General features: G+C 36.5%; 1 protein-coding gene, 1 non-coding gene and 1 pseudogene across 3 annotated transcripts; 2 read left to right on the top strand and 1 right to left on the bottom strand.

The window, feature by feature from the left end:
* Positions 1-27,319: 27,319 nt before the first annotated feature.
* On the bottom strand, positions 27,320-29,308 carry LOC130979484 (uncharacterized protein At4g22758). 2 transcript variants are annotated; one of them, XM_057902939.1, is made up of 3 exons: positions 28,784-29,308; positions 28,398-28,608; positions 27,320-27,987 (listed from the first exon to the last, which is right to left on the bottom strand). In XM_057902939.1, exons 1-3 carry the CDS (start codon positions 29,084-29,086, stop codon positions 27,749-27,751), a joined length of 753 nt encoding a protein of 250 aa, XP_057758922.1. In that variant the 5' UTR covers positions 29,087-29,308; the 3' UTR covers positions 27,320-27,748. The 2 variants fall into 2 exon arrangements, with proteins under 2 accessions (XP_057758922.1, XP_057758921.1); XM_057902938.1 differs by having other exon boundaries at positions 27,322-27,987; positions 28,398-28,617; positions 28,784-29,303.
* A 1,495-nt stretch (positions 29,309-30,803) lies between these two features.
* Positions 30,804-30,876, top strand: TRNAK-CUU (transfer RNA lysine (anticodon CUU)). Its single transcript has one exon. It is a non-coding gene; the product is annotated as a tRNA-Lys (tRNA).
* Positions 30,877-34,577: 3,701 nt separating this feature from the next.
* Positions 34,578-38,929, top strand: LOC130980477 (HVA22-like protein k; annotated as a pseudogene).
* The last annotated feature ends 33,160 nt before the right edge of the window (positions 38,930-72,089 follow it).

The raw sequence follows: 72,089 nt of genomic DNA on the forward strand, positions 1-72,089 counted from the left end.
TTTAGTATATTTTTATTAGTTTTTAATCAAAATTCACTTTTCTGGACTTTACTATGAGTTTGTGTATTTTTCTGTGATTTCAGGTATTTTCTGACTGAAATTGAGGGATCTGAGCAAAAATCTGATCCAGAGACTCAAAAGGACTGCAGATGCTGTTAGATTCTGACCTCCCTGCACTCAAAGTGGATTTTCTGGAGCTACAGAAGCCCAATTGGCGCGCTCTCAACGGCATTGGAAAGTAGACATCCTGGTCTTTCCAGAAATATATAATAGTCCATACTTTGCCCAAGATTTGATGGCCCAAACCGGCGCCCAAAGTCACCTACAGAAATTCCAGCGTTAAACGCCGGAACTGGCATAAAATTTGGAGTTAAACGCCCAAACTGGCATGGAAGCTGGCGTTTAACTCCAGAAAAGGTCTCTACACGAAATTCCTTCATTGCTCAGCCCAAGCACACACCAAGTGGGCCCGGAAGTGGATTTTTCTGTCATTTACTCATTTCTGTAAACCTTAGGATACTAGCTTTTACTACTTATAGGATCTTTTGACATTGTATCCGGACCTTATGACCTCATAGCACTTTTTACACGTTTCTTGTATACTTCCACAGCATGAGTCTCTAAACCCCATGGTTGGGGGTGAGGAGCTCTGCTGTGTCTTGATGGATTAATGCAATTACTACTGTTTCTTATTCAATCATGCTTGCTTCGATTCCAAGATAACACTTGTTCTTAATCCGGATGAATGTGATGATCCGTGACAATCATCATCATTCTCAACCATGAACATGTGCCTGACAACCACCTCTGTTCTATCTTAGATTGAGTAGTTATCTCTTGGGTTCTTTAATCGGAATCTTCGTGGTATAAGCTAGAACTGATGGCGGCATTCAAGAGAATCCGGAAGGTCTAAACCTTGTCTGTGGTATTCTGAGTAGGATTCAATGACTGGATGACTGTGACGTGCTTCAAACTCCTGAGGGCGGGGCGTTAGTGACAGACGCAAAAGAATCACTGGATTCTATTCCGGCCTGATTGAGAACCGACAGATGATTAGCCTATGCTGTGACAGAGCATCAGGGACGTATTTTCACTGAGAGGATGGGAGGTAGCCACTGACAATGGTGAAACCCTACATACAGCTTGCCATGGAAGGAGCCTTGCGTGTTTGATGAAGAAGACAGTAGGAAAGCAGAGATTCAGAAGATGGAGCATCTCCAAACCTCAACCCATTCTCCATTACTGCAATACAAGTAACCATTTCATGTTCTTTTGCTTTTTACAATCAATCCTGATAATTTCTGATATCCTGACTAAGACTTACAAGATAACCATAGCTTGCTTCAAGCCGACAATCTCCGTGGGATCGACCCTTGCTCACGCAAGGTATTACTTGGACGACCCAGTGCACTTGCTGGTTAGTTGTGCGGGATTGCAAAAGTGTTATTGCAATTTCGTGCACCAAGTTTTTGGCGCCGTTGCCGGGGATTGTTCGAGTTTGGACAACTGACGGCTTATCTTGTTGCTTAGATTAGGACTGTTTTATTTTTGTTGGTTTAGAGTCTTTTAGTTGAGTCTAGTTTCATATTCTAAGTTTGGTGTCAATTGCATGCTTTTATTTTTCTTTTAAAATTTTCGTTTTTGCATAGTCTTAGTCCCTTTTTGATTCATAAAAATTCTAAGTTTGGTGTCTTCTTTGTGTTTTTCCTTTAAAATTTTCGAAAAAATTAGTGTTTGATTTTCTAAAATTTTAAGTTTGGTGTCTTTTTGTGTTTTTCTCTTTCCTCTTTTTAAGAATCAAATCTTTTTCATAAAAAAAAAAATTTTCAATCATATCTTTTTAATTGCTGTTTTCAAAATCTTTTTTTTACTAATTGATTCAGTTCTCAATTTGCTTTGATCTTATTTTATTTTTAATTTTCGAATTTTGTTTTATTTTCCTTTTGTTTTATTTTATTGTATTTTATTTTTTTCGGTTATTTCAAAAAAAAAATAATAAAAAAAAATTTAAAAATAAACAAAATTTACCTCTTTGCAACTATTCTCATTTCCCTTTTGTCCATTATGGACTTAAGTGGAATTAATCAGTCCAAGAGGACTCTGGGGTCTTATGCTAACCCCATTACAGCTGCATATGGGAGTAGCATCTGTATACCTCCCATCAAAGCAAGCAGCTTTGAGCTAAATCCTCAACTCATTATCATAGTGCAGCAAAATTGCCAATATTCCGGTCTTCCACAGGAAGAACCTACTGAGTTTCTGGCACAGTTCTTACAAATTGCTGACACAGTACATGATAAAGAGGTAGATCAGGATGTCTACAGACTATTACTGTTTCCATTTGCTGTAAAAGATCAAGCTAAAAGGTGGCTAAATAACCAACCTACAGCAAGCATAAAGACATGAAAACAGTTAACAGACAAATTCCTGAATCATTTTTACCCTCCAAAGAGGATGACACAGCTAAGGCTGGACATCCAAGGCTTTAAACAAGAGGATAATGAATCCCTTTACAATGCCTGGGAGAGGTATAGAGGTATGCTAAGGAAATGTCCCTCTGAAATGTTTTCAGAGTGGGTCCAGTTAGACATTTTCTACTATGGGCTTACAGAAAAAGCTCAGATGTCTTTAGACCACTCAGCTGGTGGATCTATACACATGAGGAAGACAATTGAAGAAGCTCAAGAGCTTATAGACACTGTTGCTAGAAACCAATATTTGTACTCTAGCAATGAGTTCTCTCCAGAAGAGGAAGTCATGACAGTAGTCACTGATCCTAATCCTCAAGAACAGATGAATGAGCTTAATCAACAATTGCTCCTGATGACAGAACAGTTAGCAGAATTTAAAGAGATGCTCCATGAAACTAAAGTTGCTAATAAGAGCATAGAACTACAGTTGAATCAAGCAAAACAGCAAATATCTAAACAAATAATAGAGGAGTGTCAAGCAGTTCAATTGAGGAGTGGAAAGACCTTGAATAACACTGTTCAAAAGAGCAAAAAGCCAAATAAGGAACAAATGACAGAGGACAACCAAACCACTGTTCAAAATCCCTCTGAGGACAGTAAGAGCCCAGAGAGGAATATTGGCGTTCAAACGCCAGAAAGGGAAGGAAAGTTGGCGTTAAACGCCCATTCCTTGCCCAGTTTTGGCGTTCAAACGCCAGAAAAGGGGGAAAAGTTGGCGTTAAACGCCCATTTTCCACCCATTCCTGGCGTCCAAACGCCAAGGGAAAATCAGACACCTGAGAGTGCTGACAGTAATCCCTCTAACAAGGCTTCTTCAACCACTTCTGTAAGGAATAAACCTGCAGCATCTAAGGTTGAAGAATATCAAGCCAAGATGCCTTATCCTCAGAAACTCCGCAAAGCGGAACAGGATAAGCAATTTGCCCGCTTTGCAGACTATTTAAGGACTCTTGAAATAAAGATTCCATTTGCAGAGGCACTTGAGCAAATACCTTCTTATGCTAAGTTCATGAAGGAAATCTTAAGTCATAAGAAGGATTGGAGAGAAACTGAAAAAGTGTTTCTCACTGAAGAATGCAGTGCAGTCATTCTAAAAAGCTTACCAGAAAAGCTTCAAGATCCTGGAAGTTTTCTGATACCATGCACATTAGAAGGCACTTGCACCAAGACAGCTTTATGTGATCTTGGAGCAAGCATCAATCTAATACCTGCATCCACTATCAGAAAGCTTGGGTTGATTGGAGAAGTCAAACCAACCAGGATATGCCTCCAACTTGCTGATGGCTCCATTAAACACCCATCAGGCATAATAGAGGACATGATTGTCAAGGTTGGGCCATTTGCCTTTCCAACTGACTTTGTGGTGCTGGAAATGGAGGAGCACAAGAGTGCAACTCTCATTCTAGGAAGACCTTTCCTAGCAACTGGACGAACTCTCATTGATGTACAAAAGGGGGAAGTAACCTTGAGAGTCAATGAGGATGAGTTCAAGTTGAATGCTGTAAAAGCTATGCAGCATCCAGACACACCAGAGGACTGCATGGACGCTGACATTATTGACTCTCTGGTAGAAGAGATCAATATGGCTGAAAGCCTAGAATCAGAGCTTGAGGACATCTTCAAAGATGCTCAAACTGATCAGGAAGAGCCAGAGGAGGCAAAGGAATTTTCGAAAATTCCTCAGGAGGAGGATAAGCCTCCTAAGCCTGAACTCAAACCACTACCATCATCCCTGAAATATGCATTTCTGGGAGAGGGTGACACTTTTCCAGTGATTATAAGCTCTGCTTTAAATTCACAGGAAGATGAAGCACTGATTAAAGTGCTAAGGACACACAAGACAGCTCTTGGGTGGTCCATAAGTGATCTTAAGGGCATTAGCCCAGCTAGATGCATGCACAAGATCCTGTTGGAGGATAATGCCAAACCAGTGGTTCAACCACAGAGGAGGCTAAATCCTGCCATGAAGGAGGTGGTGCAGAAAGAGGTCACTAAATTACTAGAGGCTGGGATTATTTATCCTATTTCTGATAGCCCCTGGGTGAGCCCTGTCCAAGTTGTTCCCAAAAAGGGAGGCATGACAGTGGTTCATAATGAAAAAAATGAACTGGTTCCTACAAGAACAGTCACAGGGTGGCGCATGTGTATTGACTACAGAAGGCTCAATACAGCCACCAGAAAGGATCATTTTCCTTTACCATTCATAGACCAAATGCTAAAAAGACTAGCTGGTCATGATTATTACTGCTTTTTGGATGGCTACTCAGGCTACAACCAAATTGCAGTAGATCCTCAGGACCAAGAGAAAACAGCATTCACCTGCCCTTCTGGCGTGTTTGCCTATAGGAGAATGCCTTTTGGTCTGTGCAATGCACCTGCAACCTTTCAAAGGTGCATGCTCTCTATCTTCTCAGATATGGTAGAGAAATTTCTGGAAGTCTTCATGGATGACTTTTCAGTATATGGAGACTCATTTAGCTCCTGTCTTAACCACCTATCACTTGTCCTGAAAAAATGCCAAGAGACTAACCTGGTTTTAAACTGGGAGAAATGTCACTTTATGGTGACTGAAGGAATTGTCCTTGGGCACAAAATTTCAAGCAGGGGGATAGAGGTGGATAAGGCAAAGGTAGAGGTAATTGAAAAATTACCACCACCTGCCAATGTTAAGGCAATCAGAAGCTTTCTGGGGCATGCAGGATTCTACAGAAGGTTTATCAAGGATTTTTCGAAAATTGCTAAACCTCTGAGTAACCTGTTAGCTGCTGACACACCATTTGTGTTTGACACACAGTGTCTGCAGGCATTTGAGACCCTGAAAGCTAAGCTCATCACAGCACCAGTCATCTCTGCACCAGATTGGGCATTGCCATTTGAATTAATGTGTGATGCCAGTGATCATGCCATTGGTGCAGTGTTGGGACAGAGGCATAACAAGCTCTTGCACGTCATTTATTATGCTAGCCGTGTTCTAAATGACGCACAAAAGAACTACACAACCACAGAGAAAGAGTTACTTGCAGTGGTTTATGCCATTGACAAGTTTAGATCCTACTTAGTGGGATCAAAGGTGATTGTGTACACTGACCATGCTGCTCTTAAATACTTACTCACAAAGCAGGATTCAAAACCCAGGCTTATCAGATGGGTATTGCTTCTGCAAGAGTTTGATATAGAAATAAGAGACAGAAAAGGGACAGAGAATCAAGTAGCTGATCATCTGTCCCGAATAGAACCAGTAGCTGGGGCGTCCCTCCCTTCTACTGAGATCTCTGAGACTTTCCCAGATGAGCAACTCTTTGCCATCCAGGAAGCTCCATGGTTTGCAGATATGGCAAATTATAAAGCTGTGAGGTTCATACCCAAGGAGTACAGCAATGTGCAAAGAAAGAAATTAATTTCAGATGCCAAGTACTACCTTTGGGATGAACCATATCTCTTTAAGAGATGTGCTGACGGAGTGATCCGCAGATGTATACCCAGAGAAGAAGCACAAAGGATCCTATGGCACTGCCATGGATCACAGTATGGAGGGCATTTTGGAAGTGAGCGAACAGCCACTAAAGTTCTCCAGTGCGGCTTCTACTGGCCTACTCTCTATAAAGATTCCCGAGAGTTTGTGCGTAACTGTGACAGTTGCCAAAGAGCTGGTAACCTGCCTCACGGATATGCCATGCCTCAACAAGGAATATTAGAGATAGAATTGTTTGATGTATGGGGAATTGACTTCATGGGACCATTCCCACCATCATACTCAAACACTTACATTCTGGTGGCGGTGGACTATGTATCTAAGTGGGTAGAAGCAATTGCTACACCCACTAATGATACCAAGACCGTGCTGAAATTCCTCCAGAAAAACATTTTCAGCAGGTTTGGCGTCCCCAGAGTGCTAATCAGTGATGGGGGCACTCATTTCTGCAATAAACAGCTATACTCTGCTATGGTTAGATATGGAATCAGCCATAAAGTGGCAACTCCGTATCATCCACAGACAAATGGGCAAGCTGAAGTCTCTAACAGAGAACTAAAAAGAATCCTAGAACGGACTGTGATAGCCCGAAGAAAGGATTGGGCAAAGAGCTTGGATGATGCTCTGTGGGCATACAGAACAGCATTCAAGACTCCTATAGGCACCTCTCCATACCAACTGGTGTATGGGAAAGCCTGTCATTTGCCTGTGGAACTGGAACATAAAGCCTACTGGGCAACCAGATTCCTGAACATGGATGCACAGTTAGCTGGTGAGAAAAGACTGCTCCAGCTAAATGAGCTGGAGGAGTTCAGACTCAATGCCTTTGAAAATGCAAAAATTTATAAGGAAAAGGCAAAGAAGTGGCATGACAAGAGATTGTCAACCAGGGTCTTTGAGCCAGGACAAAAAGTTCTGCTCTTCAACTCCAGGCTCAAATTGTTTCCAGGAAAACTCAAGTCCCGGTGGAGGGGTCCGTATGTGATTACAGGAGTATCACCATATGGATATGTTGAGCTTCAGGATATTGATTCTGACAAGAAGTTCATTGTTAATGGACAGAGAATCAAGCACTATCTTGAAGGAAATTTTGAGCAGGAATGCTCAAAACTGAGGCTTGAGTGATTCTCAGTAGAAGTCCAGCTAAAGACAGTAAAGAAGCGCTTGCTGGGAGGCAACCCAGTCATTAGAAAGTTGTATGAATTGTTCTTACAGAGGCAAGTATCAAAAATGAAGGAATTCACAGAGTTACAGAAGGATTCAGCTCAAAAAGCAGAGAAAATGAGCTTACTGGCGAAAAAACGCCAGTAAGGGGCATTTTAGGCGTTAAACGCCAGAATGGGTACCATTCTGGGCGTTTAACGCCAGTAATGGTACCATTTTGGGCGTTAAACGCCAGAATGGGCACCATTCTGGGCGTTTAACGCCAGGTGTGCAGCATCCTGGGCGTTTTGGAAAAACGCCCAGTGATAAAGGATTTCTGGCGTTTAACGCCAGCCAGGGCACCTGGCTGGGCGTTAAACGCCCAAAAAGGGTAGCAAATGGGCGTTAAACGCCAGAATGGGTGCCATTCTGGGCGTTTAACGCCAGAAAGGTGGGGGGACCATATTTTTGTTTTCAACTCAATTTTTTTCAAACTTTCCTCTTTTTAACCATACTCTTCTACATAAATGCACTTCAACCCTTCATCATTCACTTTCAAATCTTCACAAATCAAAACCATTCTTCAAATCTATTTCAAATTAATCCCAAATCTTCTTCAAAAACTCACCCTTTTCTCAATTTCTTTCCATATCTTTTCAAATCCCTCTTTTTTTTCGAAAACTCCCCTCCCCACCTTATAAATACACGTTTGGCTCCCTCATTCCACCACACCATTCGAATTTCCTCTTCCTCCCCCTCTCTTCTCTCTTTTATTTTGCTTGAGGACAAGCAAACCTCTAAGTTTGGTGTGCTTTTCCGTGATCACTAAGCCAAGATTCATCAATATCATGGCCCCTAAGGGAAAACAAACCAATTTAAGAGGCAAGAAAGAGAATAATCCAAAGAATCTTTGGAATGAAGAGAAGTTCTTAACCAAAGAACATGAAGACCATTATCATAAAATAATGGGTCTGAGGTCAGTGATCCCGGAAGTTAAATTTGATCTGAAAGAAGATGAATATCCGGGGATCCAAGAGCAAATTCGAAACAGAGGATGGGAAGTTCTAACCAATCCTGAGACAAAGGTTGGAAGGAACATGGTTCAGGAATTCTACTCAAATCTGTGGCTAACAGATAAACAGAGAATGACTGGAACTGCTTACCATACCTACAGAACCATGGTCAGAGGGAAAGTTATATACTTCCATCTGGACAAAATAAGAGAAATATTCAAGTTGCCTCAACTGCAAGATGATCCTGATTCCTTTAATAGGAGGATGGTGAGAGTAGATAAGGGGTTGGATCAAGTTCTAGAGGACATATGCCTCCCTGGAACTAAGTGGATAACCAATTCTAAGGGTGTCCCAAACCAACTCAAGAGGGGAGACCTCAAACCAATTGCAAGAGGTTGGCTAGACTTCATTGGGCGATCCATTTTGCCCACTAGCAACCGTTCTGAGGTCACCATCAAGAGAGCAGTGATGATTCATTGCATTATGTTTGGAAAAGAAGTGGAGGTGCATCATGTGATCGCTTGTGAGATCTACACAATTGCAAATAGGAATTCCACTGTAACCAAATTGGCTTACCCAAGCTTGATCTCCTTGCTCTGTAAAGAGGCTGGGGTGAAGATAGAAGAAGATGAATTCATACCCATTGAACATCCAATCACCAAGAAGACAATGGAAGGAGCAAGAGAAGCAGGGGCGTGAACTCCAAGAGTTGAAGCGCCAAAAGTTCTCCTCTCAAGCTGAGGGAGCATCCACTTCTCAAAATCAAGGTTGTTGAGTCCTAACTCTGTGAAAACCTCTATCATTAGGAGCCTATGTTTTTCGTTTTCTTTTGTTTTCCATTCCTATTTTTATTTTTTTTATATCTATATTTGAGTCTTGTTTTTAATTCATAATTAATAAAATTTATGCCTTAAAGTTATGAATGTCCTATGAATCCATCACCTCTCTTAAAAGAAAAATGCTTTAATCACAAAAGAACAAGAAGTACAGGATTTCGAAATTTATCTCTGAAACTAGTTGAATTAGTTTGATGTGGTGACAATACTTTTTGTTTTCTGAATGAATGCTTGAACAGTGCATATGTCTTTTGAATTTGTTGCTTTGAGAATGTTAAAATTGTTGGCTCTTGAAAGGATGAGGAGAAAGAGAACTGTTATTGAGGATCTGAAAAATCATCAAATTGATTCTTGAAGCAAGAAAAGCAGTGAAAAATATATATATATATATATATATATATATATATATATATTCGAAAAAAAAAAAGAGAAAAGAAAAAAAAGAAAGGAATAAAGTTGTGATCCAAGGCAAAAGAGTGTGCTTAAGAACCCTGGACACCTATAATTGGGGACTTTAGCAAAGCTGAGTCACAATCTAAAGAGGTTCACCCAATTATGTGTCTGTGGCATGTATGTATCCGGTGGTAATACTGGAAGACAGAGTGCTTTGGGCCACAGCCAAGACTCATACACTGGCCATGTTCAAGAATCAATATACTTAACTAGGAGAATCAATAACACTATCTGAGTTCTGAGTTCTTATAGATGCTAATCATTCTGAACTTCAAAGGATAGAGTGAGATGCCAAAACTGTTCGGAGGCAAAAAGCTACTAGTCCCGCTCATCTAATTGGAGCTATGTTTCTTTGATATTTTGGAGTCTATAGTATATTCTCTTCTTTTTATCCTATTTTGATTTTCAGTTGCTTGGGGACAAGCAACAATTTAAGTTTGGTGTTGTGATGAGCGGATAATTTGTACGCTTTTTGGCATTGTTTTTAGTATATTTTTAGTATCTTTTAGTTAGTTTTTAGTATATTTTTATTAGTTTTTAATCAAAATTCACTTTTCTGGACTTTACTATGAGTTTGTGTGTTTTTCTGTGATTTCAGGTATTTTCTGACTGAAATTGAGGGATCTGAGCAAAAATCTGATCCAGAGACTCAAAAGGACTGCAGATGCTGTTAGATTCTGACCTCCCTGCACTCAAAGTGGATTTTCTGGAGCTACAGAAGCCCAATTGGCGCGCTCTCAACGGCATTGGAAAGTAGACATCCTGGGCTTTTCAGCAATATATAATAGTCCATACTTTGCCCAAGATTTGATGGCCCAAACCGGCGCCCAAAGTCACCTACAGAAATTCCAGCGTTAAACGCCGGAACTGGCATAAAATTTGGAGTTAAACGCCCAAACTGGCATGGAAGCTGGCGTTTAACTCCAGAAAAGGTCTCTACACGAAATTCCTTCATTGCTCAGCCCAAGCACACACCAAGTGGGCCCGGAAGTGGATTTTTCTGTCATTTACTCATTTCTGTAAACCTTAGGATACTAGCTTTTACTACTTATAGGATCTTTTGACATTGTATCCGGACCTTATGACCTCATAGCACTTTTTACACGTTTCTTGTATACTTCCACAGCATGAGTCTCTAAACCCCATGGTTGGGGGTGAGGAGCTCTGCTGTGTCTTGATGGATTAATGCAATTACTACTGTTTCTTATTCAATCATGCTTGCTTCGATTCCAAGATAACACTTGTTCTTAATCCGGATGAATGTGATGATCCGTGACAATCATCATCATTCTCAACCATGAACATGTGCCTGACAACCACCTCTGTTCTATCTTAGATTGAGTAGTTATCTCTTGGGTTCTTTAATCGGAATCTTCGTGGTATAAGCTAGAATGATGGCGGCATTCAAGAGAATCCGGAAGGTCTAAACCTTGTCTGTGGTATTCTGAGTAGGATTCAATGACTGGATGACTGTGACGTGCTTCAAACTCCTGAGGGCGGGGCGTTAGTGACAGACGCAAAAGAATCACTGGATTCTATTCCGGCCTGATTGAGAACCGACAGATGATTAGCCTATGCTGTGACAGAGCATCAGGGACGTATTTTCACTGAGAGGATGGGAGGTAGCCACTGACAATGGTGAAACCCTACATACAGCTTGCCATGGAAGGAGCCTTGCGTGTTTGATGAAGAAGACAGTAGGAAAGCAGAGATTCAGAAGATGGAGCATCTCCAAACCTCAACCCATTCTCCATTACTGCAATACAAGTAACCATTTCATGTTCTTTTGCTTTTTACAATCAATCCTGATAATTTCTGATATCCTGACTAAGACTTACAAGATAACCATAGCTTGCTTCAAGCCGACAATCTCCGTGGGATCGACCCTTGCTCACGCAAGGTATTACTTGGACGACCCAGTGCACTTGCTGGTTAGTTGTGCGGGATTGCAAAAGTGTTATTGCAATTTCGTGCACCAAGTAACTTGGCGTTGAACGCCAAGTACATGCTGCTGTCTGGAGTTAAACGCCAGAGAAACGTCATGATCCGGAGTTGAACGCCCAAAACACGTCATAACTCGGAGTTCAACTCCAAGAGAAGCCTCAGCTCGTGGATTGATCAAGCTCAACCCAAGCATACACCAAGTGGGCCCCGGAAGTGGATTTATGCATCAATTACTTACTCATGTAAACCCTAGGAGCTAGTTTATTATAAATAGAACATTTAACTATTGTATTAGACATCTTTTGATAGTTTAATCTCTTGACTGTTTAGCCTTTGATTATTCGGTCTCTTGATCACTCAGGGGGCTGGCCATTCGGGCATGCCTGAACCTTTTACTTATGTATTTTCAACGGTGGAGTTTCTGCACACCATAGATTAAGGGTGTGGAGCTCTGCTGTACCTCAAGTTTCAATACAATTACTATTACTTTTCATTCAATTCTCTCTTATTCTTATTCCAAGATATTCATTCGCACCCAAGAACATGATGAATGTGATGATTATGTGACGCTCATCATCATTCTCACCTATGAACGCGCGTGATTGACAACCACCTCCGTTCTACATGCAACCGAGCTTGAATGTGTATCTCTTAGATTCTCCAACAGAATCTTCGTGGTATAAGCTAGACAGATGGCGGCATTCATGGGAATCCGGAAAGTCTAACCTTGTCTGTGGTATTCCGAGTAGGATCCTGGGAATCCGGAAAGTCTAACCTTGTCTGTGGTATTCCGAGTAGGATTCCGGTAATGAATGACTGTGACGTGCTTCAGACTCGCAAGTGCTGGGCGTTAGTGACAGACGCAAAAGAATCAAGGGATTCTATTCCAGTAGGAGCGGGAACCAACCAGTGATTAGCCGTGCTGTGACAGAGCGCGTGAGCGTAGTTTTCACTGCGAGGATGGGATGTAGCCTTCGGCCAGTGTGATGCCTCCAGACGATTAGCCATGCGAGTGACAGCGCAGAGGACCATTTTCCAGAGAGGATACAAAGTAGCCATCGTCGAACGGTGAACCCCTATACACAGCTTGCTATGGAAAAGAGTAAGAAGGATTGAGTTGAAACAATAGGAAAGTAGGCGTTCTTAAGCCATACAGTATCTCCATTCGCTTATCTGAAATTCCCACCAATGAATCTGCATAAGTATTCTATCCCTTTTATTATTTCTATTTTATTATTAATTTTCAAAACCATAAACAAATTTAATCTGCCTAACTGAGATTTACAAGGTGACCATAGCTTGCTTCATACCAACAATCTCTGTGGGATCGACCCTTACTCACGTAAGGTTTATTACTTGGACGACCCAGTACACTTGCTGGTTAGTTGAACGGAGTTGTGAATTCAACTGGTGCCATAATAATGATTTCATACAAATACAAAGAATATGGATCACAATTTCGTCCACCAAGTTTTTGGCGCCGTTGCCGGGGATTGTTCGAGTATGGACAACTGACGGTTCATCTTGTTGCTCAGATTAGGTAATTTTCTTTTCAAAAATCTTTTTCAAAATTTTTCTTTTCTTTTTCGTTTTTCTAAAATATATTTTCGAAAAAAATTTAATAAAAATCCAAAAAAATCATAAAATCTTAAAAATAAAAAATATTTTGTGTTTCTTGTTTGAATCTTGAGCCAATTTTTAAGTTTGGTGTCAATTGCATGCTTTTAAAAATTTTTCTTGCATTCTTTTTCGAAAATCCATGCATTCATAGTGTTCTTCATGATCTTCAAGTTGTTCTTGACAAGTCTTCTTGTTTGATCTTGATGATTTCTTGTTTTGTATTGTTTGTTGTTTTTCATATGCATTTTTCGTTTGTTAGAATCCATGCATTAAAGATTTCTAAGTTTGGTGTCTTGCATGTTTTCTTTGCATCAAAAATTTTTCAAAATTATGTTCTTGATGTTCATCATGATCTTCAAAGTGTTCTTGGTGTTCATCTTGACATTCATAGTGTTCTTGCATGCATCTTGTGTTTTGATCCAAAATCTTTATGTTTTGGGTCATTTTTGTATTTTTCTCTCTCATAATTAAAAATTCAAAAATAAAAAAAATATCTTTTCCTTATTTCCCTCCAAATTTTCGAAATTTTGGGTTGACTTGGTCAAAAATTTTTAAAATTAGTTGTTTCTTACAAGTCAAAGTCAAAATTTCAATTTTAAAAATCTTATCTTTTCAAAATCTTTTTCAAAAATCATATCTTTTTCATTTTTTTCTATTTTTTGAAAACTTTAAAAATTATTTTTCAAAAATCTTTTTCTTATCTTTTATATCTAATTTTCGAAAATTAGCTAACAATTAATGTGATTGGTTCAAAAATTTGAAGTTTGTTACTTTCTTGTTAAGAAAGGTTCAATCTTTAAATACTAGAATCTTATCTTGTAGTTTCTTGGTAGTTAAGCCATTTTAAAAATTAAATCTTTTTCAAAATATCTTTTTCTTAAAATTTTTTTTATCTTATCTTTTATCATATCTTTCTCAAAATTTTATCTTTTTCAAAATTTGATTTCAAAATATCTTATCTAAACTTCTTATCTTTTCAATTTTTGATTTCAAATCTTTTTCAATCAACTAACTAACTTTTTGTTTGTTTCTTATCTTTTTCAAAACCACCTAACTACTTTTCCCTCTCTAATTTTCGAAAATATCTCACCCCTTTTTCAAAAATTCTTTTTAATTAATTAATTGTTTCATGTTTCGATTTTAATTACAATTTATCTCTAATTTTCAAAAATTACTAACTCCTTTTTCAAAATTATTTTCGAAAATTTCCCTTCTCTTTTCTTATTCTAGTTAATTATTTAATTACTAACACTTCTCTTCACCTCTCTTCATCTAAAAATCCGAATTCTTTTTCACTCTTCCCCCCTTTCTTTTTCTACTAACATAAAGGAATCTCTATACTGTAACATAGAGGATTCCTCTTTCTTTTCTTGTTTTCTTCTCTTTCATATGAGCAGGAACAGGGATAAAGGTACTCTTGTTGAAATTGATCCAGAACCTGAAAGGACTTTGAAGAGAAAATTAAGAGAAGCTAAATTACAACAATCCAGAAACAACCTTTCAGAAATTTTTGAACAAGAGAAGGAGATGGCAGCCGAAAATAATAATAATGCAAGGAGAATGCTTGGTGACTTTACAAAGCCAACGTCCAAGTTTGATGGAAGAAGCATCTCCATTCCTGCCATTGGAGCCAACAACTTTGAGCTGAAACCTCAGCTAGTTGCCTTAATGCAACAAAACTGCAAGTTTTATGGACTTCCATCTGAAGATCCTTATCAGTTTTTAACTGAGTTCTTGCAGATCTGTGAGACTGTAAAGACGAATGGAGTTGATCCTGAAGTCTACAGACTCATGCTTTTCCCTTTTACTGTAAGAGACAGAGCTAGAATATGGTTGGATTCACAACCCAAGGATAGCCTGGACTCATGGGATAAGCTGGTCACTGCCTTCTTGGATAAATTCTTTCCTCCTCAAAAGCTGAGCAAGCTGAGAGTGGATGTTCAAACCTTCAAACAAAAAGATTGTGAATCCCTCTATGAAGCTCGGGAAAGATACAAGCAGCTGACCAAAAGATGTCCATCTGACATGTTTTCAGAATGGACCATTTTAGATATATTCTATTATGGTCTCTCTGAATTTTCGAAAATGTCATTGGACCATTCTGCAGGTGGATCTATTCACCTAAAGAAAATGCCTGAAGAGGCTCAAGAACTCATTGACATGGTTGCAAACAACCAATTCATGTACACTTTTGAGAGGAATTCCGTGAATAATGGGATACCTCAGAAGAAATGAGTTCTTGAAATTGATGCTCTGAATGCCATATTGGCTCAGAACAAAGTGTTGACTCAACAGGTCAACATGATCTCTCAAAATCTGAATGGATGGCAACATGCATCCAACAGTACTAGAGAGGCAGCTTCTGAAGAAGCTTATGATCCTGAGAACCCTGCCATGGCAGAGGTTAATTACATGGGTGAACCTTATGGAAACACCTATAATCCATCATGGAGAAATCATCCAAATTTCTCATGGAAGGATCAACAAAAGCCTCAACAAGGCTTTAACAATGGTGGACGTAATAGGCTGTGCAATAGCAAGCCATATCCATCATCTTCTCAGCAACAGACAGAGAATTCTGAACAAAACACTTCTAATTTAGCCAATGTAGTCTCTGATCTGTCAAAGGCCACTTTCTGTTTCATGAGTGAAACAAGATCATCCATTAGAAATCTGGAGGCACAAGTGGGCCAGCTGAGTAAGAAAGTCATTGAAACTCCTCCCAGTATTCTCCCAAGCAATACAGAAGAGAATCCAAAAGGAGAGTGCAAGGCCATTGATTTAGTCAATATGGCCGAATGCACAAGGGAGGAGGAGGACGAAAATCCTAGTGAGAAAGACCTCCTGTGACGTCCCTCAAGCAAGAAGGAGTTTCCTATTAAGGATCCAAAGGAATCTGAGGCTCATATAGAGACCATAGAGATTCCATTAAATCTCCTTCTGCCATTCATGAGCTCTGAAGACTATTCATCCTCTGAAGAGGATGAAGATGTGACTGGAGAGCAAGTTGCTCAATATTTAGGAGCTATCATGAAGCTGAATGCCAAGTTATTTGGTAATGAGACTTGGGAAAGTGAACCTTCCTTGCTCATTAATGAACTGAATACCTGGATTCAGAAAATTCTACCTCAAAAGAAGCAAGATCCTGGCAAGTTCTTAATACCTTGTACCATAGACACCATGATCTTTGAAAAAGCTCTGTGTGATCTGGGGTCAGGGATAAATCTTATGCCACTCTCTGTAATGGAGAAGCTGTGGATCATTGAGGTACAACCTGCCTTGTTCTTATTACAACTGGCAGACAAGTCATTGAGACAAGCCTATAGAATAGTAGAGGACATGTTAGTAAAGGTTGCAGGCCTTTACATCCCTGCTAATTTCATAATCTTAGACACTAGGAAGGAAGATGATGATTGCATCATCCTTGGAAGACCTTTCCTAGCCACAGCAGGAGCTGTGATAGATGTCAACAGAGGTGAATTAGTCCTTCAATTGAATGGGGACTACCTTGTGTTTAAGGCACATGGCCATCCCTCTGTGACAAAAGAGAGTAAGCATGAAGAGCTTCTCTCAGTTCAGAGTCAAGAAGAGCCCACACAGTCAAACTCTAAGTTTGGTGTTGTGAGGCCACAACCAAACTCTAAGTTTGGTGTTAAGACCCCATATCCAAACTCTAAGTTTGGTGTTGGCAACTATACAACATTGACCTGATCACCTTGTGGCTCCATGAGAACCACTGTCAAGCTATTGACATTAAAGAAGTGCTTGTTGGGAGGCAACCCAATTTTATTTATCTAATTTTATTTTATTCTATTTTATTGTTATTTTGTGTTTTATTAGGTACATGATCATGAGGAGTCACGAAAAAATCATAAAAATTAAAAACAGAATCAAAAACAGCAGAAGGAAAAATTCACACCCTGAAGGACGCACAGGCTGGCGTTCAACGCCAGTAAGATGCATCTGGCCGGCGTTCAACGCCAGAACAGAGCACCATTCTGGCGCTGAACGCCAGAAACAAGCAACATCCTGGCGCTGAACGCCAGGAATGTGCCCAGAGAGGAAAAACTGGCGCTGAACGCCAGTAACAAGCATGAAACTGGCGTTCAACGCCAGAAACATGTTACATTTGGGCGTTGAACACCCAGAACATGCACCAATGGGCGTTTGAACGCTAGAATGGTGCACGAAGGCATTTTACATGCCTATTTGGTGTAAGGATGGAATTCCTTGACACCTCAGGATCTGTGGACCTCACAGGATCCCCACCTACCTTGCCCTCTCTCTCTCCATTCATGGTCATCCCTTCTGTTTTTCATTCACCACCTACATCTATCCACTCTTCCCCATACACCCCACCTACCTTTACAATTCAACTTCTCTTTCCCACCCAATCCCACCCATATAGCCGAATCCATCTCCCCTCACTCACCTCCATTTTCTTCTTCTTCTTCTTCTTCTCTTCTTTCTTCTCTTGCTCGAGGGCGAGCAATATTTTAAGTTTGGTGTGGTAAAAGCATAGCTTTTTGCTTTTCCATAACCATTAATGGCACCTAAGGCCAGAGACATTCAAAAAAAAAAAAGAGAAGACAAAAGCTTCCACCTCTGAGTCATGGGAGATGGAAAGACTCATGTAAAGGGTTTATAGCTCAGTGGTAGAACATGTGGCTGCAAATCAAGAAATCCCTGAGATACCTCAGGGGATAAATTGTCCTCCACACAAATATTGGAAGCAACTAAGGGTAGGAACACCAAAATTACTAGGAATCGTTCAACAGAAGCAAGGAAAAGACATAGAGGAGCTCAAAGAGCACCATTGGACCTTCAAGAAGGCGCCACCCTCACTCAGGTGGATTCATTCCTTGTTCTTATTTCTTTCTGCTTTTCGGTTTTTAATGTTGTGTTTATTTATGTTTTGTGTCTTTATTTCATGATCATTAGTATGTAGTAACTATGTCTTAAAGCTATGAATAAATTCTATTAATCCTTCACCTCTCTTAAAAGAAAAATGTTTTAATTCAAAAGAACAAGAAGTACATGAATTTCAAATTTATCCTTGAATTTAATTTAATTATATTGATGTGGTGACAATACTTTTTGTTTTCTGAATGAATGCTTGAACAGTGCATATGTCTTTTGATCTTGTTGTTTATGAATGTTAAAATTGTTGGCTCTTGAAAGAATGATGAATAAAGAGAAATGTTATTGATGATCTGAAAAATCATGAAATTGATTCTTGAAGCAAGAAAAAGCAGTGAATAGCAAAAGCTTGCGAAAAAAAAAAGGAAAAGTGGCGAAAAAAAATAAAAAGAAAAAGAAAAAGCAAGCAGAAAAAGCCAATAGCACTTAAAACCAAAAGGCAAGGGTAAAAAGGATCCAAGGCTTTGAGCATCAATGGATAGGAGGGCCCAAGGAAATAAAATCCAGGCCTAAGCGGCTAAACCAAGATGTCCCTAACCATGTGCTTGTGTCATGAAGGTCCAAGTGAAAAGCTTGAGACCAAGTGGTTAAAGTCGTGATCCAAAGCAAAAAGAGTGTGCTTAAGAGCTCTGGACACCACTAACTGGGGACTCTAGCAAAGCTGAGTCACAATTTGAAAAGGTTCACCCAGTTATGTGTCTGTGGCATTTATGTATCCGGTGGTAATACTGAAAAACAAAATGCTTAGGGCCACGGCCAAGACTCATAAGTAGCTGTGTTCAAGAATCAACATGCTTAACTAGGAAAGTCAATAACACTATCCGAAATTCTAAGTTCCTAGAGAAGCCAATCATTCTAAACTTCAAAGGAAAAAGTGAGATGCCAAAACTGTTCAGAAGCAAAAAGCTACAAGTCCCGCTCATCTAATTATAATTAATATTCATTGATATTCTGGAATTTATAGTATATTCTCTTCTTTTTATCCTATTTGATTTTCAGTTGCTTGGGGACAAGCAACAATTTAAGTTTGGTGTTGTGATGAGCGGATAATTTATACGCTTTTGGGCATTGTTTTTAGATAGTTTTTAGTAAGTTCAAGCTACTTTTAGGGATTTTTTCATTAGTTTTTATGTTAAATTCACATTTCTGGACTTTACTATGAGTTTGTGTATTTTTCTGTGATTTCAGGTAATTTCTGACTGAAATTGAGAGACTTGAGCAAAACTCTGAAAAAGGCTGACAAAAGGACTGCTGATGCTGTTGGAATCTGACCTCCCTGCACTCAAAATGGATTTTCTGGAGCTACAGAACTTCAAATGGCGCGCTCTCAATGGATTTGGAAAGTAGACATCCAGAGCTTTCCAGCAATATATAATAGTCCATACTTTATTTGGAAATTGACGACGTAACCTGACGTTGAACGCCAAGTACATGCTGCTGTCTGGAGTTAAACGCCAGAGAAACGTCATGATCCGGAGTTGAACGCCCAAAACACGTCATAACTCGGAGTTCAACTCCAAGAGAAGCCTCAGCTCGTGGATTGATCAAGCTCAGCCCAAGCATACACCAAGTGGACCCCGGAAGTGGATTTATGCATCAATTACTTACTCATGTAAACCCTAGGAGCTAGTTTATTATAAATAGAACATTTAACTATTGTATTAGACATCTTTTGACAGTTTAATCTCTTGACTGTTTAGCCTTTGATTATTCGGTCTCTTGATCACTCAGGGGGCTGGCCATTCGGCCATGCCTGAACCTTTTACTTATGTATTTTCAACGGTGGAGTTTCTGCACACCATAGATTAAGGGTGTGGAGCTCTGCTGTACCTCAAGTTTCAATACAATTACTATTACTTTTCATTCAATTCTCTCTTATTCTTATTCCAAGATATTCATTCGCACCCAAGAACATGATGAATGTGATGATTATGTGACGCTCATCATCATTCTCACCTATGAACGCGCGTGATTGACAACCACCTCCGTTCTACATGCAACCGAGCTTGAATGTGTATCTCTTAGATTCTCCAACAGAATCTTCGTGGTATAAGCTAGACAGATGGCGGCATTCATGGGAATCCGGAAAGTCTAACCTTGTCTGTGGTATTCCGAGTAGGATCCTGGAAATCCGGAAAGTCTAACCTTATCTGTGGTATTCCGAGTAGGATTCCGGTAATGAATGACTGTGACGTGCTTCAGACTCGCAAGTGCTGGGCGTTAGTGACAGACGCAAAAGAATCAAGGGATTCTATTCCAGCAGGAACGGGAACCAACCAGTGATTAGCCGTGCTGTGACAGAGCGCGTGAGCGTAGTTTTCACTGCGAGGATGGGATGTAGCCTTCGGCCAGTGTGATGCCTCCAGACGATTAGCCATGCGAGTGACAGCGCAGAGGACCATTTTCCAGAGAGGATACAAAGTAGCCATCGTCGAACGGTGAACCCCTATACACAGCTTGCTATGGAAAAGAGTAAGAAGGATTGAGTTGAAGCAATAGGAAAGTAGGCGTTCTTGAGCCATACAGTATCTCCATTCGCTTATCTGAAATTCCCACCAATGAATCTGCATAAGTATTCTATCCCTTTTATTATTTCTATTTTATTATTAATTTTCGAAACCATAAACAAATTTAATCTGCCTAACTGAGATTTACAAGGTGACCATAGCTTGCTTCATACCAACAATCTCTGTGGGATCGACCCTTACTCACGTAAGGTTTATTACTTGGACGACCCAGTACACTTGCTGGTTAGTTGAACGGAGTTGTGAATTCAACTGGTGCCATAATAATGATTTCATACAAATACAAAAAATATGGATCACAATTTCGTCCACCAAGAGGCCAGGCTTCAGAGAATTCGCCACATCAAAAGAACAGAATAGAGGCAATTCGAGGGAGTTGAACCAAGGAAGTACATGGCAGCACTGAATCGAAGGAAAAGGGAATGTACTTCAACAAGGGCAAGAAATAGAAATGAAACGCTGAACATGAGTAGCGTTCATCGAGTCATTAGTAGTGGAGCGTAGAAAGCAAGCGGTCGCTGCTATAAAGAGGGAACAAATTGATGACGTGTCAAACAGCAAATTTCGTCGGTGGAGAGCGCTTTCTGAATCAGCCTCGTTGCCACCATCCAAAGAAGAGGAGAGAAGGACCGATTCGATGCTAGGAGGGGCTGGGCTCGCCGGAGTGAGTGACAGCGCATCACTGTCCGAGGTAGTGTCAAGTGTGTGCATTGCTCGAGTTATAATTTTTTAACTTCTATGATTTTAAACAATTGTTCTACTACTCATTATAATTTTCAAATATTAATTACCACCCATTGAATTATTAGAAAGTTTATTTGTTATAATATTTATGACATAAAATATTTTTTAATCCAAAATAGTTGTTACAAGTAAGATTATTTAAGAGATAAAATTAAAAAATATTATATAATTTTAAAATTAAAAATATTAATTAATAGATAGATACTATTTTTTCATATTTCAATTAATTTTTTAAGACAAAAAAGATATTGCTAATTTTATTTATATTTAGAAAATTGAGTTTTAATTTGATAATTAACTAATTAATTAATTTAAAAAATTATATTAATACTGTTTATTAAGTTTTTTATTGTGTTAATTTATTTATTTATTTTTTATTTGTATATTAAATTAATTTAACAAAATAAATATTGTTACGTATTAAATTTAATAAAAAATTATTTTTAGCATAAATCTCAAGACAAAATTTTGTAAATTTTTGTAGAACAAAAAGTCTAATATTTGAGACAATATATATATATATATATATATATATATATATATATATATAGAATTATTATTTTTTTAATTTAGTGGGGCAAGTGCCCCCTTTCCATGTACTAGGGTCTCCGTGTCTCCGTCCCTATTTTATCTTTTATCCATTTTCAATTTTATCTACTCTTTTGATTGGGTGTTCAGTGAGTCTTTTTTTTATATGTCCAAATCACCTGAGACGCGATTCTACAATCTTTTTCATAATAGGTGCTATTTGTTCTTTATCTATCCAATTGCGTATGACCACTCATCCATCTTAACATTTTCATCTCTGTCACACTTAGCTTATGTTCGTACTCTCCTTTGGCCGTCCAACACTTTGTACATAAAGCATAGCCTGTCTAATAGTGTGATAGAATTTATCTTTAAGTTTTAAAGGTATTTTTTTGTCACATATAAAACCAAAGGCATTCTGCTATTTTAACCAACTTGCTTGGATCCTATTATTTACATCTAGTTCGATCTCTCAATTGTCCTGTATGATGCAACCAAGATATTTAAAACTTTTAACTTCTTGTAGGATGTTTTCTCCAATCTTCACCTCTATGTTAGGGTTTTTCCTTCGGCGGCCGAACTTACATTCTATATATTCCGTCTTGCTACGGCTTATGTGCAGACCATACACTTCTAGAGTTTCTCTCTATAAATTCAACTTCTTATTTAGGTCTTCCCTTTACTCTCCCATAAGAATGATATCATCGGCAAAAAGTATGCACCATGGCACAGGCTCTTGGATATGCTCAGTGGGATTTGGATCATCTAAAGTTTGAATTTCACTTTAGAGAGTAAAGTGTGATCTCTCACCATTAATTTCATAAGTGGGGCTAGAATAAATATGAAAGAGAAACTATTCAAGTGTAGAAGATCACACATTACTCTCTAAAGTGAAATTCAAACTTTAGAAGATCCAAATCCTGCTCAGTGTGTACTTCCAAGACTAATGTGAAAATGTATGGACTTAAGGATGATCCTTGGTGTAATCCTATACCAATAGAAAATTCCTCTATCACACAACCTTGAATCTCCACACTAGTTGTAACTCCATCATACATATCTTTAATTGCACGAATATATGTGATCCTTACTTTCTTCTTTTTCAAAACCTTTCATAAAACCTCCCTTGGCACTCTATCGTACGTTTTTTTCCAAATTAATAAACACCATATGTAGATCCCGTTTATTACTACGATACCTCTCCATCATCCTTCTTAATAGGTATATCGCTTTAATGGTGGATCTGCTTGGCATAAAATCAAATTAGTTCTCTGTTTCTTGTGTCTCTTGTCTCAACTTCCGTTCTATCACCATTTTTCATAATTTCATGGTATGACTCATGAGTTTGATCCCTCTATAATTTTCACAATTTGGTATATTTTTCTTATTCTTGTAGATAGGTACCAAGGTATTCTTTCTCTACTAATCTGACATCTTCTTTGACCTTAAAATCTCATTAAAAAGCTTGGTTAACCAACTGATATCTTTCTCTCCAAGGTCCTTCCAAACTTCAATCGGAATATTATCGGGTCATACTGCCCTGCCATTTTTTTCATCCACTTTAGAGCCTCTTTTATCTTGAAGACTCGAATCCTTCAATAGTAGTCGACATTTTAATCTTCTTTTCTCGTGCATAACCGACCAAGACTCGAAATAGTCTTCTATCCTTCATTAAATAACTCGTAGAAATGGCTCTTCCACCTTTCATTGATCTTCTCCTCTTGAGCTAACACCTCTCATCCTTTATGCACTTAACCTGATCCAAGTTTTTCGTTCTTGTTTTACGGTTCTTTGCGATTCTATATATACCTTTTTCTCTTTTTTTCGTGTCTAAAGACTGGTAGAGACCCTCTATGCTCTTGTTTTTACTTCACCTACAAACACTTTTATCTCTTTCTTATTCGCCTAATATTTTTCTCAATTATTTGCATTGCGGCACAAAGACCACTCCTTAAAATACTCTCTTTTCGCCTTTATTTTTTTTGTATACTTGCATTCTACCACCAAGACTCTTTGTCTCTTGGTCCTATCCTTTTAGATTCACCAAAAAAAAGATACATAATGTGTTTTATTTTCTTACAAATTTTAAAATTAAATTTATTACAAAATATTATAATTAATAAATTAAATTCAAAACATTAGTTAATTTTATCTAATGACTGAATAAATTTAAAGGATATATAACATTTTTTCTTATTTTTTATATAATAAATGGAGTTCTGTAATTTACTAATATAAATTTAAATTGGTGTATTTTATATATGTGATGCATAATATAAATTATGAGTATTAATTTATATAATAAAAAATTGTAATTTATAATTTTATGAATTATAATTTTTTAATTAAAAAAATTAAAATAATAATTCACGATTTTTTATTATCTTATTTAAAATTGTGATTCACTTATTTTTTAATTTTTTAACTTATTTAAAATTATTATTCATGATTTATTTTTATTTTATATAGTTTTCATATCACGGTATTATATCAAATATTATCAATAATTTTCTAATATTCTCTAAAATTTGGCAAAAATTTTAAAAACAGTCATGCTATACATACAAGTCTTTTTGGTTTACAAGTCTTACAAGTTGGGCCAAACCCAACAGAAGCTACACTCATCCCCAAAAACGTGTTAACACACGCATCACGTTTCCAAAGCGTCCCTTCACCATTAAGAACCACTATTTTTCTTCTTCCTCGATGAAAATCATAACTGTCATTTTTTCTTCGCGTTCCTCCTTCTCCTCCTCTTCTTCCTTCTTTTTCTCCTTTTTCTTTGTGTTTCTCCTTCTTTTTCTTCGCGTGTTTCATCTTCATCATCGTGTTTCTCCTCCTTCTTCTTTTGATTTTACATTATGTATTTTTTTCTTCTTTGTTTGATTTTTTTCTCCAAAAAGGAATTATGAGAATATGAAATAAGAAGATGAAGAAGAACAGCAGAAGATGATGAGAAAGAGGAAGATGAAGAGTTCTGAATTATGCAGAACTTATCAGAATAAAAATACACCCAAATATCTTTATTTTACACCCAAATATCTTCGGTTTACTTCCAAATTTACCGCAAATACAGAAATGAGTTATGTTACATGTACACTAACATCAACCACCAAAGTCAGCCACCAGTATAAAATACATACTGAAATATAAATAATACATTGAAAATAAATTAAAGCACACATATATTTATACACAAATACATTGGTGGTTGATTTTAGTGGCTGATTTTAATGTACAAATAGCATTTTTGTACAGAAAAATATTTCCTCTAATGCTGTATTTTTTTCTTCTTCTTTTTTTCTTATTTCTTTCTTTCTTTTAGTTAAATGAATGTAAGTTCATCCTCTTCCAAGTAATTTTGCAGCATTATGTGTTTCTTCTTCTTCTTTGTTTGAACAAGAAGAAACTTGAGAAGGTAAAACAAAAAGAAAAAGATGAATAAGAAAAAAAAGAAGAAGAAGATGGTGCTAATGATGAAAAAAAAAAAGAACCAACAGAAGATGAAGAGGAGGAAGAAGAAGAGTTCTGAATTATGCATAACTTATCAGAATAAAAATACACCCAAAATTCCTTAAAATACACTCAAATATTTTTTTGTTACACCCAAATATCTTCATTTTACACACAAATTTGCTACAAATACAGAAATGAGTTATGCTACGTGTACACTAATCAGCCACCAAAGTCAGCCATCAGTATAAAATACATATTAGAATACAAATATACATTGAAAATAAATTAAACCATACATGTATTTATACACAAATACATTGGTGGTTGATTTTAGTGATTGATTTTAGTGTACAAATAGCATTTTTGTACAGAAAAATATTTTCTCTAATGCTGTATTTTTTTCTTCTTCTTTTTCTTATTTCTTTCTTTCTTTTAGTTAAATAAATGTAAGTTCATCCTTTTCAAAGTAATTTTGGAGCATTATGTGTTTCTTCTTCTTCTTTGTTTGATTTTTTATTTTTATTCTTATTAAGAGAGTAAAACAAGAAGAAACTTGAGAAGGTAAAATAAAAAGAAAAAGATGAATAAAAAAAAGAAGAAGAAGAAGAAGATGGTGATAACGATAAAAAAGAACCAGCAGAGGATGGGGAGGAGGAAGTTAGAAGAGTTCTGAATTATGCAGAACTTATCAGAATAAAAATACACCCAAAATTTCTTAAAATACACCCAAATATCTTCGTGTTACACCTAAATATCTTCGTTTTACACCCAAATTTAGTGCAAATACAGAAATGAGTTATGCTACGTGTACACTAAAATTAGCCACCATAGTCAGCCACTAGTATAAAATACATACTACAATACAAATATACATTAAAAATAAATTAAACCACACATGTATTTATACACAAATACATTGGTGGCTGATTTTAGTGTACAAATAGCATTTTTGTACAGAAAAATATTTCTTCTAATGCTACATTTTTTTCTTCTGAATTGAATTGAACCACACCTAGCTACTTGATTAGATTCAAAACAATAAAAGAAGGAAAAAACTTGTAAATACTTGTATGAGAAAAATGCTTGTATGTGAAGAACAAACTACTCATCAATACCATAGAGGGGCTGCAAAATATACCAAAAATACACCATATTAAAACAAGCATAAACTATAGAATGCAAATAGAACTATAAAACCATCGTAAAAAAGAACAAAAATCAGATTCATGAATCATCATTAAACAGAAACTAAAATAATTCAACTAAAAGAATAAGACAATTCACTCTCAGTGAGATGAAAAGTCATAAACTGTAAATACAACTAAACTTTCCTAAAATACACCCAAATATTCCTGATTTATACCCGAACGTCTGATATAACTAGTACATTAGATTCAATTCAAACAAGGAATAATGAACAGCAAATTTCACAGACAAGGTTCACGCATTATTCAACTACACAATTATAAACTACTAACTAGATTCAAGTTCAATTATTAACTGGAATTAAATCACACCTGGTTCAGCTGATAATCTTTAGTTGAATCATTCATTATCTTCAAAACGATTTCAGAGCTTAATTTCAGAAACAATGAAAAAGGTAAAAAACGAAAAAAGAATAGAGAGAGACGTAAACGGCGAAGGAGAAGGGGGAGAGAAACGCACGAAAGAGATCGAAAAGAGAAGACAAGAAAACGCAAAAGTAATTCAAAAAAGGAAACGAAATTCTTTCAAAAAAAGTAAGTTATATATTTGCGTGTTGATTGATTGAAAAATCTATTAAGGAGGCGCGTGAAATATACATGCTATAAGAGGCGCGTCTTAGGGATTAGGGATTTTCAGAACTTGTATAACATGTATAGTGAAAAGGCTTGTATGTGGAGATTAATCCTTTTAAAAATATTCCTAAATTTTATTTTGTTTCAATTTTGTCCTAAAAAAATTTTATTTGCATCAAATATATCCTTAACGGCTAAATTTTAAAAAATTTAAGACCAATTCAACAATAATTTCATAAAAACAACTCTCAACACAAACAAATCAAGCATAATTTTTATGTATTATTATTAGATTGGTCTTAAATTTTTAAAAAATTTAGTTGTTGAAAATATATTTGATACAAATAAAAAACTTCTAAACAAAATTAAAACAAAATAAAATTTATAAATATTTTTAAAACTTTTATCATATTTTAAAAATAAAAAATATACTTCTCCCAAAAAAATTAGCCAATAAGCTACGGCTCTCAATTATTTTTTCTAACAAAAGGTCCATCATTCTCTCTCCGACATATCTACGACTACTACAAACTACAAAGTACAAACACAGAGCATTCGGAAAAGATAAATAAATTTTACTGTAATCTTTTGCACACTCAAATTTTCATTCTCTATTTTCAAATTAAATTAAGTGTTCATAATTTTAGATATAAAAACATATTTCTTAAACTAAATAAATAATTCAAGTATTGAAAATTGGAAAAGATTCTACGCACAGCGGAGACCCGTCCGGTGGTTTCATGGAAAAAGCAACATAAAAATGGATGCCATGCTTTTCCGTGATAGTTGACAGTTGACACCGTTGGAGGTTTATATACAGAAGGAAAATAGAATTCCTACGGGCCTTACTGCGAGCAAACTATCATGTTCCAGAGCCTTTTAGCCCTTCTTACGATTTTGTTGATCTTCCCGGCTATAAAAGACTCTAGAAAGAACGGAGACGGAGTTTTTGGAACAGAGCTATGTGTAACTAATTCGGGTGTACTTTCTGAGTGAAATAAATCCATGCCAGATGTTCCATTACTCTTCCGTAGATAAAAACTTCTACTACCTACATCCCCGATCAGTTCTGATTTGTCCAAACCTACCAAGCAACAAAGTCAACTAAAACTCTGTCAAATCCACTGTATAATAATAAGCTACCGCGTTTAATTTGCCAATTCTATAATATATGTAATTTTATATTATAGAATTATATGTTCGGCTAATAATATTATATTATTTAAATTTTGTTAGATAAATAATAATTTTTATAAATAATATAAATAATAAATTTTAAAATTAGTTTAATAAAATAAAAATACACTACACTTCAAATTATTTACTTAAATTTTAATATTAGAATAATCATTTTAATAAATTGAACATCTAATATATCAATTATTATTTTTATTATCAATCTATATTTTTTCTGATAATAAATTGGCTAATAATATATTAATACTCTGTATTTTTTCTTTTCCTTATTATTAGTATTATTAATCAGTGACTTACTTTGGAGACTGAAATGGGATTGATGCAATTGGAATGTTGATGAAGGTGCATCAAGGTCGAGGCTGGGGCTCCTGCCTTCTTCTCTATATATATCGATCACGCGCTTTATTGTGTCATCCACACTGGATCCCAATTTCACCATGGTTCTCACTGGCCCTGGACTTCCTTCAACCGTTACATTAACCACCACCTTAGCTTCCTTCTCATACCTCTGACGTAACTAAAATCAATATAATTATCCACTATTATAATTGTAATTATCACATAACAAACTAGAATCTGATGATCGATCTGGAACAATAATCACAAACGAAACGGTTATATCAAAAGCTGCAGCAGATTGGCGAGAAATTAAAGCTGAAAGCATTCATTTAGAACAAATATACCTTGTTAGGTACAAGGATTGGAGAGGAAGCAAAGAGAGAAGGGGAAGAAACGAAGGCTTCGGAGAAGGTTTGAGGGCGGAAAAGGCTCCCTTCGCTCTTCAACTCATATTCGAAGAAATCGTCTCTACCTCTCGAGAGAAGCAGAGGCGCCGATGAGCAGCGCTTCAAGATCTTGAGATCAGGCCTCGACTTATTTTTGGACCTCCGACGAGACGACGGAGATGGCGACGGCGAGGGATGCGGCGGTTTGATTCTCCGGGATCGGATCGCCGGCGATCGTCGGCGCGAACTGCTCCGCAACATGCAAGGGGACTTGTTAATGAGTTGGTTCCTGAGTAATATAAAAATGTAAAATCAGTTTTCAAGAACTGTTTTTGTGATTTATATACAAAGTAGGGGAGCTAGAATATGAGAATGGTAGTTAAGTTGAGGGCGTGGGTTGCGTGTGTGGAGGGAACTTATGCCAGGCAGGAATAACCGTCAAGCTCTTTATTATTTTTTTCAATTTTACTAATACTTCACTTTGAATTTGAAGGCAGGGCAGGCACTGCTAAGCTATTTGGTGGGTCTTGTACTCTTGTTCTTGCGTGGGTCCTACACTCCTTTTGTTCGCCTTTAGGGATGCATGGATGCCTTTCATATAGTTTCCTTCGTTCGTTTCCTCTCTCCTTTTTCCTAAAAGTTAACCAAATACGACTCACACCGTGACCGTCCACCCCTTAATATTCTTTTCTTATTACTTAGGTCAATTCCTTTATTATGTGAAACAGAAGCGGATTAAATAATGTTCTCTCATTTTGGTGATGTATGGTCTTGGAAAATGAATCAAGGAATAAATACAGTGAAAATATTGTAATGAATTTCACAGTTCACTGAAAAAGATTAAACATAAACTTTGATTGGGTTTCTTAGGCGGTACGGGCAAGAAGATGACGCTCAAATATTTACTATTCTGGAATAATGAATGAGTCGCCAACCTGTTGACAGGCTTCCTACTGCGGCAAAACAATTACTACTAAAAACACTGGTTCCCTTAGATTTTTTTTTTGGTCAGGCTGGTTCCCTTAGTTTGAAGATAATAATGATGCAGACAAACACTAGGAGACTAATTCCTAGCTAAGAGGATCCCAGGAACCAAACAAACGTTTTTTTTTTCCAAGGATATCCACTGCTGACTAATATCTTCGCTGTGGATCATCTGCCAATACTTTTCTATGCCCAATGAGCAAATGGCTTGCTAAAAGCCTAAGGATCTAAGAAACCCAGCGAACCATGAAATTTTAGGACTGGGTCAATATGTTGTTTCTTTTTATGCTCTGCAATCCATATGGATCCAACTATAACTTCTTTACGTTCGTTGCCAAATGAATAAGCCCAAAGACTAATAAGCTTAAAAGCCCGGTTTGTTTCCTCAAACGTCTCAACTCTATCATATAGCATTTCTTTTCTGTACAAACTACTCTGGGCTGACCATACCGCCCAACAACAAAAAAAGAGTACAAGTAATGATAGTCATATAGCATCCCATTGTCATGGCAATTATAAAATGCTAACTGAATGTGGCTACAAGTATCTACTGACTACTTGCTTTTAATTAATGAAATTAACTAAAAGATCATACTGATTATTTCAATGAAAAGAATGATAATTTTCACTAAAAGTTTTCTTTTTGTTGTTTCGTTAACAAGTGTTATTAGGAAAAAGTAAAAACATTAGTAAAATGTAAAAACAATCACATACTCTACTTTCATTCCCCTCCTCTTATTACCTTTGCAAAAAAAAAGAGTGTAATTTTCTACTATTTTAAAAATTACACAGATGACCATTGTCAAATTTATGTATAATAACATTTCAGGTAACATCTTATTCGAACTTCTAAGAGATTTTTTATCATGTGTTTCTTGGTCTTGCTCTTTGTATTTTCCTCCTTACACTTTATTCCTACCCAGATACACAAGCAATCTTCAGAATAGAATATATTAATCATCTTAAATTATATTATTAATATAATTTTTATTAAGCCCGTCTAGCTCAGTCGGTAGAGCGCAAGGCTCTTAACCTTGTGGTCATGGGTTCGAGCCCCACGGTGGGCGAAGTAATTTTTTCCTATTTCCTACTCTATGTCAATGTCACCCCCCAATTCTTGCTTTTCATTCAACCACTTTTATAAAGTCGGGGGGAAATTGTAAATGAGCTTTTTGTATCTCATTGTTGGTCTCAGCCTTTAAGGCTTTCTTTTTGAAGGCATCACTGGAAATATATTTCTCAATCCTTGGCCATACACGTGGATAGGATTCCTTGGTAAATGGTATTGGTAATGATAGGGCCCGGGCTTTTCCTTTCGGTAGGCGACCAGACCTCTGTTCCTCACCCAACGTACAACCATTCTTCCCTTTTCTTATCCATTTTTGGTATTTCGGATGGATAATAATGGAAGCCAAATATATGTATGTATGTGTATCCTTGCCACTTTTTCTCCATTTTCTTTGCCAAACACAGGAATATAATGAAACTGGGACTGGAAAACCTTCCAACCTTCTTATGGATGCCGATATAGTATATAAAGGGATTTTTTATTGCCACTATCCCTATATATATAGTTGTAGTTGTACTTACTAGAATATAAATTAGAGGTTGTTATGATCTTTGTGTGTTTATCAATCATCAGTGTTCTCACTTCTCAGCGCTCTTCTATTTTACTCCTATTCATTATCTCAAAGCGGGTACGGTACACTCTTTTAATAAGTGTTAGATGCAATATTTAGATAGAGTAGTCGGTACATGAATAATTATAATAATTTATATGGGTTTAGTTTATAATAAATTCAACGAAGAATTAGAGATATAATAAAACAATAATTGACGTCTCAGGTAGTCTCTCATAATCTCATGGACTCAATCTAATTACTCGTTGGTCCCCATCATCAATGTTCTGGATCCGTACCTGCTTTTGCAAATGCATATGGATGGAGAGGGCTTTGATGGAAGTATCAATGATTTCATCAATCAGGAATAGCTACATTACCTTTGGAGCTTGTGTTATTATTGACCTTTAATTTATTTAAAACTTCTTAGACTATATATATATAAAAAATTTTTTAGGCTTAATTTAAGTGATTATTCATGAACTAAGCCGAGAAGCCACTCAGATACATTACGGACTGTTTTTACGCTAGCACTGCTATCCTTTTTTCACAAACTTTTCCTTGGTTTAAATCATAAATGTTTATATTATGGACCGCATCACCGTATGGTCAACAAAATAAGGAGCAGGATTACATAAGCGTGAATTGGATGGACCAAATCCAAACAAATAGTTTTAACTAAAATTAATAAAGAATTTTATTGAATACTTAAGAATGGGAAAGAAGGTAACAATTAGAATTTTGTGGGCAAAAAATAAAATATAAAAAATAAACAATAGTCGCTACTGGTCCTCCATCTAACACCACTATAATAGTGTGTACTACTACATGTATGTATGTTCATATTATTATTCGTTTATAATGCGCAAATATAAAGTGATGGTGGGTTTGGTGATTTTGTACGTGGTATAACAATATATTAATTATTCTCTACTTGATTTACATACTGTTTGTTGTATTTTATTCTTTATTTTTTTCCGTAGGACTTTGATTCCTAAAGCGATAATGCATTCATGACTAATTGACTTTATACAAAGAAATGGCCTATTATCCCCGTAATGATCTCTATGGGCCAGTATTGCCCTTTCCTTTCTGTGTGTGATATCTTCAATCTAGCGTTGTCGCATCTCAATGTTTCAATGCTAAACCACATGTGTATGTATGGATGTAAAACCCCTTTAGGTAATGTTTCTCTAATTGAAAAAAAAAAAAGTTTATAGAACAACACTTCATTATGTGTATTATTCTTACAATCATATCTTTTTCTTTGTTACTACATTTTTTTTACAACTGTAGTTTTAAGAATCCGATGTTGGATCCAAAAAGATTGAAATTGCTATGATGGTTATATAAGAGAATAATCAACTTCGCGTAAACACAAAACAAATAGTGTAATAGTAATTTGAGAACGCTATATGCATCTCAACTCTCTCAACTCTCAAGTACTTCATGTGTTTGACAATGGAACCAGTAGTAGGTTGCATATTTAATTTCACTCGGCACCGAACAAACAAGGAATATGAATTTCCTGTATGCATTAACGGCAATAGTAAACATTGCATGTCTTTATTTGAATGACCCAATGTCCTTTTGTTAATTAAGGTTATTCAATTTTAAACTTTTATTGATTTCGTTAAATAAATTAGTTTTTAATTATATTAAATTATTCGTCTAAATAAAAAGTTAATCTAAAAATATTAAAAAAATTGAAAGACTGATATTTTTTATTAAATAATAATAAAAATTAAAATATTAAAAAAATCTTGAAAATCGATCTAGAATATATTACTCGAAAAATATGTAATTTGTAAAGAAGATATCCGTGCTAACGGCAATTCCTTGTTAAATTATTCCACATTTATATCATTTTTAATCTCATATATAACCTTTTCCCATCCCCTTTCATCAGCACATTAAAATTGGGTAATTCATTCAGTACTTGAGTAATGCAGTTGACTTATTATTAATTAAAATGACAACTTACTAATTATGCCCGATTTGTTAATCTCATTGTTAAGTCCTTAAATTTTGATTAATCTAAATAAATAATATTATTGAACATCCAATAACCAATATTATTGCAATACTGATTTAAGAATTTGATTAAAGACGGTTAAGAAAGTAAATAAAACTTTTAATTTTTTCGATACATTAAATATATAAAACCTTTAAAATTTTATATTTACTTTATATATTCAGTAAAACATTTTATATAAAATATTCTTTACTAATTCTATAAAGACCTTGTTAACAGGGACGGGTCTTTTAGGAACAATGGTGCCTCCTCAAGTATTTTATAAAAATATTAGTAATATATCATTATTATAGATTATAAATAGTTCATTTGAGAAAGGTTAAGATTCAAGGGAAAAAAAATATGTTACAACATCAACCTTTCATGATAATTTTACTATTCTAATTGTATCGTATCTCTTATACGTCGGAAAAAAAATGGGTTATACCTTGGTAAGATAAAATAAAATTTAAATTAAATCAAACTCTTTATTATAACCGACTCTTTTCCAAAAATCTCGCAACTAATCAGTGACAACTAACAGACTAACGAATGATTCAAACATTAAAGGTTATAAATCAAGGAAAAACCCTCCACAATACAGAAGCAGACAACTAACAATACCATCACCGATATTATACTCGTTTCTGTTAAAATTTTTTACTGATTTGAACGTCAGAGTCTTTTTTATATGTACCACGCTTAGGTTCGAATTCACGAGAGTACTTTGCTTCCAAGCTGAGCCACTGTAGTTCTAGAAAGAATGAAGTTGACCTATAGCTCGAAAAGGAGTATCCTTGCCAAATAGAACACGCGGTAAATAAGATAAGACACGTCTCGAGGTCTACGTATTGTGTTTGTACACATGTTATGACATGTAGTTTAAGACATGTCACGAGGTCTACATATTGTGTTTGCACATGTGTTATGACATGTAGCTTATCTCGTTTACAATGTAAACGAGATAAGGCTTAGATGCGCATATATAAGGAACTTGTTCACAGTGCCTCAAGTGTCACGTTCCTTCCCCCTTAACCTTCATTTCTCCCTTTGTCAGATGTTTTCTTGATATTTTTTAGATACTTAGACGTTATGGCGTGCACAGATGCACGGGACAATGACGTCAGCTGCCTGAATGCGACTTAGTACATTGCGGGAGCGATCGACTTCCAGGTTAGTGTTGTTGTTTTTCTCTTTTAAATAAATAAGCATATAATTATAGTTATGGTACTTTTATAGATTTAGTGTTTATACATGAGTATAATGGATTATGTTTTGGCAACATAAAATAGGTTAGTTGGCATGTTATTAACATTTGTTAGGTGTGGAATGTATTCTTACACTACAACAAAGGCGGAGGATAGTGGCCAAAAATTGTTGGCCGTTAATCCAACTGCCGCAGCTAACGAAAATACCAGCTCTTGTCACTTTGCCGCCGTAACTTCTGCTTGAAGAACCGGCTACTGCATGAAGAACCGCCGGTAATCAAGATCTTTATCCTAATTTATAACTTAGTTATTCAATCTTATTTTATCTAATAACCAACAATTTTCTCCACAGCTGTAGCTCTAAAAACCCGCAAAAACATATTGGAAGCACTCGAAACTCTAAAGTCGCTGCTCCACAGTGCGCCACTGCTTCCCATCCATCATCCTCTCTCCGGCGTCGACCTTTCGTGCCTCCTCCATAGTGCATGAAACCCCTGCTCTATCCACCACAGTGTGTGAGAAATCCTTAAGATCTGCTCTACACTTCGCGTTTGTGTGGTTGTGGAGTAGCGCGGCTGCCATCCGTCCTTATCTACCCAACGTCGACTTTTCACCTCTCCTCCACAGTCTGTGAAACCCCTACTTCCCCCTCTACGGTGCACGAAATTCCTAATCTCTTCTCCACTTACTTTCATCACATTCTTTGATGAACAGGCACGGGTGCGGGATTTTATAACCCACAAACTAACCAGCAAGTGCACCGGGTCATACCAAGTAATACCTCAGGTGAGTGAGGGTCGATTCCACGATGATTGATGGACCAAGCAACAATGGTTAAATGATTAGCTTAGTTAGGAAAGCAGAAAATGGTTTTGAGATGTTCAAAATGTTTAAATTGAAAACATCAGAAGGCAGACACACAAGTAAATAAATTGAAAATAAAATATCGGAGAAATAGTTAAGGCTTCAGAGTTATCTATTTTTCCGGATTAACTTTTCTTACTAACTATTTTAATCATGTAGGATTTAATTTATGGCAAACTATATGTGACTAGACCCTAATTCCTTAGACCTTTCTAGTCTCCTCTAGAATTCATCGACTGTCAATGTCTTGGTCAATTAATTTCAATTAGAGGGTGAAGTTCAAATTCCAGTTTATATGCCACAAAAATTCTAATTTCCCAAAAATAAGAGGATTATATGTCACGTATCCTGTTAAATCCAAATAATTAAAATTTAGGAGAATATGTTTTCAAGCTGTTGTTCAAGTAAAGAGCTTTTCCAAGTTTTACAAGAACTCAAATAGAAAGAGGGTCATACTTCTGTTCCACCCAAATTCATAAGATAAAGAGCGAAAATAATTCTTAAATTATAAATCCACACATGAATTAAAATAGAAAAAACCATAAAATCAATCCATACAAATAGACAGAGCTCCTAACCTTAACAATGGAGGTTTAGTTGCTCATGGAATGCATAATGTAAATTAGTATAGAATTCCCTAATGGAATCCCCCCTAATGGAACCTCCTCAATAGAAGAGAAGTCTTTCCTTTTTATAACTAATCCTAATTAATTTAAAATCTAATTTCTAAAATTAAAATAATATCTTTTCATATTTTAAAATCAAATTTGAATTTAAATCAGAATTAACTAACTACTCCGCGTCTTGTAACATGGGGACCACTTGACTTCACTGGATCCGCGCCTAACTTGGGTGCTAAAATGGGGCCCAGAAATCACCCCCCAGCGTTTTCTGCTCGTGGCGCATGTCACGCATACGTGTCAATCACGCGTACGCGTCGATGGTCTTTTTCCGCAAGTCACGCGCACGCGTCGCTGTGCAATTCTTCAAATCATGCGTACGCGTCAGTCACGCACACGCGTCACCATGGAAAGCTCCAAATCACGCGCACGCGTCAGTCACGCGTACGCGTCGCTCCTCGATGCCATCTCCTTTGATTCTTGTGCTGTAGAAACTCCATCAAATCCAGCCGAATGCTACCTAAAATAAACAAAATTGCACAAGACTCAAAGTAGCATCCATATTGGATAAAAGATAATTAATTCTTTACTAAACTCAATAAATTAGATGCAAATTCACTTGGAAAAGATAGGAAAGATGTTCACGCATCAGGCACCATGTTGTGGAACCCATATTTGGAATTTTTCAATTATTACTTGTGAACACAATAAACATTGCTGATAATAAAACTAATTGAAACCTGTAGTTAATAGTATATTGCAAGTAGCATTCCATTCCATTCCTATAATGCATTTTAATTTAAAGGTTTAACCTCTCCTCAGTCCTCTGTCTATGATCTTTCTACTTTCTTCCTAAACCTTTAGTTCGTTCTTCACCATTGCTCTTTCTTTCTTGTTTTCACTCTTGATCACTTACAAAGTTTGAATCCTTTTTTTCTCAAAATTTGGCTATTTTTTCTATATCTTCTATTAGTTGGGTTTAATTGTGGCTTTTTAGAGGTAGGGATTTAAATGTACATTTACTTGGATTTATTGTATACTTTGTAATTTCTTTTTGTCTCTCATATTCTCATTAATGGATTGCTAAAGTGAAGACTCTGTCTTCAAATCGATAATACACATATGATATAGATATTTTGTATGCTTTTGGTTTGTGAGTAATTTTATGTAATTTCAATTATCACTTTATACTAGGTTCCTAACCTTTTGCTAGTGTTTGCCTTTATTTACTGTTGGTAATTCATACACTATGGCTTAGTGAGTTAGGTGTCAAGTAGGCAAAAGTGAAACTGTGTCCTTTTTTTTCCTTGTTAACTTGATATTCAGTTTTTACGTTTTGGTTTTGGATCTTAAGTATGTTGATTGCTTCTTTATAACTTATTCTGGACACTGTGGGTTTTCCTTGATTATGTTGTTCTTGATCTTATCTACTGAACTGATTAAATTTGAAGGCAAGCAAAGGATAAAGATACCTAAGAAGCGTTTGGACAATAAAAGTCCCAAGATACAACTTCTAGCACTTTTTATTAGTATTTCTCTTCTATAGGGTTGTGATACCCGTTTACTCCACCTTTAAGGCTATTGAGAGTAAAGACGAAAATGATAAGCACAAGTGGTTATTGTATTGGGCAGGTTCCTAATTTTCCTTCCTTCTCAATGAATACAAAATTGCTTACATTGATCCCTGTCATATACTTGTCCTGAAATCTTGTAATTGTTAGTGCTTATAAGTTATAATAATTAGTTGTGTTTGTATCATTCGAATTTGATTGACAATGTTGGAAGAATTCCCAACTGAGCGGAAATAACTTTTGATAATCATCTGTGCAAGTTTAAGTTTTTAGTCCTTTTGGGTTGCCTAGTTGAACTTGCTATTCTGCATATTTTATTTTTTATTTATATTTTTTGTAAGAGTTCGTTGAGTTAATGGTTTAATCTGTAAAATGGGTATATTAACAATGATCTCTCTTATGGTTTTCCAGCTTATGGATGTTTTAGTGAAGCAGAAATATTTGCAAAAAAGTTACTTTCCTAGTACGGTCGAGTCATCATTATCTCCACATGTTTATTTTATTTGTCTATGTTAACTGTAATGATTCATCTTTTTTTTTCTTCTAGAAAACTTTCCTAAGTATTTATTTCAGGTCTTCATAGTTAAAGTAGCTAGTTCTATGTTTTTTTGTTATTTACTTCCAATGTTTTCTTCTTGTGATCTTCCACAATTAATGCTCTCCTGATGCCTCGAACCAATTACATTGAGAATTTCTATCTTGCTTTGATTGTTTTGCTTTTATATTTAACATTTTGCTTGGATTATTCTGGGATCTAAGTGTTTGCTTATCATATTTAATCAGGTTCCCACTCTATTACCACATGAAGTTTGCATTTCTTGTTTGGCTACAACTTTCTACTATTAATGTAAGCTTAATCAAACGTCTGTACATTACTGCTTTCCTTGCTGTGTTTTCAGAAAATTTGCTTCATTAGTTAGTTAGTTAGTTAGTTAATACTATCTTTTTAGCTCTTGAGCAGGATATATTATATTATGATATTTTACTTCTCTTTTAGTTGTCCTTGTCTACGGGATAACATTTCCAGTACATTGGGTAGTAGTAAATTAACAAAACTATATGGTGCTTGTTGAACAGGATGCAAAACAACTCTATACTGATCATTTGCGTTCATTCTTGTTGAGGCAGCAAGCTAGACTTGATCAAGTTGTCGATGTTGTGTATGGTGAAATGGTAAAAATCTATTTGCTAATTTTGTTATCATTTGAATTTAAAAATGCATGATTTCTTTTATGTTCTTTTGAAAAGAAAAATATGTTTTCCCCTTCCTTTCCACATAGTAAATTTGTCATTGCACACTGACAAACCCCAATTTGACGGTTTGTTTTGCATTGAATTTAGAGTATTTTGATAACCTTTTGTCACATTTAGCCTAGGAATTAGCATGGTTTTGTTATCTCTCCCATATTTGTGCTTAAGTGTAAAAACATGCTTTTTAAGCCTTATTTTGATGAATTCTAGTTCCTCTTTGATTCCATAAGATGCCTTGATGTGTTTGCTAGTAATTCCAGGATTGAAATAGGCTAGGCATGGATCAAAGAAAGCAAGGAAGGAAGCATGCAAGTGGAGAGAAGCACAAAAAGCCAAAGAATTGATTTCGGCCAAGCACGCGTACGCGCACAAGGCGCTCTCGCGCACATTGCGATACAGGCCAAGGACGCGCACGCGTACCGTGCGCGCACGCGTCGTAGCCCGCACGTGATTCTTTTATTACAACACGTGTCTGGCGATTTTGGAAGGTTTTAGCAACCAACTTTGGCGCCAAAATGCATATAAGAGCCAAGGATTGAAGGGGATTAACACACATTCACATCCATAGACTAATTTTAGATCCTTAGGTAGATATTTTTAGTTAGTTACATTTGTAGAGGGAGACACTCCAACTTCTCTCTAGGATTCATCTTCATTTTCTAAATTCTCAACCATTCCTTGGTGAGATCTATTGCCACTCTCAATTTACTTTGTTCATGTTGTAGATCCTCATCTCTAATCTCAATTAGTGTTGTAATTGTTTAATTCTTGTAGATCTTAGGTTTAACTTTGTTGTTTTGGATTCTATTGATTCATTGAAGATCTCATTTTCATTGTTGTTCATTGTGATTGTTGTTAATCTCTTGTGTTGAATTGCTTTAATTCTAAATCTCTTCTCAATTTTACTATGTCTTTCATTCTTGCTCTCCAAGTGTTTGAGAAAATGCCAACTTTAGATATGGAGTAGCATTCCCTCACTTGGCCTAGTGGTTGAGTCATTGGAGACACTTGAATAATGGATGTCAATTGTTGATTAAGAATTGAGGATTGCTAATTGACTTAGAGTGCACTAAAGCTAGACTTCCCAAGGGTAAGGCTAGGACTTGTGACTTGAGTTAATTACTTTTACTTGACTTTCCTCTATAATTAGGGGTTAACTAAGTAAAGCAATACTCCTTTGTCATCACAATTGAAGGAAGCTATAGTGATGGAACTTCCAATGTTCAACCTTGGCCAAGGCTTTTAATATAGATTGATTGTTGTTTTCTTTTATTAGCACTCTTATGCCACACTCTTCAAGCCACAAAAGACCACTTAACCAATAACATGCATCCTTGTAGCATTCCTAGGGAAGAACGACTCGGGACTAATACTCTCGGTTATAGATTGTAGATTTGTTTGATGATGGATTTTGCGTCGGTTTAGACTATACTACGATTGATTACTTGATAATTTCTATACCAGCAAAAATTCATTCATCAAAATGGCGCCGCTGCCGGGGAATGCGCATGAGTGCCATGTTTTTGGTTAATGTAAATATGTGAATATTGTGAATATGTTTGTCTTTTGTTTGTTTGTTAGTTTTTGTTAGTTTTAAGATCTCTATTGGTTTTGTTCCTATTTGCCACTATGAATTCTCATCCTTGTGGTTTTGGATATAACTATGACTATGTTGTAGGCGATGAAAACTTGAATGATGGCTCACATTATGGGAGAGATGAACTCTTAGGAGGGGAGCCATATCCATATGAGCAATCATCATGGCAACCTTCCCCTTCAAGTTACTATGATGGTAATCCTTCCTATAATGCATATCATTCCTATGAATATGATGATTCTTATCATGGTTATACCTCTCAACCACCACCATTCTATGCACCATATTCTCAACCCACATCTTATTTCCACCAATTGCCTACATATGATCCAAATCTATATCCCCCCTATGCATACCCTTGTGACGATTATGAACAAGCAACCCTTGAATCACCACCACTCCAACATTTTTACCCTCCAACCCAAGTCCCCATAAATGATACACTTGGTATCATTCTTCAAGAGCAAGAAGAGCTCCAAACCGCCTTCACTAGTTTCACCTCTACCCTCCAAGAATTTACGTCCCGCATAATCCCACCCTCCACTAATAACCAAAATAACTTCCCACCTCAAAGCTTTGATGAATCTCCTTTCCAACCATATCATGATTTCCCCTCTCCGCCACAAACCTCCATGGAAGCATATCAATGTCCATTAATCCAAGAGCAATATGATCCTACTTATGTTAGTAAAGCAGAACAAGAATTAAGGGATCGTTTCAAGGAAGAAATGGATCGACTTCAAGCAACCATCCGTCAAAAGATAGATTCTTGGGATTCATATCACAAGCGAAATGAGTTCACGGATGATTGTGAGAAAGCAACCAAAGAGGGAGGTACGAGGGAGACTTTAGAGTCTCAAGTAGAGCACAAGGAAATGGAGTGTGTGTTGCAACAAACGGAGGAAATGAAGATTGTTGAAGATAAAGAGGTGGAAGAAGACCTAGAGGAGGTTGAACAAGAAGGAAGTTCCATCCACGAAAATAACTCTACATCAAGTGACAATGGTGATCTTGTTGAAGCTTCCCCCTTCGAATGTGAAACCAATGTTGAGGAGGGTGCGCAACCTCCAACACATAACTTGATCAATGATAAAGGTTTGAAGGAAGTTAGCAAACAAGAAGAATTTAAAAAGAGTTATCAAAAGATGAAAATCATCATGGAGGAGCCAAAGGAAGTGGAACCCACAATGTCAAGATCATTGAATATCTTCCTTGCTAAGTCGCCGTCCCAATCACAAATTGAGTGGGTAATCATCTCATCCTTTAATTTTCTTGGCCCATATCAATATGCGTTGTTAGAAACGGACGGTCAACTTAGAACTCTTTGTGGGCTAGAGAGTAAGAACGGATTAGATGTTGGTGGACAATGTGAATCAAGGTGCATAAAGGATGGGAGATCAAACTTTGAGTTTCAAAGGTTGAGTGAAGCCAAATTCAATGGGTTTGAGATGATGAGTACGAGTTACAAGGAGAATTCAATAAGTTTGTCACCCTATTGGAAGCATGAAGATCAAGAAGAAAAGTGGTTGACAAACAAAGTATGGGACCCCGGAACATACATAGATCACTATCAACTTAGGGGCCTTGTTACTTGCTTAGGCCCCCTTGAAAGCCTTGTACGTTTAAACTGGGATCCCGGAGGCTATTGGAAGAGCAAACATTGGTGGGGATTCGAAGAAGAGTTTAAGCATAAGCCACCCTAGCAAGGACCCCACCAAATGTCCAACTTAAGGACTTTAACTAAAAGTGCTAGGTGGGAGACACCCCACCATGGTAAACTCTTTCCACTCCCTTCTAATTTTGTTCAATAAATGATTTGAGTTACCATTGTAGGTAGTTTTTCATTTCATAATTAGCTTGTTTGTGTACATTAGTTGCTAGCATATTAACATGTATGTTGTGCTTAGCAGAAACAGAATAAACCTCAAAACCAACTTGCATTTTAGAAAGTGTGTGGTTTTGACTAAATAAGGAGTTGTAGGCACCATGGGGAGTCTTTGGGCAATTTAGAGCTTTCAGGCATTTTCTTATTCAAAAAAAAAAGGGGGTGGACGCGCGCGCACCATGTACGCGCACGCGTCCCTCTGCGGATGCAACATCGCCACATATCCGAGAGTTGGGCCTCCCTTGGGCAACATTACGCCTTGAGCCCAACACGACCCACGCGGACGCGCACTACGTGCGTGCGCGCCGTTTATGAGAACATGGAAGTTCGCGCGGACGCGCACCTGACGCGTCTGCGCCGATTTGCTGCTGCAAATGATTGAGCCAAACCCCAGAGAGTTGAGCCATTTCTGGGCTAGCTTTAGGCCCCAGGCCCAACTCGATCTGCGCCAGCGCACGCATCGCGCTAGTGCGCCATATCACAATTCGTCCATGTACGCGGACGCGCACTTACCGCGCGCGCGTCCTTGCGTGCTGCCACCAATCTAGGCCACGGACCCGAGAGTTGGGCATGCCTCAAGCCCATTCAAGCCTCAGGCCCAATCTAATGTACGCGTGCGCGCACTGTACGCGCACGCGCCCTTGCCTATTCTGCCATCCCATGCGAGAGCGCACCGCACGCTCACGCGTGGATCTCCATTCTTCTCAATGCACGCGGACGCGTACATGCCGCGTGTGCGCAGATCTGATGGCGCGACTCCCAGGCCATTCTCCAGAGAGTTAGGCCTGAGTTGGGCCAACTCTAAGCCCCTAGCCCAACCCCATGCACGCGTGCGCGCACTGTACGCGCATGCGTCCTTTCCCATTTTGCTCATCCACGCTTAAGCGCGCTGTACGCGCACGCGTAGGCCCCAAGTTTTCTCAATGGACGCGGACGCGCAAGGTGCGCGCTCGCGCCGATTCAAAAAAATGGGAACCCTAAGACGCGAAGAGCGTTGCGCCGCAGCGCACTTCCTTCTTCTCCCTCCCCATTTTCTTTTTCTTCTTCCTCCCCTCCATAATCGCCGCTGCTCAGCCGACCACCACCGCACGGCCAACCCCAATCGCCCACGTTCTCTCTCTCTCGTCCATCCACCCCCGCCCGAACACCAACCACCACCGCGCCACCATCTCCGCCGCCACACCATTATCATCGTCGGCGACTCTCCCGTCCTCCCTCATCACCACCCAACCTCTTTCTCCCTCTCAACCACCCAGTTTATCTCGGCGGCCGCGGCAACTACCGCCGCCTCTCCTCTGCCATAATCGCCACCGTTCACGGCGGCGCGACTGCTGATTCTGTTGCCCCACTCCCCATTTTCCCTTCCATTATTAGTTTCCCTGCTCCCAGGTTCCTGCTCCATTTCTGTTATATGTTTTTCTGTTTTTCCTTTTTACTATTCGTTTATGTTAATTTCTGTAATTGCATGTTAGTTAGTTTAAATTCAAATTTTGTATGTTAGGTTAGATAGATATAATTGCGGTTAGGTAGCTAGGGCTGGATAGAGGATTCTAGGCCTGATAATTGCTCCGTATGTGCATATTTGCTGCTTGCTTCGTTAGGTACTGTATGTTGGTTTTGGGCTGCTATTTCATGCGATATGTGTTGCTCGATAATATTTGTTTACTGCTGTGCGTAATTGATGTTGTTTTCTATGCTAATTGTGCTCTTTTGTTATCCGGGAACGTCCAATTTTAAGCCGGAATGCTGCCCGATTTTCAAGGAAATTAGTTTCATTTTGGGTCTTTATTTCGATTTTGGGCAAATTTCCGTCTTCTTTTTGATTTCCCGGATTTGCATCAATCATCGTGAACATGAACTACAACTCTCTTTTCATTGCGCCAAATATCATCATATCACTAATCCACTTCTTTAACTCACTAATTTCTTTAACCTTTTAACTTCCACTCACCTTTAATCATCTTTAACTATTCTTTCAAAAATATGATGATATTATTGCTTTTTGAATATGAGTTGTTGACTTTAATGAAGCTTGCATTCTTGGTTTACTTGTTCACCCTTGCATGATTTTTTTGCAACATCATGATTGTTTTTGCCAATTGTATCCTGAACATGCCTTCTTTGTTACATGCTAAATGTCTTATATATTCAATCATATTTTTCAGGATGGCGGATAAAGGCAAAGCCATAGCCACTGCTTCTAAGAAGAGAAAACACTCTACCCCCTCCATTCCTTCCATCTACAAGCACTATGCTAAGAATCCATTGAATGATGAGGAAAAAGAAAATCAGCAGTTGCCTTCTACCAATCCAGACAAATTCCCCAATCTCTACTGTGAGATTCGGTTTTCTAGATATCGAACAACGAAGCTGAATATTGAGAAGAAGTTGCTCCTGCCTAATGATGTGAGACGGTCCATTACCGGTCGGATCCTTGAGTTAGGCATTGACTTTGTTGACCGGGATTTGGGTGATATAAATATATCTTGGGTGAAGGAATTCTACTGCAACTTCTTCCGTCCGACCTTGGATTCGGTTCAGGTGCGGGGTAGAGAGATTATGGTCACTGAGACCGCTATTGGGGAGGCATTACATTGCCGACACATTCCGGATGACCTGTGTGCCCATCAGCAGGCAGAGATAGCCATCCATACCATGACCTTTGATTATGAGGCGCTTAGGCGCGTGATTGGGATACCGGATGCTGCATGGGTTGTGGATGCGGGCAACACCAAGCCTAAGGGGATGTTGTTTACTCATTTGACTAGGGAGGCCAGGACTTGGCAGATGATCTTCGCCCACTACGTCCTGCCTACCACCCACTTCTCTGAGATCCCCATGGAGATGCTCCTGCAGATTGGATGCGTCATGGAGGGGAAGGATGTTTCTTTCCCTAGACTTATCAGACAGTGCATGTGTCGGGCGCATATTCGTGGCCTACTTCCATTTCCTACATTGGTCACGAGTATGGCGGCCCTAGCTGAGGTCCCATGGCTGGACGATGATGTGCGACCACCACCCCCTGATGCAGATGACCGAGAGATTACTATCCCCTGGGGTGGTTGGGTGCATGAGAGGCCACCTGCTAGACGCCGCTCTAGGGCTAGAGCTGTCGTGGGGACACCTTCACCATCAGCCCCATCATCCTCTACAGCCGCAGCCCCTTCATCATCTACAGATCCTCTAGCAGCACCTGAGCCCACCTATCTCCTGGTCCAGCGTCTTTTCCGGTTCTTAGAGCGAGAGCGACGCCATGTCAGACGCCGTTTAGATCGGATGGACCAGGCACTTATCTCTTTGGGTGCTGAGCTACCTCCACTTCCCGATTCTCCAGCCTCCGATGAGCAGCATCATTAGGAGGAGGATGTGGAGGCACCAGTTCAGCAGGATGCCCCAGACACTACTGAGCCACCACAGACTCATGAGGAGCCGGTCCCACAGCCACAGCCACAGCCAGAGCCTATCGTTGTACCTCCCACTGATCCTCCGGTTTAGCATCGAGGACGATGCTTGATTTTAAGTGTGGGGAGGGCACCGGTAGCATTATTTGGGAACCGGTGAACTTTTCGGCCTAGTTATCTTATTTTGCACATTTTGTATATATTTTGATGCATTTCTAGTTTGCTTTGGATACTTTTATTGCTTATTTTGGATTTTAGATATTTTGATGCTTTTGGATATTTTAGATGTTTTGGATGATAGATTCCGTACTTTTAGTTGGATTTTTCTTTATACATTTTTGTTTATCTTTGTTATTAGTTTGTGGTTGTGATTAGAAATCATATTTTGAATTGCAAATATTTAGTCACCCTTTTTGCATAAGAAATTGGTTTTAAGTGAAAAAGGAAAGGGTGAACTAAGAAAATTTTGAATTTTTCAATCACAACAATGCTTAGTCAAACATTGAGATTTTTCAAGAAGCTTAAATAGAGGGCATTGATCCAATTGATTGAAAAAAAAATTTGGTGAAACTTGCTTGAATTTCATACTTTGTGAAGCATGTATTGAATTGAGAACACAAGCTTGTGAGACTTGAGCCTATTGATGTGGTTACATTTTATAACCACTTATTTTCCATTCTTGTGTGAAATTGCTCTCTTTCTATGATTGTGATCCTTGATTTGCTTGATTCTATATGTCCACTTATTTCTTGTATTTATACATTTATATGATTGAGGCCATTATTTCATTAGCCCACTTACCCAAATAGCCAACCTTTTATTCTCCATTGTTAGCCAATTTTGAGCCTATGCTTAACCAACTTATTCTCATTTTAGCACATTACAAGCCCAAGGCGGAAAACCAATGAAAAGTCCTTGTTTGGATATCTTTGATTAGTCTAGGCTAGTGAGAGTGTTTATTATTCAAGTTGGTGAGGCTTGGGAACATTGGATGGGATAAAAGGGGTAGTACACTTTCATGTTTAGGAATTGGGTACATATTCATGTATTGATTAAATGTATAGACCTTATGCATTGATGTTCTTGTACATAGTTTGAAAAGAAAAAAAAAAGAAAAAAATGATGAAAAGAAAAGGAAATAAAAGTGAAAGAAAGAAAAAAAAAAGAGAAAAGAAAAAAATATTGTATATAGAAAAAAGAAAGAAAATAATAAAAAGGGGACAAAATGCCCCAAAGTGAAGTAAATAAAAAGGAATCAATGCATAGGTGTTGTGAATCAAATAGGAAATGCATGAATATGTGAGAAAAAGTGAAGATTGGGTAGTTAGAATAGTTTGAACTTGTATAGGTCATTGTATAGTTAGGTGGGGAAGTCTATGCTAATCAAAGATTCAAATTCTAGTCCACTTAACCATAAATGATCCTACCTTGACCCTAACCCCATTACAACCTAAATGAAAGACCTCATGATGAATGTATGCATGCATTGAATAAATGTTGATTGTTAGAAGAAAATCAAATTTTGGAAAGCTTGAATAGAAGAGAATTGAGTGAATTAGCCCTTAAACACTTGAGTGAATAGAGCGGATATACATCCGGTGAGGGTTCAAAAGTTCAATCACATGTGTTCACCTATATTATCTATATTCTTGCAAGTTTGAACTCTTTATGACAATTCAATACAATTGTGGTTTGGACTTAGTTCCTATATGCCTAGCTCTTGTGCTTATGCATATCTCTTGGGAGTTGATTTGTTTGAACTAAGCATTTCCAATTGCTTTAGGTAGTTGCCTTTAGATAGGATTCATGTAGTTTAGTTGCATTCAATGTCATACCCCTTAGTTCCTTCTTATTTTAGCATGAGGACATGCTAAGGTTTAAGTGTGGGAAGGTTGACAAACCCCAATTTGACGGTTTGTTTTGCATTGAATTTAGAGTATTTTGATAACCTTTTGTCACATTTAGCCTAGGAATTAGCATGGTTTTGTTATCTCTCCCATATTTGTGCTTAAGTGTAAAAACATGCTTTTTAAGCCTTATTTTGATGAATTCTAGTTCCTCTTTGATTCCATAAGATGCCTTGATGTGTTTGCTAGTAATTCCAGGATTGAAATAGGCTAGGCATGGATCAAAGAAAGCAAGGAAGGAAGCATGCAAGTGGAGAGAAGCACAAAAAGCCAAAGAATTGATTTCGGCCAAGCACGCGTACGCGCACAAGGCGCTCTCGCGCACATTGCGATACAGGCCAAGGACGCGCACGCGTACCGTGCGCGCACGCGTCGTAGCCCGCACGTGATTCTTTTATTACAACACGTGTCTGGCAATTTTGGAAGGTTTTAGCAACCAACTTTGGTGCCAAAATGCATATAAGAGCCAAGGATTGAAGGGGATTAACACACATTCACATCCATAGACTAATTTTAGATCCTTAGGTAGATATTTTTAGTTAGTTACATTTATAGAGGGAGACACTCCAACTTCTCTCTAGGATTCATCTTCATTTTCTAAATTCTCAACCATTCCTTGGTGAGATCTATTGCCACTCTCAATTTACTTTGTTCATGTTGTAGATCCTCATCTCTAATCTCAATTAGTGTTGTAATTGTTCAATTCTTGTAGATCTTAGGTTTAACTTTGTTGTTTTGGATTCTATTGATTCATTGAAGATCTCATTTTCATTGTTGTTCATTGTGATTGTTGTTAATCTCTTGTGTTGAATTGCTTTAATTCTAAATCTCTTCTCAATTTTACTATGTCTTTCATTCTTGCTCTCCAAGTGTTTGAGAAAATGCCAACTTTAGATATGGAGTAGCATTCCCTAACTTGGCCTAGTGGTTGAATCATTGGAGACACTTGAATAATGGATGTCAATTGTTGATTAAGAATTGAGGATTGCTAATTGACTTAGAGTGCACTAAAGCTAGACTTCCCAAGGGTAAGACTAGGACTTGTGACTTGAGTTAATTACTTTTACTTGACTTTCCTCTATAATTAGGGGTTAACTAAGTAAAGCAACACTCCTTTGTCATCACAATTGAAGGAAGCTATAGTGATGGAACTTCCAATGTTCAACCTTGGCCAAGGCTTTTAATATAGATTGATTGTTGTTTTCTTTTATTAGCACTCTTATGCCACACTCTTCAAGCCACAAAAGACCACTTAACTAATAACATGCATCCTTGTAGCATTCCTAGGGAAGAACGACTCGGGACTAATACTCTCGGTTATAGATTGTAGATTTATTTGATGATGGATTTTGCGTCGGTTTAGACTATACTACGATTGATTACTTGATAATTTCTATACTGGCAAAAATCCATTCATCACACACCAGGTGGAAATCCAACTTGCAAGATCTCTACTAATGAACATTTTAGTGACAAGCATGCATGTAAACTCTGTAGCTCTATTTACACCATTTAATCTTCTATTTCAATGTAATATAGTCAATTTGTTATTTTGAAAGGAACAAAATTATTAAATGACAGTTAGAATATAGGAGCTCTTTTAATTGATTTAGTTTTTCTATTTATTGTTATGTGTTTGTTTAAATTTAGTAGATTTGTTGTGAACTTGTGATTGGAATATGGTAGTGTAGATTTAAGCACATAATTTAACTAGGAGTTTCGAAATTGATTGCATAGTAGGATTTATGTACCCTTACATAGAAAGTGGTCTTTGTGGTTTTGATCATTATAATTGATTAAATTTTCTTTTCATACAAAAGATATGTTTTAGTTTGTTGTTAGTTTTTCGCATAAGAGATCTCTTTGCTCATGTTATCTGTATACCCTGTCAGCAAATCAAATGGTTAAGAGTATCATTCGACCAGTTAGAAGGGAACCAAATCGTATCAAAGGACCAAAGAGACTGCCGGTTTAGGATTTTAAATCAGACGAAGAGTGATCTGTTTGTTTCTCGTCATTAGACAAGCATCGATTTGATAGTTTTAAAACACACAAATATTGTGATATGTGTGTAGTTTTGTCTTAGTTCTGAGCTTTAATTCTATTTTCTTTCATTTTTCCTTTGTTTCCATCATTGTACATAGGAAATTTACATATTGTATCCAATAAGACAATGTTCTTGGCTATTAGTTGAACCTGGGAGTGAGATAGAAATTTAATTAACAAAAGTAATATACATGCATCATTAGTACCTCACCTAGTTCATGTTTAATTTCATAATGTGTTATAAAAGTATGGGAGGGTATATATAAAGCATGTGTGATGCATCTGATTGAGGGTAACTAAGAATGCTTCACATGGCTTATGCTTGCAGTTTACTTCATTAGTTCTTAGCAAGAGATTTATTATGTTGATATTTTTAGAAATATATTATTTTATTTTTTAATTAATTTTTTTGCTTTTGCCATAAGTTTAGATTCAATAGATAAAAAATATTAAGATTTATAATATTAAAAATTTTAAAAAAGGCCAAAAAATATATCATTGAACTTAAACAAAAAAATTCATTTTTTTTTAATTTGTATTGAAATTAGCGGCGGTTTTATAACTGCCACAAACAGCCCTAAATTAAAAAGTGTAAGAACATTGCTGCGGTTCGTAACCGCCAGCGAAAAATGGCTTAAATCCTAATACTTGTATATCGCGGCGGTTTAAAACTGCCGCTAAATTAATTGCCACAAAATACTGACTTAGTGGCTTTTATACTAGCGGTTGCTGGAAACTGCCGCAAAACCTTATTCCCGCGCCAATAACTAAGACATTTTCCTTAGCGGCCGGTGTCGACGTTTGATTTTGTGACAGTTTCATGAAAAAAACTGCCGCAATGTAGCGCCTCTCTTGTAGGGTGGCAGGGGTACCCAAACTCGCGGGCACCCGACCCGGCCCTGCCCGCTTCGGGAGAGTTTAAACCCAACCCGCTTCTTTGTAAAGTTTTCAAAGTGCTTCCAACCTTTAACAGAACTAAACTTAAATTAGGTGAAATATATTTATATCTACTAATTTATTTATGTTTGTATTTTAATTTATGTATGAATTTTAAATTTTTATCTTAATTTATACATGAGTATGTAAGACTTAAAATGTTATTTAACTTTTATAGGGGCGTATAGGGGTAGGTAAGGGAGGGGCGGGTACCCGGGGGTGGGTTAGGGTAGAGCAATTTATTACTCGCGGTAGGAGTGGGGCGGGTAGTAATAAAGTGAAAGAAGGACGGGACAGGGTCAGGTAGGGCAAAAAATCGCCCGTACTCGCCCCGCTGCCACCCCTACTCCTTGTAGTGTTAGTAAATGTTAATTGATTAATTTAATTTAATTTGTTTATTAAATATTTAATATGTTTTTTTATTTCTTTAAATCAAATTTTATATTTTATATTTTTAATTAATTTTGAATATGTTAGAGAACTTATTTTACTGGATATTTGTTAAAATAATATTAGATAAATTTTTTAAATGTTTGATTTTTAAAGTTAATTATTCTGAAATGTAAAATAACTGTTATTATTATTTTTATCTTTTTATTTCATAATAAAAATATTTACAATTGAAATAGATTTGTTATTGAAATATTTTTATTTTTTAACAAAGGCCACACCTACTACTCCTTAGGCGAGTGAGCCACACTCTTGCACCACTGAACGTCAAAAGGGAGGCTGACTTTGGCAACATGATGTAGCTCAGGGACTTTGTCTTTGACAATTCCCTGATTACTGCATTCATGGAGTATTGATGTCCGTAGATCTACACTTTCCACTTGACTTGGGGTGAGTGCACTATCACCCTACAATATGTTGCATACCACCTTGGGTTACATATTCACGGAGAGCCAGTGGGTGGGTGCTAGCATGATTTTCATAGATGGTCCTAGCACTCGACCTGTGAGTGGATAGATGAGCCCCTTAGTGCCAGGCCTCTTCATGCTCAACAGCAGAGAGTGCAAAGAAATGAGTCATTCTCTATCAAGATGACGTGGTTGAGGGACCGAGTACGGCATATTCCAACAACTATAGATGCAGCCACCCTTCGACAGTACAGTAGGTGTTACATCTTGTTGCTGATTGGGGATTGTCTGATGATAGAAAAATCAAACAATCAGGTCTATATCAAGTGGCTGCCCTTATTAGACTGTCTTGGAGATCCATTGTACTTGCCTGGACGTACCACTCTTTATGCTCTACAGCATATCGATCTACCATAGACATTGCTTGATACACTCTGGTATCATAGATCTACCATAGATTTCTTTAGTGGTGTCCACCAGAGAGATAGATTCTAATATTTTTGCTAGCCGTGAGGTAACTATTTTCATATGCGGTTATTGTAGTTTTTATGTATGTTATTCAAAAGTTTGTTGCATAATGGTGCACGAAATTGTGATCATCAATGGCGCCATCAACATGGTACGCTCAATTGCAATCTCAACTCTTTATCACAACTTCGCACAACTAACCAGCAAGTGCACTGGGTCATCCAAGTAATAAACCTTACGCGAGTAAGGGTCGATCCCACAGAGATTGTTGGTATGAAGCAAGCTATGGTCATCTTGTAAATCTCAGTCAGGCAGATTCAAATGGTTATGGATGATTTATGAATGAAGCATAAAATAAAGATAGAGATACTTATGTAATTCATTGGTGAGAATTTCAGATAAGCGTATGGAGATGCTTTGTCCCTTCCGTCTCTCTGCTTTCCTACTGTCTTCATCTAATCCTTCTTACTCCTTTCCATGGCAAGCTGTATGTTGGGCATCACCGTTGTCAGTGGCTACAGTCTTGTCCTCTCAGTGAAAATGTTCAACGCGCTCTATCACAGCACGGCTAATCATCTGTCGGTTCTCAATCAGGTTGGAATAGAATCCAGTGATTCTTTTGCGTCTGTCACTAACGCCCAGCCTTCAGGAGTTTGAAGCTTGTCACAGTCATTCAATCCTTGAATCCTACTCAGAATACCACAGACAAGGTTTAGACCTTCCGGATTCTCTTGAATGCCGCCATCAATTCTAGCTTATACCACGAAGATTCTGATTAAGGAATCCAAGAGATAAACATTCAAGCCTTGTTTGCTTGTAGAACGGAAGTGGTTGTCAGGCACACGTTCATGAGTGAGAATGATGATGAGCGTCACATAATCATCACATTCATCATGTTCTTGGGTACGAATGAATATCTTAGAACAAGAATAAGCTGAATTGAATAGAAGAACAATAGTAATTGCATTAATACTCGAGGTACAGCAGCGCTCCACACCTTAATCTATGGTGTGTAGAAACTCCATCGTTGAAAATACATAAGAACAAGGTCTAGGCATGGCCGAGAGGCCAGCTCCTCAATGATCTAAGAACTAGACGTCCAAAGATGATCAAAAGATCTAAAGTGATCTAAAGATGATAAATACAATAGCAAAAGGTCCTACTTATTGAGAACTAGTAGCTTAGGGTTTACAGAAATGAGTAAATGACATAAAAATCCACTTCCGGGCCCACTTGGTGTGTGCTTGGGCTGAGCATTGAAGCTTTCATGTGTAGAGACTTTTCTTGGAATTAAACGCCAGCTTTTGTGCCAGTTTGGGCGTTTAACTCCCATTCTTGTGCCAGTTCCGGCGTTAAACGCCAGAATTCTTGAGCTGACTTAGAATACCTGTTTGGGCCATTAAATCTCAAGCAAAGTATGGACTATTATATATTTCTGAAAAGCCCAGGATGTCTACTTTCCAACGCAATTGAGAGCGTGCCAATTGAGCTTCTGTAGCTCCAGAAAATCCACTTCAAGTGCAGGGAGGTCAGAATCTAATAGCATCTGCAGTCTTTTTCAACCTCTGAATCAGATTTTTGCTCAGGTCCCTCAATTTCAGCCAGAAAATACCTGAAATCACAGAAAAATACACAAACTTATAGTAAAGTCCAGAAAAGTGAATTTTAACTAAAAACTAATAAAAATATAATAAAAACTAACTAAAACATACTAAAAATATACTAAAAACAATGCCAAAAAGCGTATAAATTATCCGCTCATCACATAATTTGAGAGATTATTATTGTTGCATATGTCCATAGGTTGATAGGTTTGGCCCAGTAGAATAGGGACCAGTTTGACCATCAAGCCCTCTAAAGACCTGATCAATGTCAATCGGTTCCTGACCACCACAAGATGGACAACTGCTGCAACCTCTCGTAAGTACATCACAGGATGGCTGAAATCGGTAAATAATGCGTACCCTTAAGAACTGCATTCATACACTCGGAAAGATTCGTTGTCATGTGCTTAAACATGCGACTGCTATCATAGTGGCATATTTCCTTGTTGAATCTACTGGCCCAGTCTGCCATCTTAAGTGAAAAACCTTTTAAAGCATCCATGTACCACTCATACCCAGTCTTGCTTGGACTATAGGCTGCCTTCATGAGATATCGCTTTCCCTTGGCAGATTAGAGACATAACATGAAGTTTGCAGCCATGTGCCTAACACAAAAAGCATGGAACTCTCTAAGAGGCTTCCAACCACTATCATCGACTTTAAGTGAAGCCTTGATCACTTGGGATCTATCAAATATAATCAAAAGTCCTTCTTGTAGTGTCACATGTCGTCTTAAGTTGGTAAGGAAAAACGACCAGGACTCCAAAGTCTCAGACTCAATAATTGCCAATGCCACAGAAAGGATATTACTGTTATCGTCTTGTGCCACTCCAATTAGCAACACACCACTATATTTTCCATACAAGCGTCCAGAATACCTTATCAAATTGGATGCAATTGTATACCACTAAGTGCCCATCATAGTATGGTACGGCTCTGAAATCACATATTGTTCAAGACAACAAATATGCAATGTTTGGAGCAATCTCGGTACCTTATTATATGACTCCTCCCAATTACCTTATTATAACTAAAATAATCATGATAAATAAGAATATATACCACAATTAAACTTGACCTCACCAATATTTGAGATTCTTTAGAGGGCAACACGGAGACTTCAACGACATCCTACTGCAAATTGCCTGCAATGCACATGGTACTTTAATCAATCTGACTTACCAACTCGGTATTCAACACTTCTACGAATGCTGTAATTCTTTACACCTTGCATTACTGCCTCTCTATTTTTGGATATGTGACCAATTCTAAACTCCACACTATCGTCTATGTTGTAATCGTCCCCACCCATATTGAAAAATGGAGTTTTCTCATACATCACGTCCAGATCAAATGTATGATAGTGACTAGGTACAACTAATAAGATTGGTTATGGGGCCGGCAAAAGATATCAAATTGATGTATTGATCGGAGTCTCTGGTACAAACTTCTCCTCATCATCATCCTCAGAAGAATAACTATCATTGCTATCGGCAACATACTCTTCATCGGACTCCTCACCATCCACGTCCATGTCTACTGCTGGACTAGCACAATGCAGTGGTGGTGGTGCAAGAGGTGGATCATCTTGGACAAAATTCAAGTGGCCAGATCCACCTACACCAGCATCACCAACCTCCACAGAAAGCTCCATCACTTGTTCCGCCATGATTCTCCCATGGATATCAAACATGAGGCGCACATGCTCATTGCCATGGAGCCAAAACAGACAAAATTGAAAGACTCCATTTTTCATTGGTACTAGCAACCTATATCCAACTCTTCCAACCTCTTTTATCTCACTAGCATTGATGTTATTTAATATTAGACTCTTTAGCTCAGACAAAGAATTTACTCTCCGAGTGTATAACAAAATAGAATTATCATACTCAAATATCACTACAGTGTCACTGTTTTTCATATGATATTTGAGATACACACTTACAACCACATATCCATTACCACTAGATATTTTTACTTAATTTTTGGAAGAAAAATGGAGGAGAAGAAGTGAAATATTTGTAAAGAATAGTTGTAAATCCTTTTATAGTTGCTCAAAATTTGTTGTACTGTATTTCATTTATAGTGAAAATGACATAACTTTTTGTTTATCTCATTTATAGATAGTGTAAATAAAATAAGTGTGTGTATATCTCATTTACACTGTACAGGGGATACGTGTTGATCATTCTCTCCTATGTATCACGTGTTAAAACGTGATACATGCAATGACAAACGCGTCTTATCTCGTTTACAGTATTGTTTTACTTGTCTTATACCGCACCTCTCTTAGGGGCTAGTTTGTACTTTTGGTACCCAACTACTAATAACTTCCATCTTTCTTATGGAATGATGGACCTGACCTTGATGGAAATTTCTGCTTTGATTGGCATTGCTCCCTATGGGGAGGATGCATGCTGGACCACTTCATCCCTGATGATTTATTCAACATCAACTTCGACTCGACCTTTATGTCAGGTTTTATTCTAAACAACATTGGTTCTGAGGGTGACCCTGTGACTGACAGTGAACATGTATCTTTCTTACTCTTGTGGATAAATGCTTTTATTTTTGTTCAAAATCAATTCAAATCCAAAAAAGTAATTATTTGCCATTAGCTATCATGCTTCACTATAAAAAATATGTCAATCTCCCTTCTCTAATTCTGGGTCAATTGTATGAAATACTTTCTTTAATAATTAGTGAGATTCGACGAGGTGAGTCTTCGATCAAACCCTTTGGTTCTCTCTGGGTTGTAAACCCATGGTTGAAGGTTCTACTCGAAGCTCGATTCACTGCCTCCTCTTCTGAAGTTCCAAAAGCTCAGCTTGATGGTTTCTGAATTTCTTTTCTTTCTTGGTCAAAACCAAAAAGCATGTCATCCATCTACACTTTTTGTTACTTCATCTGTCTCCTTCTCAACATCGAGACTAATGATTACTCTTCTTTCTACCCAAATCCCTTTACCTGTCGAAAAAGTGTAGTGGAATATCTCCATTCTTTAACTAGCCACAAACCTGAAATCAAGAGACTGTCAATGAACTACGGTCAAAAATCTTAATTCCCCAAATTCTTCATGTGGATCTCCTTCATGAGTCGACCATGGCTCTAAAAAAGAAATTGGTCACCTATTCCCCCACAATATATGTCAAGGCAGTTTGGTCTTGCACAAGGATTGCCTTCTGCTCCTTCTCTCGACCCTGGAGCACAAATGATCCATTATGAGGTGTCGAGTTTGGAGGAATTTGATCAAATTTTGAACTTTAATCATCAAAAGGTGACTTCTCAATATCAAACATATGATATTAAGTTTTTCTTTCTCTCAATACCTGTCTTCCCCAAGTGGTAGTCGACCTATTATAATTCTTATTATACATCATCTGAACAAGCAGTCTCTAATTTGGTTCATCCTACCGCACAGACTGCTGCTGCATCGAAGAATACTAAAGATGAGCATATCAAAGAAATTCTTAAGTTCGAAAAATATTATAAGGTAAAATGAAATTTCAGGAAGGTAAAGTATGTTTTCAATAAGTCCTTAAGGTATAGGAAAAGAAGAAGGAAAGATACTTTTGTAGACAGAAATTTCGAACAACTAATAGACAAAATGAAACACAAAACTTGACTTATTAAGGAAAATAACTAGGAAAAATAAAATAACTAAGGGGACACCAAACTTAATTTCAGAAATTAAGAGAAAATTTTAAATAACTTAAGACTTAATTTTTGAACATTAAAGAATAAGAATAAATAAAAATTAAAAATTAAGAACGTCTAATCTAAGCAATCAAATAACGGGTAGTTGTCAATCACAGTCAATCCCCGGCAACAGCGCCAAAAATTTGGTGTGAAACTCAAAGTCCACAAACTATCCGCAAGTGCATCGGATCGTACCAAGTAATACGTCAGGTGAGTGAGGGTCGATCCCATGAGGATTGATGGACTGAGCAACAATAGTCGAATGATTCACTTAATCAGACAAGTAGAAAATGGTGTTTTGGGATTCAAAGTGCATTAAACAATAATTCAAGAGTTCAGAAAGCAAACAGTAGTTTCGGTGTAAGAAGTATGTGAGAGAACAATTAAGGTTTCAGATATGTTTATTTTTCTGAATTTATATTTCTTACCAACTATTTTAATCATGCAAGATTCATTTCATGGCAAACTGTAATTGACTAAATTCTAATTCCTTAGTGATTTAGTCTCCTCTAACCTAATCAACCGCCAATTCCTTGGTCACTTAATATAGATTAAAGGGTTAGGTTCAATTCTAGTTTATTAGCCACAAAAATCCTAATTACCCAAATATAAGAGGATTATATGTCACGTATCCCGTTAAGTCCAAGAAATTAATGGTTTAGGAGGAGTTTACTTTCAAGTTAATATTCAAGTGAGATAACTTTTCCAAGAATTTATATAAAATAAGAGTTATTTTCCAATACACTCAGATTCATAAGATGAATGACGAAAGTAGTCCTTGACATTAAATCAATACATTAATTAAAATAGAGTGGCAATAGTATCAATCCATAGAATAAACAGAACTCCAAACCTTAACCAACGAGATTTAGTTGCTCATGACTCAAAGAAAAGTTAGGGTTAAAAAATGTGTGAAAATTTGAATGAGGTAAAAGAGAAGAGAGTTCGAAGGGCTAAATCTTTACCCTTTTATATCTAACCTAATTTTGATTTGAAAATGAAACAGAATAATAAATTCTAGGCCTAAAAGATTGTGTTTGTAAATAAAAATAACTAAAACAAAATAAAATATAATAATTAGAACCCAAATCTAACTAATGAAGCCCCTTTGGTTGAAGTTGGATCTGCATCATTGGCGTTAAATGCTAGAATCGACGTTTAGCGCCCTAGGTGATAGAAAACTTCCTAACGTTGCTGTCTTCCTGGTGCCAAATGCCAGGTTTGGCGTTTAGCACCTGATGAGGCAGAAGCTTATTACGAATTACGAAGCACCTGGCGCTAAACGCTCAGGTCTGCATTTAGCGCCAGCTTGACAGAATGATCACACATGTTCCAAAGCTCTTGGGCGCTAAACGCTAGATGTGGCGTTTAGCGCCAGCTTAGCAGATTCAAAATTCTTCTCTTTTTTTTTGCATTCGAACTCTACCAAATCGACCCAAACTTTACCTGAAATAATAAAACACTAAAGCGACTTAAAGTAGCATCCAAATAGGCTTCAAACACTAAAATATGAATCAAACTCAATAAATTCATATCTAAAATAATAACAAAATAAAGAAAAGATGCCCATGCATCGCATACCTGGTTGTTCAAATGTCCAGTTTTCAACAACCGTTTGACCTCCTCTTTGATTTTTTTTCCATGATTTTAAGCGCAAAACATCTTGGAACTTGCTTGATTAGTCGAGCATTCTAAAGGATGGGAAGCTTATGCTCGACAAGCAATCTTCCAACCCAGACATCTCCTTATATTGCCAAATAAAACAATCTTAGTGTTCCTTCAATACCTTTTTTGCTCCCTTTTGAAATCAGGGTCTAGGCATTTACTTACATAGGTAATTCAACCTTCTCCACCAATCTCGACTTCATCGAGATGATCTTGTACTTCAACTTTTTTTTATTGTGCAAATCTTTTAAAAATAAATTGAACTTCTCAAACCCTATAGGGTAGAGATCATATATACAATCTAGTGTACGTTCACATGTGCACTCTTTCTTCTTAGCCATATAGGTTGAGAGTCGAGCCCAATGACTTGATATATCTATTAAATGAATTTTGTGGTCAAGTTATCCTTGGCCTTAGGGACCAACTTCATGCCATGAGCCCCTATATAACAACCTTTGATGAGAGTAGGGTCAAAGTTGCTCATACCAATATCTAGTGGTCGAATACTAGTTCGATACTCTTTGAAGCTGACGTTCATCTGTTCAACATAGCAAGGACTGTCATCAGCTTCGATCTCTTCGATCATTCCATCCTCATCCCAAAGCACCAATTTCTGATGCAGGGTCAAGGGTATTACCCCTACTCCATCGATCGAAACTCTTCCCAACAGCATGTTAAAAGTCGCTTTGGTAGGTATTACTATAAACACTATTGATTGTTCGACACTTCCTATCTTGACCCTGAATGGGATCATTCCTAAGGCATTCCTAAGGCTGTTGATGACTTACCATTGAATCTAATGACAGCCAAATTTGTTTTTATCAGATCTTCGACTGTCTTTTGGAACAAAGGTAGCATACTTTCAGGAGGTAAATTAATTGCTGCTCCTCTATCAACCAGGATACGATTGATCATAACTCCTTCGACCTTAGCTTTAATGTGGAAGGGTCAAAGATGACCTTTGGTGATTTCATTAGGTTTCTTGAACAACCTTTCTTTAATCAATCTATTCTTGACAAACATGCATTCGTCTCTTGGAATGACATCATTACAATCTCCCTCGAGACAATTCTAAAGCTCTCTAGGGTTACCATAGAAGTCGATAGGAAGAATAGACATCGTGGCCACGTATCCAAAACCAGTTTCTCTAAACATTACATCTAGGTCATCCTTGACTCTAGAGTCAAATGTTTATGTTAATGCTTCCTCATTTTCTTTTCCTTTGAGAATCGGCTTGGTTAACTAGGTTTCTTTTGACTCATCTTTTGACTTTTGGCTCTTAATCCTCGAAGATGCTTTATCCTCCTTATGTTCTTGCTTTTGACGCAACTTGCCCTCTTTGCTCAACTCTAGATATGGACCCTTTGTGTCGACATAAGCACCCTATGACTGAGCGCAAGTTCTTAGAATGAAGGGAGATCTATCCTAGAAGTTGCGTCGAGATCATACTCGACCACTCCCTCTTCGGCATGCCGCTCGTTGAGAAGCACCTTTCTTTTGGTTTTAAGTCCAATTTTCAAATCCTACTCTAGGAACGTTGAAATTATAATTCCTCGAGTAGTTTTAAGCATTCTTTTGTATCCATTTATTATTTGACACGTTAGAAGGAGGAACTCTAGCTCAATTTGATATTCCTTAAGGTTTCTGATCGACTATGACAATAGTGCGCATCTGTTATTTGACAGGCACACTAGAAGATTCTCGACTCTTACCTCCCTACTTTAATTGGGTTTGCCTTAATTCTTCTTGGTAAACCTGCTTTCTACTCTTTTTATAAGAGTCGAAAGTCTTAGTAGCTGATGTGTCGAATAGAACACTGCATCGAGGGCATATGGCAACATTCCCTGCTTCTTTCCTTTGCCTTAGCAAAAAATTCAACAAAGTCTTATCTTGCTTTTGGATAGATCGGTTTTTTTTGTTTTGAACATATCGAGTTCGAACTGATAATCTTTTTCCATGGGCTCAATAGAGGCTATGTTGATAGAGAAAGTTATTTCCTCTATTTCAGCAAAATTTGACGTGACTTGAAAAGGATCAGAGTCTACTTTCATTTCAGGCTTCTCTGAAAACTTTAGTTGACCATCCCTAATAGCCTTTTGTATCAAGTCCCTGAAACATACACAATTATTAGTATAATGCCTAAATGTTTGATGGAATTTATAAAACTTTTTATTTCTAATTTCAAAAACATATGACATTTTCTTCCCTTAAGGGAATACAAGCTATTTATCTTTTAATAACATGTCGAATATTTGTTTAGATTTTGTCAAATCAAAAGAATAGTTTCTTCCTCCCGATAAATGAGTTTCGCCTTTTGCTGGATTAAGATATCGACACACGTGTGGAGGTCCAACTTTTTATTCTGCAGCAAAGGTAGATTCATTGTAGGACTCTTCCTCACTCATACAGTCGTCATAATTTACTTTCTTGTTAAAGAAATGTTTTCTTTTATTTAACTCTAGTTTCTCTTTTTATTTATTTAGTTTTTTAATTTGTTGTACTTAGCTAACTGAGCCAAATCCAAAAGTTGCTGGTTTACTAACTTCTTTTGAATATTGAAATTGAGACTATTTATGGCCATCTTGACTACTTCAGGTTCAGAAATAGCAGTAAAACACTTGTTTCTCATATTCTTAAATCATATTAAGTAGTCATCGATTGACTCTGCTTTTTCTCTCTTCACTATGAACAAATTGAACAACGTTACTTTCATTTCACCTCTAAAGAACTAATCATAAAAACTTCTTTTTAACTGAGCCCAACTATGGATCGAATTGGGTTGCAAGTTTAAAAACCAAGTAAAGGTGTTTTTTGTGAGAGAAGGAGAAAAGTATCTCATTTTCAAATATTCATTACCAGCTATTTCTCCAATTTCGACCATGTACCAAGCCACATGCTCGACAGTCGATTTTTCAATATCAGCTAAAAATTTAGTGAGGGACTTTGGAGTTTTAATTCCTCTAGGGAGTTCACCTTGTAAAACATAATCGAAAAAATGAGATATAAAGTAAGGTTGATTTGTCACCCCTATATTTAACCCTGCTCTATTTCAAATTTATTCGACAGCTGGGTTATGCTTTGACTATAGGCTTGAGCAGCATTATTTGCTCTAGCCTCATTCAATACCCTGTTTGGATCATCTCCCCTATTTAGCATTATAGGTGGATTATTGACATTCATCCCACCTATGGGTGGTACAAAAGGTCAATTAATTGCTCCTGCAATGTCATCGACTCGTCGAGCAACTTGCTCTATTCTAGCATTGTTATTTTTTATAATAGGATTCAACACCGTAGCCATCTGGTGAGTAAGTATATTGACCTATAAAGTACGGACACTTCGCTGAGTTGCCGTGTCCGCATGTCAGACACACTTCGGACACAACACTCAACGACATTCGTCTGACACACGTGTCTGTTGTGTCCAACCGTGTCTCAATAAAAAATAAAAAAATTTTCTCCGGACACGCCTAGACACACCTAAATACCATCACGTGTCAGCGTGTCTAATCTTATTCTTAACATATATTCTTAAAATAAATTTAAATATAGTATATATTATTATTTATTAAAACAAAAAAATTTTAAATACTTAATATAATTAAAATAAGACATTAAAAATAATTAAAAAATTTAATTTATATTTAAAGATTAATAAAATATCAAAATATCATTATAATTTATCTAAAAAATAATTTATATTTTATATGTAAGCGTGTCTCCGTGTCATGTAAGATTTTAAAATTCGTGTGTCGGCGTGTCCTGTGTCGTGTCGTGTTCGTGTCCGTGCATCATAGATATTGACTAAATCATTATCACTATTCTCAATTTGCTGTCTGAATATGACTAAGGATTTGACTGTTAGGAAACGATGTTCCAACAGAAATTTGTCTCGACATTTCTGGAAAAATAAAGGTATATGTTTCACCTACCGGCAACCTTGTCATCCCTATGCCTTGTGTCGAAAAGACATTTGGTATTGTTGAGATAGGTTGTGACATAGAAATTGACCCTAAATATGGATGGTTATTCATCAAATATTGATAAGCATTGTAATTCACCATATTAGGGTTATAATTAGTTGGTATACCCACTAAGGGGGTAACCTTGTAGTGGTTGTGCTCTTATATATCCCATATTGAAATTTTCTAATGGTGGAGAATAATTTGGAGACAACTCATATGGGGTCATGTAGCGGGCACAGTTAATGGGATTTTCTTTAATTTGTGATAACAAGGTTGATTCTTTTACTTAAAGTGCCTGCTGATGGGACAACCTCTGTTTCGGGGCCTCTCAAATTTGAGACTCAACCATATATTATTAATTTGCCACAGCATAATCGCATACACAACTTGATACATTAGCTTAAGCCAGGGTCTCACCAGGCGTGCCAATTTATTTCACTTGATTTTTGGTAACCTAGACAGGGTGTCGAATCACGCTTGTATCAAGATCTTAGTTCGGGGAGTAAATACAACTCCTCTAAAAAAGAGTGAGCTTGACCCAGGAATTACTTACCGTAGGTATCGAAACTGTATATGTCAAAATATTTGTGATAAATTACAAAGCAAAAAAATAAATAAAGGGAAGTAAAAACTTGAAAATAAAATGCTTGAAAGAAAAGAATCAAAATAAACAACGTAAAACAGAATAACAAGAAGGAAAAGAAATGAAATAAATAAGAACTGTAACTAAAATAACAAGTAAATTAAAGTTTAAAATAAATGAACGAAATAAATTAAAATATCTGGAAAGGAATAAAAAACAATAAAATGAAATAAAAGAGAGTTAAAATAATGAAAATAAAATGAATAAAAGAAAATTGGCTCGAAATACTCACATGCACTTGCACTCCATAGATTTTTTTGGCATTAGCGTGATTTTGGATTTTGTAGAGTTTTGTGTGATGTTGTAGTGTTCAAATTGAAGTTCTTTTTTTTTTACTTATGCCTTTCTTCTATTTATAGACCGCAATAATAGATTTGTAGAGTATTTTTCTCTTCCTACGATCTAACTTCCTCCTATTTCTCAGGCCACGACACTTCTTTGACCATGCATGAAAAATCTTGACTCCAAAGTTTAGCATCCCATGTCTTCTCTTACCTTGGTTTTCAAGCTCCATGTTCCATAAAGTGCTTTTGGATAAAGCCTTTATGTAATTATCTCATTTCGATTTTTAGAAGTCATCGACTCAACTCCCTCTATGATAAGTTGAACCCTTGTACTAACGCTCTTATTGAACAAGTCATGTTGTGATACTTCGACCTACATTTTCGTGGAATAACCCACATGCTATGACATTTCGATTTACATATTATTGGCTCACCTTTAGATCAAACGATCATGGTTGAGCTATTTGTACTGTCGAATTTTTGTGCTAATAAATGTAAACGAAATATACACATTTATTTCATTTACACTATAAACGAGATAAAAAATATAATACAAATCGATAAAAATACTCCAAATTATCTATAACCATATTTATTTTTAAAAAAATATCGAATATTCACCTTCTAAAAATATAATATATTATTTATTTATTTTTTTATCCAGCTGATTTTTCAAAAATTCTCTTGAAGTTCCGTGTTAACAAAATACAACAAAAGTAAAAAGATAGATTTTAAAAATGTTTAAAATAAATATTAAATCTCCCTTAAAATGGATGACACTTGTTGCATTGGGTACGATTTTTTATGGAAGAGTATTACGAGTCAACAATTTTATAATTTGTAACTATTAATTAATTATTACTAATATTTTTAATAATATAAGATTATATTCAATAATAAAAAATTATTCATTTTTTTTAATGATTAAGTGCCGATTAGATTAATAAAAATATTGATCTCCAATACTTTCTCTTATGGCTTCGTACGCACTTGCACACTTGACATTTCTGTTAATAAATTCGAACTTCATTACTGTTACTCATGATAGTTTACTAGTTAATTAATGGAACCCATTTGTCTATTCGTCAGTGCTAACCAGAGAAAAACAAAACACGGACAAGGGTTTCTTTTGAAAAAAATAAAATAAAATAAAAAATTAACTATACTGCAAACAGTAAAATATAAATAACTAATAAGAATTTTCATTACAATTATTATTTTATAATAATATTGTTATAGACTGAATTATTAAACAGATAATGCCGCCACTATAAAAAGTTAAATTCTGTTGTTGGATTGATGGGAAGTATAGTGTTTTTATACACTCATATACTTTAGAAATTTACTGTAACTCTTTTTATCTTTGTCAAAGAATTTATTAGTTCATTGTTGTTTTTAGAACTGAATTTATCTTTTCTATGTGATTTAATTTGTTTATGTATTTAAAAAAGAAACATATATATATATATATATAATGTTTGTATTTTTCAATAATATTTTATTAATTTAATTATGATATATTTTTGAAATAAAATTTTTTTAAAATGATACAAATAATAATAATAAAATTGTTGAGATTAAACACTTATTTAATTTAGAGTTTCTTATTTCGCGAATTTATGTTACTGAAATTAAAAACTTTGATATTTATCCTTTTTCTTTGTTCAATTGCTTTAATTTTTTTTTTTTTTTGTCTTTCTCAGTTGAAAGAAAATGGTACGGTGATTAGTAAATGCTCAGTGTACTTGTTAATTGTCTGTGTTTTCTTATAATTTTAAAAAGCTTTTGGCTCATGCATATGATGGCTGAGTAGTATTGATAATCAGATTTAAGATTTTTTTTGTTAGAATGAAAATAAAATAAATATTATAAGCAATGCTACATGATTTTTATATATAATTATGATAGAGAATATAAAGTATAATTGATAGATAATATATAACTCCGCCTATGTTACACTTGCGGTACATTACTGGTCCCAAGTCCGGATAAAGGAGGAGGGTTGTGTTAGGTCTTCGGCAACCAACATAAAAACATAGTCGAACCCCCATGACATGAATCAAAGATATTATTGCGCTAAAGCTAGGTCGTTGTCCGGAAGCAACGCGCCGTATGGCTCGAGTACGGTGTCAAAGCAAGAGCCGCTGTATCGGTGCCCGGATGCAGTGTTAAATGAGAAAGGATTCTCGCATTTTCGTGACCAGATGATGGTAAATAAGCTAGTTCACAAAGTAAAAGGTAAAGGTCGAAGTGACAGAAGGTTGAGATTTGGGACATGGAACATAGGCACTCTAACAGGAAAGTCCATGGAGGTGGTGGACACCATGACAAGGAGGAAGATTAACATTATGTGCCTACAAGAAACGAAATGGGTTGGTGCAAAGGCTAGGGAGTTGGATACTTCTGGTTTCAAACTTTGGTATACAGGAAAGGTGAAGAATAGGAATGGGGTTGGAATAATTGTGGATAAGCAGTGGAAGAAGGACGTAGTAGATGTCAAGAGGGTGAGAGATCGGATCATCTCTATCAAACTTGTGGCGGAGGGAGGTGCTTTCCATGTGATTAGCGCCTATGCACCGCAAGTGGGTTCAGACGAACAACACAAAATAAGGTTTTGGGAGGATCTAGAGATTTTGGTTCAAGGCATACCTTTGGGAGATAAGATTTTCTTAGGAGGAGATTTAAATGGCCATGTTGGGAGAGAAGTGACTGGATATGAGAGTATTCACGGAGGCCATGGTTTCGGGGTGATCAATGCCAAGGGTAAAACTATTTTGGACTTTTTCTCAACCTTTGATCTTCTCATCACAAATACATGTTTTAAAAAGAGAGACGAACATCTTATAACCTATAAGAGTGGCATGACAAGCTCTCAAATCGACTTCTTCTTGTTGAGAGAGTCGACCGGAAATTTTGCATTAACTGTAAAATTATCCCGGGAAAGAGTTAGACAACACAACATAGGGTGCTCGTCATGGATTTTCGCGTTGAGCAAAAGTTGAGAAAAAGACATCATACAAAGAACCCAAGGACGAGGTGGTGGCGGATGAAAGGTGAGGAACAAAGAAGCTTCCTAAGACGGGTAGGAGAAGAGGCAAAGTGGGATGGGAATGAAAGTGCGGAAGAGATGTAGAGGGAGATGGCAGAAGTTATTAGAAGAATAGCAAAAGAAAGTTTTGGTGAATCTAAAGGAATAGGACCAGGGATCATCCTTAAGTCCATACCTTTTCACATTAGTCTTGGAAGTACTCACATAGCACATCCAAGAGCCTGTGCCATGGTGTATGCTTTTTGCCGATGATATCGTCCTTATGGGAGAGTCAAAGGAAGATATAAATAAGAAGTTTGAGTTATGGAGAGAAGCTTTAGAAGTGTATGGTTTGCGCATAAGCCATAGCAAGACGGAATATATGGAATGTAAGTTCAGTCTGAGAAGAGAAAACCCTAATATAGAGGTGAAGATTGGAGAAAACATCCTAGAAAAAGTTAAAAGTTTTAAGTATCTTAGGTGCATCATACAGGATAATGGAGAGATTGAACAGGATGTAAATCATAGGATCCAAACATGTTGGTCAAAATGGCGGAGTGCATCTGGTTTTATATGCGACAAAAAAGTGCCTTTAAAACTTAAAGGTAAATTCTATCGCACCGCTATAAGACCGGCTATGCTGTATGGTACGGAGTGTTGGGCGGCTAAAGGGGAGCACGAACATAAGCTGAGTGTGGCAGAGATGATGTTGAGATGGATGAGTGGTCATACGCGATTGGATAAAATAAGGAATAAAGATATAAGGGAGGGAGTTGGAGTAGCACCCATTGTGAAAAAGATGGTTGAATCGCATCTCAGGTGGTTTGGACATGTAAGAAGAAGACCGATAGAACATCCAGTCAGGAGGGTGGATGAGATGGAAGATGGATAAAGGGCGAAAGGCAGAGGAATACCTGAGAAGATCATCCATGGGGTAGTCAAACGAGATCTACATGTAAACGATCTCTCTGTAGACATGATACATGACAGAGCACAATGACATCGTTTGATTCATGTAGCCGACCCCACTTAGTGGGACAAGGCTTTGTTATTGTTGTTGTTGTTGATAGATAATATATATATATATATATATATATATATATATATATATATATATATATATATATATATATATAGTTGATAGTTTTTTTTCATATATATACGTTATAATTTATTTATATAAAATTATAGACTATGTTTGTTATTATTTAAACCTACTCATAAACAAATAGATTTGGTTATTAATAAATTGAACTTAATTTTTATAAGTTAAACTTAAATTTGAGTTTTTTATTTTTATTTAAGAAAAATTTTGATTATAAACACTTAGAATTTATAGCAGCATAATATATCATTAAAAGTGTTTAAGTAGAACGAGTTCAATTGTTTTGATAACTGATTATTTAATTAAATATATATATATATATGTAATAATTATTTTAGTAACTCATTTTTAATATTTATTTAATAACATTTTTAAAGTTTAACAATTAAATCTCCGATACTTGTTCAAATAAATAAACTACTCACTCGCCAATGAGTAATAGCTCAAATGGCATAATCTTTCCATACTCAATTAAGAGGTTGCGGATTCGAGTTTCTTATTTTTGGTAAAAAAAAAAATAAACTACTCACTTGACTTAAAATATCACGGTATATATTTTGTCACGTAATACACAACAATCAGTTTTCGCATTTTAATTTTTACCAAAACAAAGAAAAAATAATTAAATTTGTTTCAAATATTTTTACTTTTATTTATGGCTATATATAATAATTTTATAGAGCAAAATCACAAGTAAAGAATAATAGTTTCAAAACATTCTAATAAACAATACCAATAATAATTAGTTACTGCTGCTGCTACTACTACTACTACTACTAATAATAATAATAATAATAATAATAATAATAATAATAATAATAATAATTGTTTATATCCTAACTCAAATAATTTAGAACCAGAAATTTAATAAAGATTAGACCATTCTAACAACAACTCATTAAGCCTACAAATTCAATCCAATAAAATCCTAACCCTACCAATCTGACTTGATCACAGTACAGATTTTGTGACTCGCGACCAATCTGACTTCTGCAACAAGCAAAACCTTCATCTACTGTAGCATTGTTCCCAATAAACAATGACAATAATTACTACAAGAAAAACATCGAATATTATCGAATTTACCATCAGACGTTACTGTCAAATTTAGCGGCAGATTTTTCGACGATTACGACTAAAAATTTGTTTGACACAAAAATTACTTCTGGATTAGTAATTTCGTTACTAAATCCGATGGTAATCGTTGGCGCACAATTTTCTATCATTAGCGCCACTTTTTGCGCCGCTTTTTACGGCAGAATTTTTCTATAGTAACAGGGTTTAGTGAAATGCTGCGTATAGATAACGACAAACGATTTATTGTTGGATTTTTCTGCCAGTAAATTCGATGGTAAAATTAGGATAAAATTCAATATCTCTCTCTCTCTCTCTCTCTCTCTCTCTCATCTCTCTGAAGCTGCTGCCGTCGCAACCACTTAGAAGTTGTCGCCGTCGTCGCCGATGCACGCATCCTTACTATTGCTGGAGCTGTCGCTGCCGCTACTGTTAGTGTCTGTTTCCTTCAGAGGTGATTTTTCTTTTTTTTTTAGGTTTTTTTTGTGAGTTTAGGATTTTATTAGGTATTTTTTAAATTCTTTATTAAGTTTGTTTAATGAATGTGTGATTAGGATTTGTTATGATAATTTAATGTAATTAGAAATTAAATAATATTATGGTAAGTTAGGTAGGATGAAATTAGGAGTGCTTGACCTATTGGAAGATTAAGGTTTGTTATTATATCATTTACTTTTGGGATGGAAGTTGTTAATTTGGTGAAATTAGAACTAGGTTTTAATTAATTGCAGTGTTGAGTTATATTTATTTCTTTCAAATTAGTTTTTGAATTAGTTTTACCTTGTGAATTTAATAAGTTGTCTTTTTTTATTAGGACGGTGCTATTTTCTTCGGGATCAATTGGGGATCACATCTTTCGTAGTTTGTGCAGTCATATTCCAAGTTGGTTTTTTATCTCTGAGTATAATAAATTATTTAAGTTTTATGTCGAACTTACTTTTCCTAGGATAGAATTTTAGGACGGAAGTGAGAGAATGTTACATAGTGGCACCTTCTCGAAATCCTTGTTTGCTAAAAAATTATGGAGTAATAAGGGGTTGTGCACTAGAACGGCTAGGATTTATTGTTTTATTGAACACGTATTTGTTCTTATTTGTGTAAAGTGATAAATTCATTTGGTGGATGTCTTTGAATAAATTAGAAGTTCTGTCGAATTTTCATTTAAATTGTTTGAAACATGTTTGGTTTGTTAAAAAAACGATAATTGGACTTGGTGGGAGATTCTAATTATAAAAGAAACTCTGCCGAATTTTCTAAAAATTTTAATAAGTTGTATAGTTGGTTGAATTCAATGGTGTATGTGGCAAAATGATTCTAAGTCATCGTCTGTGAATATATAATAGGGATAATGGGGGACGAGGTGGGTTAAACCACGAGTTTTTTTGAAAGGGTTGACAAGTTTGTTGCGTATATCTTCAACATGGAACTGTTTAAGACCCAAGGAGTTTCTAGGTGTCCGTACTATAAGTGTTGACGGACTAAGTGATTATAACCTTTGGAGATAACACTTCACCTCTATCATAATGAGTTCAAGGATGGGTATTAGATGTCGATGGAATATGGAGAAGTGGATGAGCATGAAATCAACCAGTCTGCCTTTAGTTTCAATAGGCATGTGGGTCGATCAACGAGAGTTCGGGTGGTTAGAGATACAATAATATGGTGTTTGATTCAATTGGTGTTACCGATATATAAGATGATGAGCAAGAGCCTAACCCAGAGGCAAAGAGATTTTATCATATATTAGAATCTGCTGCGAAATCTTTGTTCAATGGGTGCGTTCATTTGAAACTGTCTACTTGTGTTAGAATGATGAGTATTAAGTCTAAGTCAAATTATACCCAATATAGGCACACGAAATTGTCTGCCTATGTTAGAATGGTATGATCCAAATTCACATTAAGGAACGCGAAAGTACAAGGACTACAATATCACTAAAAAAATGTGACCAAGAAATATAAGCACTACGATTCTTTTATTCTACCTCAAAATGCACGACAGGTATACTATATGCCTTATCCAAGGTCATGCAAGTCTAGTTAGGCGGTTGTCGTAAACACTAAGCCAAGAGGTCGCATCGAGTATGACGGGACAGAGGGTCAGGAACATTATCGAATTGATGATTCAACTCCTTCGAAAATGGTGGTTGATATCAATGATTCGATTTGTAACGCCGTACCACACAAAATCTTATGCTATAGTCATAAATCAAAGGTGTTGAGGTATTACGACGCAAAAAAAAAAACATGCATATATTCAAAGAAATATTAATATAGTAGGAGCCTGTAAAAAAAGGTTAACAAAAATGACAATCGCATCGCACTCGAAATATTAAAGGTAACAAGCGCCAGTATACAGAAAATAAAGAGATATATATACATATATTATTCAAAAGGAGATATATAGCAAGTACTAGTCTCGACTTGCAAAGAAAAGGCCGGCTAGGCAAATATTACAGCCCAAAGAGTATAAAATATAATCTTGTTTCTCCATACAGCAAAACCTCTAAGAGAGATATACATTTACAATATACAAAAGTGGAGAAATAACATCTAATGTAAAATGAAATCCCAAAAGACAGTCGTTGCTTCCCACAAGAGGTTCTGCACGTTCAGCAAGATGTGTCACGTCTTGTATCTATAAAATAAATAGTTCCACAACGGGGTGAGAACTCGAAAGTTTCTAGTAAGGTAATGATTTTAAATAGAGACTATACAAAAATATATAAACTCGCTAGGCAATTGATAAACCACTATTTTATAGTTTATCTTGTGCTCAATTGAGTAGTTTTTATCAACTCTTTACCCACTTATTCATATGATTTGCATGTTTTATATTTTTCTTCCTGATTCTGTGCTATGATTGAAAACATGCTTCTTTGGCTTTTATTTCCTTTTATTTAATCCTCTCTTATTACCATTAGATGCCTTGATATGTGTGTTAAGTGATTTCAGGAATTACAGGGCATGA

The sequence above is a fragment of the Arachis stenosperma genome, chromosome 5, assembly GCF_014773155.1.
Source record: "Arachis stenosperma cultivar V10309 chromosome 5, arast.V10309.gnm1.PFL2, whole genome shotgun sequence".
NCBI classification, from domain to species: domain Eukaryota; kingdom Viridiplantae; phylum Streptophyta; class Magnoliopsida; order Fabales; family Fabaceae; genus Arachis; species Arachis stenosperma.

What these genes read in the sequence shown, in the direction of transcription:
- LOC130979484 (XM_057902938.1), bottom strand. Translation starts at nt 29,086, where the DNA reads ATGTTGCGGAGCAGTTCGCGCCGACGATCGCCGGCGATCCGATCCCGG. An exon ending in CAATCCTTGTACCTAACAAG is followed by an intron (nt 28,618 to 28,783) that starts GTATATTTGTTC and finishes TATTGATTTTAG; the next exon opens with TTACGTCAGAGGTATGAGAA. An exon ending in ATCCCATTTCAGTCTCCAAA is followed by an intron (nt 27,988 to 28,397) that starts GTAAGTCACTGA and finishes GTTGCTTGGTAG; the next exon opens with GTTTGGACAAATCAGAACTG.